A 72,089-nucleotide genomic window follows, 5' to 3' on the forward strand; every position below is an offset into this window, starting at 1 on the left:
AAATTTACTTATCTGAAATTTTATGTTTAAAAGAATTAGGCTCATAGAAAATATTTACTGCATTATATTGCAACATGTTGTGGTGGAGGTTTAAAAGGATTACTTTTGTTACTAAACGCAAATTTTGTAAATTATAAATAAATATAATAAATAAAATTGATAGCTAAAAAATTTCATTCCTATATCTTTGTTAACAGAACTCAATTCTACTTTCTCTAATTTTGTTTTTGCCATTTTTTCCACTGTCCTGGCATAAATTACTTCTTGCCTGCAAAATGTCTAACCCTTTGTGTTACCCACTATTGCCCTTTAAAGTGCAATAATTTTGAATATAATTGTCTAAGTAAATTGCTTTTTTTTTTTCAATATTTTTTCCCCAATACCTAAACCTTACATTTAAATATTCTTTTATAATGGCACGAAAGATATCCCTGGAATCTTGTTTCCTGGTCTGTTTGTACACCCGTAAGCAACAGAAGCGGACATTTTAGTTAAATCAACAGAAAATATTCACTATTAAACACAGCATTCTAGGTAAAATAGAACTGATAAAGCCCTTCAAACCCGAATGTTTTGGGTAGACTTTACCCCGCGTCAGTTAAAACCGGTTACGGTTTTAGCTTCAGGTTTTGTTGCGTTGAGCGTCTCCCCTTTCTTCTATCCTCCTTGGTCACTACACGTGGTTTAGCCAGTTGATCCTGTTGACAACTCTATTTTTGATGCTTTTCAACTCCAGATGAAGAGGGTATTGATGCAACAGGAACTAGGAGTACTTGACAATCACTTCAGATGTAACGTGCACTAGTCACCATTTTCGAACGCAGATGATCTTCGTTCGGCTGGCATCGAACTCACGACTATCCAGTTACGATTCCAATGCCTTACTAATCAGACCATCTAGGCCAATCCGAAATGTTGAATTATCCTCTTTTCAAGGTTAAGAAAGATTGAAAATGAATTACACGTTGGAAACTCGCATTGCAGTAGACCTCGCTTATAACAAGCCCTGATTTAATGAGAACCCGGATTTAGCAAAGAAATAAGAAATGCTTGGTTGGTACAATATTAAGTTTATGGGAGCATAACTCGATTTTAATGAGCACACCTCGCTTAAAGCGAGCAATGTTTTTATGATTCGTAAAATTTCTATTGACTTCCTGCTCAGCTTATCCTTTTTACTTCCTTTTACAAAAATGGAAGTATTGTATTCGCGAAAAAATTTTCACTCAAAAATATCGACCTTAATTTCCATTTTACTCACCACCGAATAAATATTGAATTTTTTTTTCGACTCGACCACACGTGGATAAGTGCCTAAGAACGTATACACACGCGAAATATCCATAATGACGATTCCCGAGTTAATTACAGCGAATTTTCTCGTGACGTCTGTATGTACGTATGTATGTATGTATGTGCGTATGTGCGTATGTTTGTCGCATAATTCAAGAACGGTAAGTCCTAGAAAGTTGACATTTGGTACGTAGACTCCTAGTGGGGGTCTAGTTGTGCACATCCTCTTTTGGTTGTATTCGGGTGTTTCTAAAGGGGTCTTTTGCCCCTTTTTGGGAGGAAATCATTATTACTTTCGATGTAAACTCAAGTGGTGCTATAATTTGGCCATTTATCTCCAGGTCGCCAAGTTTTATCGCCAACTTTGCGACAAATTTGGAAATTTTTTTAAAAAAATCTTTTTCAATTTGGCCACTGTTGGTGATATTTGGAGAGTAAACTATTGAATCACATTAAAATTGCCAGTAATGGGGAAATGTCATTAAATTGGAGTAAAAGGAAGTCATTTGATGCACACATCAGCTCGTTTTGGTAAATTTTCATTAACATTCCAAAGTCAACCAAAGTTAGTGATCAGTCATAAATCCTAAGAACAAGCGTCGGCACCACTTTTTTTGTTTTAAATTTTTGGAGTAGAGGAACATTAAAATTATACATGTGTGTGTACATGTGTATTCCTCATAAACAATGACATAAGAAAAAGACATTCAGACAGTTCAAAGCAAAGTAACCAATTTATTTGGTACTGTACAGTGATTAAAAAGAAGAAAAAGAGCAACTGTGATGAATTTTGGGGAATTTTTTCACGTTCTCTGTTTTTATTACCACTCGGGTGTAACGAGCAAATATCGCATTCCCCTTGCGCTCCTTATAAGTGAAATTTGACTGTATTTTGCTTTACTATGACTTATTATGACTTATTTTGCTTTATTATTTGACTGTATTATGACGTGCTTCTAAGAAGCACGTCATAATTCTATGAGTGAAGGCTCAGGTTTTACTTGTGCGGTTGAATGCACTCAAACGGGAATTGTACTCATTAATTTCTCTGTAGAAATTCAGACATCACAAGTGATAAAGTAAGGTTTAACGAAATGACTAGCGCTGCAAAGGTAGGATTTACTCCCGGAATAAGTCGGATATTTTTAGAAGAAAACTAAAACAAATCCCTGAAGTCCTCATGTATATAATAGCCAATGATCGAGTAAAGCTCCGGACGTATATCAAAAATGAAACTCGCACCACGGCTCGATAATTTGATAGTATATTTTAGTAATGTTTAAAATGCAGGGAAAGACTTGATTGTAACAAGACTGAACTGGATCCGGTTACTTAACACAGTCTTACCAATAAAATAGTTATTTCAGGGGAATGAAGAAACGAAAAAATGGTCAACAATGAACGCTACCTACTGGAGTTTAGGGTTCATCCACTGGAGTTAGGGTAACAATTTCAACTATCAAAATATCACCAAAAAGGCTGCGTTCAAATATAGAAGCAATTTTCACCCGTCATACCTTGACGGGCGATTTTTTAGTATTTAAATATGATTAATACATATAGCTAATTCTATGCTTATATGATAATTTTTCATTTAGTATTTAAATAGTTTGAAAAAGAAATACGGCAATGGAGTCGGACTGATTTTGGAGTAAAGGAGTCCAAGTCAGTTGTCGAAAACTTAAAGATTTCGAGAGTCGGAGTCAGTCATTTTGTCTCAGAGTCTGAAGCTCTACCTGTGCTGAAGAGTCAGAGTTGGACTGATTTCGAGATAAAGGAGTCGGAGTCGGCCATTCCCCTCCCCCTCCGACTCCGTAGCCATAGAAAAAATTCGAATTTAACTTTCGATTCTGACCTTTAGCCTCAAAAATTTAACTTCTAATGATGAAAATACAAATTACACAGTTCTGTTATAATTTTTCTTTTTTTAAATTTTTTGTGGCACGGTAAGGAAACTTATTGCTGCCCTTATAGCAAACTCAATTGCATTAATAGCAATTTTTATTGATTTAAAGTTAAACATTTAGATGATTATCAAATACTTGGATGGTTTAGATGTTTAATATTTTTATTAACAATATTAAGTTAAAACACTCCATTCATAGTACAATCTAATGATATGATCACGGTTTTTTACATACTTACGGACATCAATAACAAATTCGAATTATTTTTCGCTACAGAAAAGCTTCTTCATCTAGTTTAATTTCAGCGTTTATTCTATTTTTCATAAACAACAGCTTGTAGTCAAGAATACTCAAGACTTTTTTTTAGAAACTCAGTCTATGATTTTTTTTTTCTAAACATGTTTTAAGCCTTACTAACGTAAGAATGATGGAGCTGTTTGCTTGCTTTGTTAAACCTCAAAACTTTTATGGCACTATTATTGCCCTATAAATGTTGACAGCACTTCGACACTTGCATCAGTTGCCAAGAAGTCTCTTCCCTGGAAGTTACGAACTCGGAACCACTGAGGATGGCTGCCGCAGATGCAGCCGAAACGTTTGGAGAATATACACTCAGACCACGGCACAACAGCCCGGAATCCTTTCATAATATTGACACCGGCCGTGAAAGCCTTCACTCTTACATCTTTTATGGCACGTTTACAAAGGAAATACATCAGTGAACTGGCTTGAAGACGGGAGTATTAATTTCCAACAGCACCAGCTTACATTAATTACAACCTGCAGTTGGCCAACAACACCTCCGAGCTATCTCAAAATGCACCTGGAAAGGAGCAGGTCGAAAATTTTGTTTGTCTCCCTCATACGTAAAAATACATTTCATTTTGTAAAAAATACTGTGGAAAAAAACTATACTGATGCGGTTTTTTCATTAGAGCACTTGTACTAGACCAGGAATAGAAGTGCTTTTACAGTGTCAACAAGAGATCGTTCATCACTTCAGTCACGTGATCAAGTAAAGTACTGAACGAGAAGTCCGATTCTTTACGGGATCCGGAGGATGTAGGCTTCCGGGTAAATGTACCAGTGAATCAAGTTCGTGTGATTGTTCTTTAGTTATTTGGCATCAGACTTATTTAGCTAAAAGCTAAGAAAAATATCAAGTGCGTAGTGAAAAAAAGATTTAAAAAAAAAACACTTTTATTGACGTCGTGAATCGAGCAATGCGCAGAAAAGCTGTATAACTTTCAAAGGTTAATATTCCAACAGTCCATTATGTATAATTCCTTACCGGCTTAGGCTCAGCCTATTAATTTGCTAACTTTATTATTAACTAGGGGACTCCACTCCCTGCTCGTTAACCCCGCTCGCCACTTATGATGGCTTAATGCGTCCTGCGTCAGGTGATAATTGATGCTTTTAATGTTTTACCTCTAAATGTCCGGCCCTTAAGGTTTAGAGGGGTGAGATAGGACGAAATGGCTTCCCCTGGATGTCCTGTATCTATTGTTACCAGTATTGAACTGGTAGATGTGGACAGTCTGGAGGAGATAGGGTTTCAGATACACAAACAGATAGATGCGCTCAGAAATTAATAGTATAGATTAACGTTATAGTTATTATCATTTACTTTTGCTTTTTGGCAACGATTAAAAACCTTGTAATGTTTCCGAAGTCCATTATCCACTGCTCTATGTTTAAAAAAAGTCTATGTTTAAAAAGTACTACAGCGTTGAATCACACAAACTTGCAGTGAAGCATACATGTGTTTCGTTGTTACAAAAAAAACCTTTTTTTTAGCAATAACACAATGAAATTACTAGGAAACTGCCCATCAAGGTATGACGGGTGAAAATTGCTTCTACATTTGAACAAAGCAATTGCCCGTTTGGTAATATTTTGATAGTTGACATTTTAACCCTCACGCCAGGTGATGAACTCTAAACTCCTGTGGATGGCGTTCATTTTTGGCCACTTTATCGTTTCTTCATACCTCTAAAACGAGTCTTACCAATAAAGCAGTTAAGATACCGGATCCAGTTAAGCCTCGTCAAAATAGTCATTTTCCTGCATATCAAACGTTTCCAGAAATATTATCAAATTATCATGCTGTGGCGCGAGTTTCATTGTTGGTGACGTCAGGAAAGTTACTCGATCATTCGCTATTATGTATATATACAGGATGCAAGACCTTTATTTTCGCAACCATTAGTCCTAGATGTATACTTCCAATTGCAAAAATGTTCAAAATCAGATGCAGGATTAAGGTATTGTAAGTTTGAGGCGAATATAAAAATGAGTCAAAAAATACAAAATTTAACTTTTTATACGGGCCCCAGGTCCCCTAACTTATAGTTAGGGAAATAATCTCCATTGAAAATAATTCCAACACAAAGTTTATAATTATTACGACCAATATTCACCGAGATATGAGACACAGCGTTTTGTGACTTACACCACTTTTCACTTGCCGTCAATAACATCTTTTGGGGGAAAGTATAGTGGTTAACAAAATGTTTAAAATTACATTTGTGCATAGAGTGTGATTTTTCAAATTGTTCGAGGTTTTGTAGCGTGTTTTTGCATATCACGGCATAACATTTGCATTTATTTTTGAATACCAATGAAAAATATAAATATACCTTGTTTTTCTTACTTTGACGACCTGTCATTCTTTTCAAAGAGCGATAAGTTCCAATCTCATCTTCTATATGGTCCCTTAAAACTTAAACTGGAATATCTAGTTGAGTATTTGTCGCACAAATGTCAAATTTTTTGTGTCAGTAATAGCTTTCAATGGAGATTATTTCTCTAAATATTCGTTGGGGGACTCAGGGCCCGTATAAAAAGTTAAATTTCGGATTTTTTTACTCATTTTTATTTTCACTTCAAACTTTCAATATCTTAACTCTGCATCTGATTTTGAACATTTTTGCAATTGGAAGTATACACCTAGGACTAACGATTGCGGAAATAATGGTCTTGCATCGTGGATCTGTTACCTTGAAAGACAATAGTAAAGTCATTCATTTACCACAATTTTCTAAAGAATCTTTCCAAAACTTTCAACTGCATCAGATGATGCACACGCCGCAATTAGAATTTTGAAGATGACACAAATCTTTGATGGAAAAGAAGAAGAGAATTACTTTGACAGATTGCCGAAGGGGTGGATGGGGATTACGCGGTTCATTAGCCAAACGATGGCACATGTCCGGGGCTAATTCTTCCAGCACGGGTGATCCTCTCTGCGGACGCGTTCTTAATGATTGGTTGGCATGGCAACCGGCCAATAAGCTGTTAGAACCTAACACATTATGAGCTATATTCTCCCTGGAAGTGTTTTTATTATTTTCTGTACGCAAACATAGGAGTAACAGCGACACTGCTGTTTCAATTTGGTTTTTGTTTTGGCTAGGGATGTATTCAGCATTTTATTGTATCATAGCAGCAGTAGGTACGCAACATTCTTTTTAATGAATAGAGATTATGCTGTAGTTCAATGCTAGGAATTATTCAGCCACGGTGAGGAAAATGGGATCACATCCGAAATTGGAACAACTTTGAGATTAATTTTATTTTTTTCCCATAAATATTTAAAAGGCAGTGCCGCAGATAGCCAACGCGGGCCCCTTGTCAGTTATGTCGCTGGCCCCCTTCCACCCCCCCCCGCAAAAGAAAAGAAGTAGGAAAAAGAAAAATAGGGAGAAAAAAGAAAAGGGGGTGGGGGAGACAAAAAATCAAAACTGCTTTCTAGAAAACAATTAACTCTATTTTAAGTGCCACAACCGTAAATACCAAAAAAGTAAATTTTCCTTAATTTTTAAGTTATTTTTGATATAAAAAACACCGCAGCTAAAATTAATTGGTTATTAGTGCGTAAACATGGTTATTGTTTCGAACTAAAATTAATGAATTAAATTTAATTAATGATTTAATATTTGAGAAAATATTAACATCAACTGTCATCCACTTTGAGCATATAAAATGGTATTTGAACTTGATGAATAAAATGTTTTATCAACTGTTGAAAATTTGAACAAGATATATAAATATATCTATAGGGAGAGTGAGTATTAATAGTAGGAATTGAAAAAGGTACTTGGTTTTTGTTCACAACAAAGAGATTGTTTCCAAAGGATGTTAATTCTTTTTTTTTTACAGTTCTTGCAAAAACCAAGATATTGTTATGCAAGGTTGATTATTAAATTTATGAAAAAGAAAATTTTCAAAACAATCTATGGATGAATATACTGACTCATATGGTTGATAAAACTCTGACAATATAACTATTCAGAAATATTATAAGAAAAATGACTTAACCCGTTTTGGAACAAAACTATATGACTTACGCCCTTTTGATTCTAACAAATAACAAAATGAAAAGCTTTACATTCATTCGAAATGAATCCAAGTATTTTTTTTGTCATGTAAATACAGCACACATTTTAGATTCACAAATTCGGAAAGTAGTTACCACAAATCTTCATTTAAAAATTTTGTTGATTCATCGCTATCATTATATAGCTATATGATTTTCATAATTTTTTTTCAGTTAAATAAATATTAACAGCTTTAAAACAAATATTAACAGAGGTAAGGTATTTTTTGCTGTTAAATAAATGTAATATTTTCACTCATGTTTGCATTAGATGTGTCTTTGCAAGACTGCTTGTAAAAATAAAAGCATTCGAGAAATTTTCAAATTTCAAAACTTCAGATCATTCCGGTCTTGAATTCCGGTTTTGAATTGTTGCCAGAAACAATAAGAAACAATAGTACTAAAAATTTAAAATACTTCCGTCTAAATTTCTGAACAAATGAATTGTCAATCATTTTAGCAAATCAGTTTTAAGGCTGAACTTAAGCAAGTATATATTTGTGGGCGTTTTAAAAGCTTTTTTTCTCATTATATTCGCAACTCCAATAAACTATAGGGGGCGCTGCTGTCACTGTCTAATGGCGGATGAAAAAGGTAAAACAAACACACGCCTTAACTTACAACTTGCTTTGACGCTTGGTGAATGACAGTAATTTTTCATCGTGTTTGTGGGAAGCTTTCTTTTCTATTCTTCTGAAATTACATTACATTATAAACTGTCTGAAGCCTGTAATTCACCCCAAAGAAAACACGTGGAATGGAATGTTTTACCTTTTTCTTTAGTGTTGTTAATCACCGCAAGGTAGCGTATTTGAGCTCTGGAGTTACGAATACTTGAACAAAATTGCTTTTAAATTCGAGCATACAAACCTGCAATAAAAAGATTAATGAAAAAAAAAAGCTATTCTTTCTTTATGCGCAATACATTTATATTAAAATGAAAGTCCATACCGTGTTTTTTCTTACCTTTTATCGAGTACAATCATAAGCAAAAATGTAAAAATATTGCAAAAAAGGAAAAAATATATTACGAATCATGAGCAGTTTCTTTTCAACCCAAACAACTTTTGATCTTTATAACGAAGTTTTACACACTCTATACAAAGACAAATTATTATTTCTGCATAAAGATAAGCAATTTATTCTCAATTAAAATATATTTGTATTAGTAAATGCTACTTTATAATTAATTTACAAACTAATTTGTCACAAAACAATGAATTCTAGATGACAAAACAAATAATTCATTGTTTAAACAAATTTGAAAAGCGAAGGAAATATAATATTAAAATTTTCTTTTCTTTTAACATTTTCCTCCACACACTTTCGCTCATTTTTCTTCTTCTTTCTGTACACCCCCGTTTCTCCAAGTTCTTTTTTTTAAGTCGAGAAAGAGAAAAAACACTTTCTTAATTCTGCTCTTAGAGAGAGATAAAAACTCACAAAACACTCGTTAATTCTTCAGCCGTAGCAAAACACTGCATTAGAACAAAACTTTACAAAAACTTAATTCGAACAAACAAAAGTTTCCGGGAGAGAACCTAATTGTTCCATCTGGTCTTCTTTTTTTGGCCAAGTAAAAAAAAAAAAGAAGCCTGCCAATTATGTGTATTTTACTCCTTATTGATCCCGTCAAAGCTTTTGTAGTAACACAAAGAAGGGTCTTAAGTTTTATGTATCTGCCATGACCAATCCGCTGAGCTTGTTAGTTTGAACCCTAACTGTTATTGATTCTGTGTCTGTGATGTCGGAATTGACGAAAAAAGAGAGATAGAGAGGGAGAACAAGCAGATTAAAGCAGACTTTCTTTCGCAATCAACTCATTGAGTCATGTCACATTTGTACGAGCTTAATGATTTATTTTCATTTGTTAACAGTTTTAACTGTTTCACAATTTTAAACAGTATACCGTTTGTTCATTTTTTGAACACTGTAAGTTTATTTTTTTTTTGCAGCCCATTTTTTTTTCATGAAATATTTTTTGAAAACGTTGTTGTTGTTGCTATCGTGTGCCAGCTAGGCTGACTATTTGGGGTGCGCTGCTCCACTTTTCCAACTGTATCGTAATTTGGTGTGAAGTCCGACTTCCACAGCACACACACGCCATAAGGACCCGTTTATAGTAAGGCCCCTATAGTGGAGGAGCCGACGCATCCGCCATTTTGAAGCAAACTTGATTCAGTAGCGATAGCACTGCTGCTGATGTTTACATTTCTTTAGCATGTGTTACATTGAGTCAAATAGGTGGCTGTCCGACCGTTAATTGCGTAAACAGCTCCGAAAAAGGATTTCAGCTCTTCAGATTTCCAGCAGATGCAGAAAGAAAAAAGAAATGGATAAATAATAGCCCGCGAAGTGACTGGCAGCCTGGAAACGACGCCAACTGCTTCCAAAATTTCGCCAATGCTCACCCTCGCTCTCCGACTCTCCCGTTCCCTGTTTGGCGAATGATTGCCAATAAAGGTTGCCTTCCCTGTTGTACGCTTGCTCCAAAATGGCGGATGCGTCGGCCTCTCCAGTTATAGGGGCTCTAGTTTATAGGGTAGGCAACCATTCACAGCAAAAAAAAACCACATTCACACAAAGGAAGGACAAGGACAGGAGAGAGGAAGTACATGCATTCCCGAGCCGGGATTCGAAGCCGGACCTTCCTGCCGCAGTCAGATTTTCTCTGACCACTAGACAAGGTTTTGAAAACGTTAGTTGCCTGAACTGAAAGTTCAGGCGATAAGTTTGCTTTTCTAGATTAGAAAACGAAATGAGTGAGGTTTTATATTTTACTCGCGCATTCGAATAAAATTGTCTGGTTTTTTTAGAGTTTAAATAATAGCGTTCATACCAGAAAACTCACTGTTAGGGTTGCTAAGTTCGGAACTCTAATCTGTACTGTGCGATTTTCCGTTTTCCGTATCTGTGCGATTTTCCGTTTTTTCAGTGCATTGTATGTAAAATAGGGTGGTTCAAAAATATAAAGTACAATTTTTCCCCCTAGATAACAGGACACGTAGGGTGGTACAAAAAAAAAAAAAAAAACTTTTTTCAGCTGAAGTCCAGGACACCCCCTATTCTTTTAGACTTACTAATAGTATTATGCTGTAAAAGTTTTTGCTTCTTATTCAAATTTTGAAAGGGTGCTCAATGACCCCTTAATTTAACATTAGCCGTAGCATAGAAAATTTTACAAATTTAGAAACATTTAATTTCCTCAGCTGTGTTTTTGCAAATAATTATTTTATTGCAATGGATATGCATATCACTCGTGTATATTATAATATGTAGCATTGTTTTTTCTGTCCAATGCAATTTTTAACCCCCCTTCCCATACTTATGAAGTTTGGGGAAAAAGCGGGTGGTTGAAATAGGGTTGAGCACACTCTTTCAGTTGAAATAGGAAGCTAAAATTCTTCCAGTATATTAAAATCCATAAGTCTAAAAATATTGAGGGGTATCCTGTTATATAGGAGAAACTTTTTTATTTTACATGTATTTTTGAACCACCTTAAGGACTTCCCTCAATATTTTTAGACTTGTGGGTAGTAATTTACTGGAAGAATTTTAGCTTCCTTTTTCAATTGAAAGAGGGTACTCAACCCCCTCCCAAAAAAACGGCATAAGTATGGGGAGGGGGCTTAAAAATGCATGGAACTGAAAAAACAATGTTACATATTATAATATACACGATTAATATGCATATAAATTTCAGTAAAATAATTATTTAAAAAAAAAAAAAAGCGTGGGAAATTAAATGTTTTTAAATTTGTGGCATTTTCTATGCTACGGCTTATGTTTAATTAAGGGGTTATTGAGCACCCTCTTAAAATTTCAGTAAGAAGCTAAAACTTTTACAGCACAATACTATTAGTAAGTCTAAAAAAAATAGAGGGTGTCCTGGACTCTGGTTAAAAGAAGTTTTTTTTTTTGGAACCACCCTAATCTAATGGCTATTCCGCCTCGAGCCATGTATTGCATGCGCCAGAAAAAAGTTTTCCTCTCTCCTGTAAAATTGTCTAATGTGACTACATCCTTCTGGCTCTGAAGTACAGTAATGTCCTGAAGAGAAAAATAAAAATAATGAAGTAGCAGAAAAACACCGTAGCATTGAACTCCACTGAATTATCAAATCTTCGTACCTTAAATTATAAATACACGTACTGTAGTCTATCCAAAAAATTACTGATTAGGTTTAAAATATATTCTATGGAAAGCAATCTCTTACTGGAACTACTTTTTGTGTGAAGAGCTTTTTTTCTTCCTTGTAGTATCCAGGACGAATAGAATCTTCATTTCGAAACATTAGAAAGTAGGAGTTAGACTGCAGCCTTTAACGATAGATGGCCGCTCAAATCTACACACCTCATCGTTTTAGGAATAGCACTAAAGGAGAGTGAAATATTTAGTACCTTGAATCCCGGTAGCGGAAACAGCGTGGCGCTTTGACGCTCGTCGCAGTTTTTTGATGAAGTCAGAGTATTTCTGAATTGGACAGATTATTTTTTCGCTTTCTGCACTTTTCTCAAATTTAAAGCAGAAAAACACAGTTTAAAGCGAAGTAGAAAAAAGTAAAAACCGAAAGAGGCGCCTAAATTTATGCAAGAGTTCTCAGTGGCTAAGAGGTGAAAAGCATTTGCTCCCGCAACTACCTGCATCTCAGTTTCCTATCTTATTTTGAAGCTTTTCAGACTTAGTTTTGCTCGTATTTTTTAATTTAGCATTTTATTTGCAAGTATTCTTCCTTCCTGATTCATAGTAAATGCTATGACCAATCTCGTACTAGTCTACCTTGCACACTACTTTTGGGATTTTTTAAATTTCAGTCGCCGACTACTGAAAAAAAAATTGCTTGTGGGCTCTGAATCTACGGTCACTGATAGCGACTTACAACAGGTTTCTGTACATGCAAAAACCTAAATTTGTTCATGCAATAAACTAAACAGCTTAGTAATAAATGAAGGGCTGGGAGCAATAACATGGTAACACATACTTCACGCAAAATCAAAAGGTAGAAACTTTATTAAAAATAGTACTGTTGGGTTGCCACCTTTTGATATCACATGAAGTGTGGGTTACCTTGTTATTGCTCCCAGCCCTTCAAATTTGCGGTGATTCCAAAAGTAGTAACCCAACAGTACTGTTTTTAAAAAAGTTTCTACTTTTTGATTTTGCATGAAGTCTTGGGTTACCATGTTATTGCTCCCAGTCCTTCAAATCAAGACTACAATAATGCAGTATGAGGCAATAATGCAGGCCAGTGGTGTTCCTATAGGGTATACGCCGCATACTCTCAAACATTTTTTAGACATATAACATATATCCTCAAGCTTCAAAAAATTTCTATTATGACATATTATGTAAATGAACGCGTGCACATATTGCGCGTAATGGATTACTGGTAGATTATTGGGAGTATACCCTCAGAAAAAATGATGAGAACATCACTCGTTATCTGCGACTTACTTACGGAGACTTACAAGGAAGTTAAGTATACTTAATAACAGAAATAAATGAATAAAAATCTAAAAAACAAAAGTATATGTATACGCGCTTTACACTTCTAACGACCATGTACGCGCTTAGAAGTAATCTTTCTTAAATTCAATTTCTTAGACACTTTCTTATGCTTATGAAAGTCTAGTAAACAGAGAGAGTCACATTCAAAGGTAAAGAAATTTGTGGAAAAAGAAGGACCAAAGCTAATTCCTTACATTAAACACTAGGAAATTACTATTGGAACCAAATCTCTATACATAGATCGTTACTTCTGTATGTATGTCCGGGATTGACTTCAAAACTTTTGGACAAATTTTAACCCTTTTTTTTAACCATAGATAGCTACATTATCAGGAAGCAACTTAGACTATAATTTATTCCTAAAAAACTTAATTTAAAAAAATATAATGAAAAACAGAAAATTTCATGTTATTTCCCCATTAAATGACTAAATATAAAACCCATTGTTACAAAAATTCGTTGCCTTACAACAGCAATATTAAAAGTAATCATAATGAAAATTTTGAATCAAGGCTTCTCTGGAGCAAGTATGACATTTATCGCTTTCTTAGGATTTTTTTCCTCATCTATATTCGGAACTCCAGCGCTCGAATACGCTACCTTGCGGTGATTTACAAAACTGCAAATGAAACTAAAACATTGCCACGTTGCGTTCCAGTGTGTCTGTTGACATAAACACAGGCAGTTTGTTCTGAGTATTTATTAACGCAATCGGTGTGTCTTAGTTTGCTTTCAGCTACAGAAATTAATTCGTCCCTTAGTAGTATTCTCGAGCTTCTCAAAATAATGTTAGTTTTCATTATTTCCTTAATAATTGGTGAAAGCGAAAATTCTGGATTAACAAACTTAGATAACGTTATACAAGGTAAAAAATTTTATTGTTTTGTATGAATTTGTAAGAATATGGGGTTTTTTTAATCTTAAATTAATTAAACTTACCATATTTTACAGCAGCATTTAGTTGGAATGGACAGTATGCAAAATATTTTCTTGAATATATTATCGTAGAACAAAATGAATAACCGAGAAAGAATTTACTTTATTCCTTTTATTCTCAGCTGAAAGGTATCGCCAAATTTGTTTAGGGTTATAATTTTGGCATTGTGCGAGCAAAGTAGCCTTGGCGAGATTTCGCGTTTTTAGTTAAACCATTTTTAATTTTTATCATGAGTGGAATAAAATGGTAGTAAGATTACAGAATTCGATAAGTGAAAAGAAATAATGGTCAATCAACTGAAAAGAAAACTACCACCATATATCCGTGAGAATTTTGTTGATGATTTGCATAACATGAAACAATTAAATCGTAACTCAGAAATTAGAAAAATCGAAACAGAAAATTTTTAAATTAACCGATTCGGGAATTCGAGAGAAATAACTCAGCTACAAATGGAAAACAATAAACGCTAGCCAAGCAAGGCAAAAAAGTATCATCTTCTTTCGATAACAATTTGTAATGTCATATTGAATTTTCTAGCATTAATTGTTATTCTTGTCAGGCCACAATTATTATTTAGTTTTATCAAGAATTGATAAATATCGAATTCAACATCGTGGAAATAGCTGCTTAGAACTACGAACTACGTAGTTTGCATTAATCTTTGACGTTTAGTAATGCTTCTTGAATTCTCATTTCTTTCTACGTGGTCCAGAATATCCACAAGACTTTGAAAATTAATTTAAAAAGAATAAAGCGAAAAAATCATACGTACGAACAAAAATCACAACACTTTTAGCATTTTCTTCGTTACCATGTGCGTTTGTTTTGGTTTTTAAGTCCGCCATTAGACAGTGACTTCAGTGCCCCCTATAGTTCGTTGGAGTTGCGAATAGATAAATGGCTACTTCTGTATGCATGTCCGGGGTAAACTTCAAAACTACTGGACAGATTTTAACCATTTTTTCGCCACAGATAGCTTCATTATCAGGAAGTAACACAGGCTGTAATTTATTTCTAAAAACTTAGTTTCAAACATTTATAATGGAAAACCGTAAATTTTATGTAATTTCCCCATTAAATGATTAAATACAAAATCCATTGTTAGAAAAATTCAATGCCTTACAATATCAATATTAATAACAGCTTACGTTCGACGAGCTCAACCAATAGCTACCGGTCGATTGATCACATGACAGCAGTGACGTCAGCTAATGCTTAAGCATAGGAGGTGACGCCATTATTTGACGTCATTATTTTAACCGGTGAGCTACCGGTCGCTCATCGACCACAACCATACGAGTAGTAATCATATTGAAAAATTTGAATCAAGGCTTCTTCGGAGCAAGACATGAATTTAAAGTCATTTAAACATTTGGCAACGCTACTTTTTGCACATTTAGTGAAAGATTGTAGAGAGCTTATTTTAGCTTACTTTCCCAGTAAAAATCAGAGAAAGAAGAAAAAAGCATGAAAGAAGGCTTAATACAACTTAAAAATATCCCCCCCCCCAAAAAAAAAAGGCAAAAATAAATAAAATAGTTAGATAAATATTGAAAAATTAAAAATTGGAAAGTAGGGTATTGAGACGGGGAAATATGTCTGTCGGTCTCTCTGTCGGTCTGTCTGTTTGTCCCCCCCCCCAATAAGTTTTGAATGAATAGTCCGATTCGAATAAATTTTTTTTGTTAGAAAGATTTCGGCGAGGACTTCTCATTCCCATAATTCATTTTTTGATTTGAACAATTTTTCGTTCAATTTTGGACAGTTCAAAAAAACTTAACATTAGCGCCTACGGGGAAATTCAAATCAAAAATAAATCTTGAACTTAGAAGCGAAGTGGCTTCAAACAAGCTTTGTAGGGAAAAGCTTTTGAGGAAAAACGTGTATCAAAAATATCTTTTTGATTTGAACAAGTTTTCGTTCAATTTTGAGCAGTTCAAATCTCTTAACATTAGCGCCTAAAGGGAAACTGAAAGTCAATATAGATTCCGAACTTAAAGGCGGATTTACTTCAAACAAACTTTGTTGGAAATAGCTCTGACGACCTACTTCCGACTCCGACTCCGAGAATTTAGGGGCACCTGACTCCGACTCTGACTCCTGTGCCCGACAATTAATCGGATTACGACTCCCCGACTTCGTAGCTTTGGCAAACATTTATACACGGAGGACAAATGACTGACTCCGATTCTTGGATATTCAACTCCGACTCTTTTGTCCCAAAATGAGATTGACACCGACTCCGACTCCGCTGCTGTGGATTTAACTGTGAAATATTTATTGTTGATATGACTTGTTTTAATTTTCATGCTAAAGTTTTAATTTAGGTATTCAGTTTTCGGCGAATAAACTCGAAGTCATTTATGTTAAAGATATGCGCAGACGATTTTTTTTTTTTGACAATGAAAATTATTTCTTTAAGTTGACATTTTATTGTTTTTATTTATTTTGGTCAGTGCATTAATTCGTTTAAAAAATTATTTTTGGCAACAGGGGAAAAAGAAACGATTTTTTTATATGATGTATTCATTTTAATGAACTTATTATTTTTTCGTTTTGAAAGCTGTTAAAGATTTTTTTTTTAATGGAAAGAAGTGTATTAGCTGTTTTTTTTTAAAGGTGCTGCTATTTTATTTGTTCGTTTTCTTAAAGAAAAGTAAGGAATATTTTATTCCTAGAAATCAGCTTAAAATATTAAAAAGAATATTGATCAGGTACTAGAAAGTAGTATGGGTATACGGGAAAGTAGGCTCGTCTAGTTCTAGACAGAACTTCTTGTTTTTTTTTTCCTTTTTGTGTGTGTGTACTATTTAACTAAATAAAGCGCACAGTATTTTTATTCAACACACAGTCAAGCATCCCGTATCCCAGATGATTTACAAATACAAATACAAATACAAATACAAATGTGACGACCAGCAACAGGCTCTGGGCCCAGCTAGGCTGGTCCTAGTCAAGCAAAACAATTCATGCTTCCAGAAATATTTTCATTGATGTCATTCATAAATATAATAAATAAAAGAGGCCCTAAAACTGATCCCTGAGGAACCCCACTTAAAACATCACTCCAATTAGAATGATTTCCTCTCACAACTACTCTTTGCTTCCTACCAGTAAGCCAATTTCTAACCCAAAGTAAAGTTTTTCCTCCTATTCCAATGTCAGCTAACTTGCTGAGAAGAGCAACATGCGGTACCTTGTCAAAAGCTTTTTGAAAATCAATATAAACAACATCCACACATTTTTGTTATCTAAAGCTGAGGTAACCTTGTCGTAGAAATGCAATAAATTAGTAGTACAGGATTTACCTTTCCTGAAACCATACTGCAAACTAGTCAACAGACTATTAGTCTCTAAGAACATCATGATCTTAAGGGGGGATGTATTTCTAATCAAGGAGTTGGTGGGCTTCACTTTGTGCAAGGAACAGTAAATGCTCAAGTGAAAATTGGTATTTTGGAGGAGAAATTGCTTCCTACTATCCGGGATCACTTTACTTCAGTTCCAAAGGTCATTTTCCAGGATGATTCTGCTCCGTGCCATGGGGCAAAACTGGTAAGTAACAATTTAAAAACCTTTATCCTACCATTAGACTTAAATTGACATGGAGTTAAGTAATTTTTTTCTCTAAACTCACACGCAGGTTCAGAAATGGAAAAATAAGCATGGGGTCAGTAGTTCGCCTTGGCCCGTAAACAGCCCCGATCTACGAAAACAATTATCGGATTCCTTCTGTTAAATATATATATCATAAGTTTTGAGGGAATTTCACATACATTCATCGTTAATCGGTCGACCAAAACTTCTCACATAATCCCATTGTTGTGAAAATGCGAGGGTGATGCAATTTCTTACCAGCACTGTATTACTGACCCAGGAAACGCCGGGGTATTTTTGTTAGTTAATAAATAAAGTGAAAAAAAATGAAAACACTTTTCTTCTTTCTAAACAATTTTTACATACAGTGGCTCCTAAAAGTGTTCGTACACCTTGAAATTTTGTAGTAAAATCAAAATAAAGAAAAACTGAATTCGAATATGAAGTCTAATTTTTTTTCACATCATTCCTATACCATTCTAAATAAAACTCAGTATTTTTTTCAAAACATTTCCTAGTTTTATTTTTGAAATTTGTCGAGAAACGAAGAGACAGGGAAAAAATACGCCACAAAAGTCATCGTACACTGAAATATTTTTGTATAATAAATTCATGGTTAAAATTATCACAAGTCGTTTTTATTTATTTATTTATTTATTTATTTTTTGCATTGTGTTGACCTTGTCAAGTCATTTGGCTTTACAGTAGACCCTCGTTTTAAGTGGGTTTATTTTGCGCGGTTTCGATTATACGCGGTTTAAGATTTGACACCTTTATTTTGTTTTACGCGGATGAGTTTTGGTTTTACGTGGATGCAGCAAAGCAAACAGATAAAATTTTCCCTTCTTTCAAAATCCAAACTCTGCAGATTACAAGTAATAAACAGCATTTTGGCTTGCTAATGAGCGAACTTGGGCCCCTGCAGACATTTCATGAGATTGGTTCCAGAGCTCTTTCCAGAAAGAGCTCTTCTCTTCTTTTCTCTTCCAGAAGTAAAATTATTTAACTCACACAGTTCAGAACTCACTGGAAGAAGAGCTTTTAGGAGTGATCAAGGAGGCCGAAACCAACGAGGATACCGACGTCGGTGGCGCACAACCAAAAACGTTTACATTGAAAATTTTGAGCCATTCCTAGGCAATAGAAATGATCTTTATGATTTGTTAGTGAAGGAAGATTCTATCATGGAAATGACGCAAGTGATCATGGATGCGTTAATGCTGGGCAAAGAATTACAGAAAAAAATTCTTAATGACTGCCAAAAGACTATCATAGTGAGATCCTCTTTATAAACAGGACACGAAATTAATTTATGTTTTCTTTATACATGTTGTGCATAAAAGTCGATATAAGTACACATTAAACTTATTATACAACTAGTCATCACTAGAATGAGGTATATTGTTACCAACGGAACCAAACCCCTATTTAAACACTATTATTAGGTCTCAATTTACGCAGTTTCGATTTACTTGGCATTTCCGTGGAACGTAACCCCCGCGTAAAACGAGGGTCTACTGTAATTTTTTGTTTATTTGTTCCGTAATATTCTGCTTATTATTTTTTAATGGCTGTTATTCGTAAAAAACAACAAACACTACCATTCGAAATTTGATTTTTCCCCCTCACATTAGCGGTAAGTTGGTTTAAAATGTCTCTGAATTAGTTGATTTATACCATTCTATAGTGAAGTGTTTGAATAAATGTTTTAAACAAAAGAATATGATCGAAAACAAGGTAGGAAAAGGTTAACCTGCTAAGTTAACAAAGCGTGATTGGAGATTTAGAGTCAAAAAAATTATGAAAAATACACATTTGAGTTCTGTAAAAGTTTCTGCAGAATTTAATGAAACATTTTACGTTTAATTTTCACCTGAAATTTTTCTCAAAGTTCTCTGATTAGCTGGATTAAATGGAACCTCCTCCCGCAGAAATTTTCTTGTTCGTGCGAAAAACAGAAAGCTTACGCCTTTTGTCGCAAAATCAATGTTAAATAAGCTCAAAACATTTTGGAATAACGTCTTACTTAAACTCGAAAATAAAATTCAACACTTTTGGTTAAACTGCTGTATAATTGTAAATAGAAGAAAAAATGAGGAATTTTTTAATCTTAAGAACTTAGTTGGGATCAGTTAATCAGGACGACAAAGGTGTTCTTGTCTGAGGGTACATATCAGCATCAGGATTGGTCGTTTAGAAGTTTTTGTTGAAATGATGAATCACGCTGTTCATTTGAATATTTTGAAAGAGAATTTTAAACTATTAGCCCAAAATTGGGTTATCGGAAGCAACTTTGTTTTTTATCAACGTAACGATAAGAAGCACACGGTTTTCAATGTTTGCGTCTGGTGCCTCAAATATTGTCCTGAAGCTTAGAAATATCTCCTCAATCGCCTAGATTTAAACTTCATATAATACATTTAGGGATATCTGGAGGCTAGATTACGAAAATACGACTTTGAAACGAAAAGAGAGCTAGAAACAGTAAGACTCGAAGTGTGGTTAAACATTTACTCAGAAATTGCACACACACACACACGAAAAAAAAATATTGAAATCTATTCGCAGATGTTTAAATATTGTTGTGGATGTTGAATGATATTCTACTAAGTAATAACTTTAAAAAATAGTTATTAGATTATTCAATAATATATAAACATTTTTAAAGTATACGAAAACTTTTGTGAGATAAAATTTCCGGAACTTTTTGTTTTTTAATTTTTAAAATATTAAGTTTTAATATGTTGTTAAAATTTTTCATGTACTTTTGTTAAAAGTAAATCATAAATCTTACAATTAAATACCTATTCCGAAATATTAATTTTAACCAATGGATAGGGGCCTATTTCATTGAAAGTCGTAGGTGTACGAACACTTTTGAGAGCCACTGTATACGTACACATAATGGATTTTTGAGACGGCTATAATGCACTGAAAATGGTATTTTCTATTTGTATGTTACTATTTTCATCCTTTACGCAGCTCTCAGTCAATAACTTTTACGATACTAAATTCGTGAACTTTAAATTGAAATGATGCTTTCAAAGATTAAGGCAGCATCGTTTGAAAGGACATCATATAATCATTTTAAATAACGCCATAATCTACCCAATCCTAACGGTATCGATAGAGACTTCGGCCAAATGTTATAATATTAAATTAATTTATTGGTTAAAAGTTGTTTTTTTCGACTATGCTTTATGATAACACATTGCTTAAATGATTGAATATGAGAAAATATTGAACAATTTCTCGCATGCTTTTTTTGTCAAATATTGTACTTTTTTATTTTTTAATTGGAATCTTTTCTTATAGATAATAGAACATTCAGTAAAAAGTTTCTGATTTGTGAAGTAATGTTTTTTGCTCTTCGAAGCAGTTTTCTCTTCTGCAAACAACTTTACTTGATGAAACTGTCTATTGACTTTTCTTAGTATCAACAACGGCACATTTTCTTCTAAGACAACAATTTGTTCAGGATTTCAATCAAAAATTTCATCAGTTTTGATCTTGTTTCCGATTGAAAGTTTGAAGTAAAAATGTTGTTCAATGAAATAAGGATCGTTTTAGGACTTCTTGCGAATGATACAAAATAACACTAGCATGAAAGCGTCTTGCATAAAGAAAAATGAATGGTTTTTATGAGCGTATTGCAGTTAAAAAAGTAGATAATAGATAGATATCATTATTAAAAAGCTGCGAAGTCGGAGTCGGCTCATTTTGGGGTCAAAGAATCGGAGTCTGGAGTCGAAGGATATAAATTCCAATAGTAGGAGTTGGTCATTTTCACTTAGAGTCTTCAGCTCTGCCAGTGCTTCAGAGTCAGAGTCGGAGTCGAACGCTTCAAAATTTTTGAAGTATGGATATTTGCATTTTATTCTCGGAATGTTTTCGTTCTGCCAGCAGAAGATAATCAAAGGTTTCAGTAGTATTAGTAAGGACTTATAGACTTGAATCTAATCGGGGCTTTGGATTTGCCGTTAACGAGAGGTTGATGCTGATGTGGATTTTGAGGAACTGACGTCGTTATTCTATTGGAGACTTTTAGAGACTTTATTCAAAGGGAAAGTTTTTGAAACTATTGCTCCAATTCGAATGGATATTAAAAGGGAGAATGTTGACGTTATTTTGGAATTTGTTTCTCATTTTGAAATGGGTTTTAGTACTATTTTCTTTATGCAGATATTTTTAGAGGGACTGTTGGCGTTATTTGAAAATTGTAACCTTTTTCTAATAGGGATATTTAAAAGCAGATGTCCTTATCATAATAAAGAATTAAAAAAAAATGTTTTCCTTTTTCTTCTGGAGAGTTTAGGGGAACAAATGGGAGTTTTTAGGGGCTGTAATCTTAGCTCTGATAGGGATCTTTAAGGACTATTGTTCTTACTTAATAAAGGATTTTTAGGGACCAATACCGAGATTGTACTAGGGATTTTGGAGGCTTAAGTCCTAATTCTAATGTGAATTCGAAGGATGATTTCGCTATTTTGGGACTGTTGCCTTTATACAAATTATCCTCTTACCCATATTTATCCTCATTCAACAGGGTATTTTGATTTTTAGGGCAGTGTATACTTTATTTAAGAAGTTTTCTCAAATTCAAACGAGAAGTTTTAGGGAAAATGTTTGAAATTTCAACATGATTTTTAGGATCTGTCAGGATTGTTACAACGTCAAGTTTTACACTATGTTTTTTCTCTTATTTAACAGTGATTGCTCAACACGCGTCACTTGACATAACTTTTATTTTCGAACAGGCCGTGCAACAAGTCTATCATAATTTGTAGTACGAATTTTCTAAAAAAAAAAAAAAAAAATGTCTTTAAAAATAGCATAATAACTATTTAAAAAAATGTGCAAAGTTGCAGTTGCGTATTAAAAAAGTAAGTTATGCTCACTCCGAAACGCCTGCTTGTGCATTTTTTAGGGGGGAAAAGTGTGCCTTTACAACGGTTTCTAAACGCAGTTTTACTGTTGTGGTACTTCAGATGCAGTGTAATCATAATACAGGAACGACACCTAAGATAATCACATGCACGAGCGTGTTGTTCCAGCGAAAATTTCTCAAGCTGAAAATGTTGAATGTGTAATGATATTCAAATTTATAATGATTTAAGTTATAGACAAATCCAATCAATAAAAGTTTTAACTACATTTTCACGAAATAAGAGAACTTCTGGAGCCGTTTTTTAAGAATGTAGCTAAGGGTCTATTTAATGTTGTATTTGAAAAACGAAGTGAAAAAAGCAAAATGTATTTTTCTTTTATAACAAAAAATTCCGTCCAGAACTAAACGAGCCTACTTTCCCGTATACCAATAATGACTTTCTAGTATCTGATCAGTATATTTAAAAGTACAGCTGAAATCGCAAATTATTTCAAACATAACTTTTAACATTTTAAGCTGATTTCAAGAAATAAAATATGCCTCTCTCATCTAAAGAAATAGATGCGTAAAAAAATAATAAACAAACAAATAAAGTGGTAGAACTTTTTAAACAAAGCAGATAATATATTTTTTTCGCTTAAAGAAAATTTTTTAATCGCTTTCAAAAAAAAAAAAAATAAAATAAAATAAATAAATAAAAAAATACAAAATAAAAAAAAATAAAAAAAAAATAAAAAGCTCATTAAAATAAATACATTATATCAGAAGGGGGGGGGAGAAAGAAAAAATCGATTGTTTTTCCCCTGCTGCCAAAGCCGAATATTGAATACATAATTGAAACATTAGAGAGAAAATAAAAACAAATTATATCAACAATACATTTATTTCATACTAGCCGCCTGCGGCGACCAGCTGGTTCGCCTTCTTACGCAATTCGCCTTTCTATGCAAGCAGCCACCTACGGCGGCTGTTTGGCTAACTTGTCATTTACCTTTTCACTTCAAGTTTGCCGCCTTCGGCGGCTGTTTAAATAAATTTGGCAGCAGTATTAATCAATCCATCTCTATCTTTTTTTGTGCCATTCGCATTGTTACGCCAAGATTGCCGCTTTCGGCGGCTATCTACCTTTACGATCTATCTCTAAATTTTCTTATCCATCTCTATTTATTTTAACCTCCCCGGCCATTTCCTAATAAAAACAGAAAGATCACTCAAAAAACCGCTCTTAATTAAGTAGAGCAAAAAAAAAAGTTATCTCCAAAATTCCCCGTAGTGTGCAAGTAGCGTTTGACAAAGAAAAAAAAAATCTCGCTGTTTTCATTGAATTAAATGTGCACAACTATGTAATGTAACGTAATATAGAGAGATACAGCAAAACGTCCAGCTTGGGGGGAGGGGGGAATGGAAAAAGAAATAAATGCAATCTCCAAATAAAACAACAAAAAGAAAAGAAAAAAATCAAGCGCTGCCGGAAAAACACGTGGTTAACACGTTATAAAATGTAGAAGTAAGATATATAGTAAAAAAACAAGATCAACATTGTTTGCGATTAAGATTCCATCGTAAATATCGAATCGAAATCCAAGTAGTGACGTCAGAGACATAAAAGATTGAAGAACGCTTTTTTCGACCGATGCGTGAAAAGACATAATGTGTTCCGCATTCAAAAAATTGTAAAAAAAAAACTATTGCGTATTTTTAAGAACTTTTTTCTTCTTAAGAGGGCGAAATGTTTTTACTATTACCAACTTAAATTTCAGAAATGAGGCTTTGATACTTCTCGCAGGATGATATTAGAAAAAAATAAAACCTAGGAAAAAATGCAAATTAAAGGTGTTTTCAAAAATTCATAAAAAATAGAAAATTTGCTCTATCTTTAAACTTTTTTCATTCATCATATTTAAAATTAAATTTCCTACACTATGGTATGAAACATATTTGTGTGGTGCGATTGGTTCGGGGTCTGTGAGGTAAAATGTACTAAAAAGTGCAAAAATACACATAACATATTGAATAACTTTTTTTCTAATTAAAATATCAAAAATCAAAGCCCGAGGTGCACATCTTCGGCAAAAACTGCACCTGTATACCAAATTTCATCTTTCTAGGTCTTACCGTTTTCCCGGGAAGCGCGCCACACACACGCACACACACAAACATCTTATTTTATTATATGTACAGAAGAAAGATAAAAACCATGGCTATCGAGTTGGTGTCAGAGTCAATCTCATTTTGAAAGAGAATAAAAAGAGTCAGAGTCGAGAGTCATAGTTTTTTAATTCCAAGTCTAGGAGTCGGAATCGGTCATTTTCCTTCAAAGGCCGCAACTCTGTCAATGTTTATGGAGTCGGACTTATTTCGAGATAAAGGAGTCGGAGTCAAAGACTTTAAAATTCTAAGAGTCGGAGTCAGTCATTTTTTCCGTGTCTAAATTTTTGTCAAAGTTACGGAGTCAGAGTCGTAGTCTGTGAATCGGAGTCCGACTATTTGTCGGGTACAGGAGACGGAGTCGGAAGTGACTGCATTCAAGTTCTAGGAGTGGGAATGAGGAGTTGGTCATCAAGAGCTATTTCCAACAAAATTTGTTTGAAGTGAATCCGCTTTTAAGTTCAATATCTATATTGGCTTTTAGTTCCCCGTAAGCACTAATGTTAATGGATTTAAACTGTTCAGAATTGAACGGAAAATTGTTCAAATCAAAAAGAAATTTTTTTTATACATGTTCTTCATCAAAAGTGTTTTCCTGCAAAGTGTGTTTGAAGCAAATTCGCCTCTAAATTGTTCAAATCAAAAATTGAAATATGGGAATGAGGTGTCCTCGCTGAGATCTTTCAAACAAAAAAAAAAAAAAAGTTGGTTTCATTGGACCCTTCACTCAAAAGTTTTTTTTCGAGGGGGGGGGGGGAGAATAGACAGATCGACAGACACATTTTCCCCACCTCAGAACCCTACTTTCCAATTTTTAGTTTTTCGACATTTATTTAATTATTTTGTTTATTTTTGACTTTTTTTTTTGTTTTTCGCGATATTTTAAAGATGCATTAAACCTTCTTTCATGCTTTTTCCCTTTTTCCTGACTTTTAATGATAAAGTAGGCTAAAAAGGGAGTAACAGAAAATCACGTGGTCTTTTACACTAGACTTCACGTTTTGAAGCGTTGAAAAAACAACAGCCCCATTTACAAATCAGTAGTCTGGGCTCTGATAGAAAAACAGTGAAAAAAATTTAAATGACGAACTTATACATTTAACAATGCATTACACATTACAGAAAAAGAAAACCCTACTTAAGGACATTAGTGGGATATTAGTGATGTTTTCAGAAATAGTACAGTGAGAAAAATTCTTAAGCCGTATGAGGCAGTGAGAAGCATAGGGATGTAAGTGGACACTTTAAAATTTTGATTAAAACGCATTTAAAGTTCAGATTCTGGGTAGGCTTTCATTGAATTTTCTCCTCTAAATTGCGCTGTTTTACAGCACTACGATTGGAACTTACAATTTCTAAAAATTTCTGATAGCACATTTTCCATAGTCTCATCTCTTTGTAGTTTTCATGTGAATTTTGGACACATAGGGTAATGGCACTAGTCACAGACATGCTAACGACATCGCTCTCAGATTAACTCAATTTTATGAGCCTTTTAATGCATTTAGACGTTTTAAACTGTTTTTCTCTCATGAAACTACATCTCATCTAACGTTTGGCTGCTTCTGAATCCTCTGAATCAGTTAATTCTATTTTTATTGGCTCAATTTCGAAATAAAGGTCCAATCCCTAGTAAAAGACACCGAAAAAATCTGATGATACCCATCAATAGACAGAATGAGGAATGAGTTTGTGCAGATAAAATAAAACCACTGAACACTTCACGCTAATTCACTTTTTTCAATGAATATTTAGTAATAGAATCGAAAAGTTAATTCTTTTCCATGCATGTTCTAAAGTAAAAATGAAATTGAAATTCCGAGCCATTTCTGCATTTATGAAAATTTATGAATTTTCGGAAGTATTAATCAATCTATAACAAAGATTCCATCTCGCAAACCTACTTATATACTACACGCATGCTTCTAATTGAGTTATTTTTGTGATTTTGTTCAAATTTTAATTACGTCACCCGTTTATTTCCATCTGATAAGTAGTAAGTGCTTCGTCCATAACTTTAGATTAATTATGATTGAATATTTAACAGGATGTATTTGTATTTCTTTGAACAGAATGTGAAATGTTTGAAATTAAGTTTATGAATTGAAACGATAAATATGTTAATGCTTGCATGCTGCGTTAACAGTTGCGTTTAAAGTATTGCCAGCACCATCCACTTTTTCACATTCATTTTATTTACATTTAAGTGTAAAAATATATAATGCTTTTGAAATTAGTTAGGGTAACGACACCAGTAACAGACATGCTTAAGACATCGCTCTTAGGTTAATTCAATTTTCTGAGCCTTTCAACGCATTTTGACTTTTTAAACTATTTTTCTCTCATGCAACTACATCTCATCTAACGTTAGTTAGCTTCTGGATCCTCTGAATTAGTTAATTTCATTTTTATTGGTTCAATTTCGAAAAAAAGGTCCATTCCTTAGTAACAGACAAAGAAAAATCTGATGATGCCCGTTAACAGACAGAATGAGAAAAGGATGAGTAATGAACAAAATTACCTTTTTCTCTTCAAAACGTGCAAAAGTTCTTTAGTTTTATAATAAAAGTGTTATCAAGTTCAAATGATCATGAAACACCAGCTGACGTCGTGATGGCTGTTCATAATTTTTCACCACTGCCTTGTGAATACCAAACTGCCACATTAAAATTCACTCTGATATTCTCTCTGTCAATTTATCGGGTAAACGTGCTGTCGCTCTAAATGGGCCGTGGTGACTTGATCCGTCAAACGTTGAACTCGCGGCTGGCGGTTCCTGAGCAATGTCAGCCGATTGAAAATCCTCCGTGTCGGCTAATGGTGACTGGGGCACATTAAATAAGTCGTGGCTGAAAAATAATCGAAATTACTATTCAATTCGGTTGCTCTGCTCCTGGTCTGGATCAAAAACAAAGCTGTCTTCAGGGCCCCATCAACCGGTTAACCCACGTATAGTTATAACCAAGGAATCGGAGTCGAACAGATTTTGGGGTAATGGAATCGGAATCGGTCATCTTCCCTCTATATCTTCAACTCTGCTAGAGCTTGTGGAGTCAGATTCGAACTGATTTTGGGCAAAATGATTCGGAGTCGGAGTCGAAGCAGAGGTGCCCACAGGGGGAAAGTTACTCCTTCAAAACAATTGGGGGGGGGGAGCGGGATTTTTAAATTATGTATCTATTTGTTTAAATTCATTTATTAATTTATTTTCAATTATTAATTTATTTAGTTTGTGTGTGTGTGCGTATGTGGTATGTCATTGGCGTAGCACAGAACTTTTCTAATAAAATAATACTACTAATAATAATAATTAAAAATAAATAAATAAATAAATAAACAAAAATTATTTGTAAAAAATAAATAAAGTAAAAAAAGAGAGCTAAAAACAAAAAGGAAAAAAGGAAAAGAGGGTTGAGAAAAATTTGTGTATGTGTGTGTGGGGGGGGGGATTTGCGCCATTTAACTTGGGGTCGGGGAGGGATGGGCACCCCTGAGTCGAATGCTCAAAAATTCTCGGAGTCGGAGCCGGAGCCGATCATTTTCCCTCCGACTCAGGTAACCCTTCTTACAACTACGGGGGCTCCTGGAATATAGTGTAGTACATGCTCTATTCAAAAAATATCGTCGCCAAACTGTCAAAGTGCACTATAGCGGTCACCAAGACGTTCAGATACTTAGTAAACCTAAATAAAAAATGTTTGGTAACCCAATGAATCATTTGCGTTAACATTGTATGTCAAAAAATTTATACAGTGGCTCCCAAAAGTGTTCGTACACCTACGACTTTCAATGAAATAGGACTCTATCCATTAGTTAGAATTAATATTTCGGAATAGGTATTTATTTATAAAATCTATGATCATTTTTCAACAAAACTACATGAAATGTTTTAAAAAAATAATTAAACCTAATTCTTTAAAAATCAAAAACCAAAAAGTGCCGGAAATTTTATCTTACAAAAGTCTTCTTACACTTTAAAAAATGTCTATATATTATTGAATAATCTAACTTTTGATTAAGTTATTATTTAGTAGAATATCATACAGTATCAACAACACCTTTTAAACGTCTGGGAATAGATTTCATTCTTTTTTCTTTCTTTTTTTTGCGTAATTTCTGAGTAAGTGCTCAACTACACTTCGAGTCTTACTGTTTCTAGCTCTATTTTCGTTTCAAAGCCGTATTTTCGTAACCTAGCCTCACAGATATCTCTAAATATGTTACATTAAGTTTAAATCTGGAGATTGAAGGGATCTTTTCTAAACTTTAGGACAATTTTTGAGGCACTAGACGCCAAACGTTGAAAACCGTGTGCTTCTTATCGTTATCTTGATAAAAAACAAAGTTGTTTCCGATAACCAAATTTTTGGCTAAGAGTTTAAAATTGGTTTTAAAAATATTTAAATGAACAGCATTATTCATTATTTCATCAAAAAATTCCAAACTATAAAGTCATGATGCTGATATGCACCCTCACACTAGAACACCTTCACAGTCCTGATTAACTGGTCAAACTCAGTTCTTAAGGTTAAATTCCTAATATTTTCTTCTATTCACAATTATACAACAATTTAACCAAAAATGTTGAACTTTTCTTCATCTGTAAGTAAGAAGTAATGCCAAAACATCTTGAGCTTATTTATCATTGATTTTGCGACGAAAAACGTTAAGCTTTCTATTTTTCGCACGATCAAGAAAATTTCTGCGGAAGAGGTCCCATTTAATCTAGCTAATCAGAGAATTTGGCGAACAATTTTAGGTGAAAATTAAATGTAAAAAGTTTCATTTAACTCTGCAGAAACCTTTACAGCACTCAAATGTGTATTTTTCATAATTTTTTTAACTGTAAATCTCCGATCACGCTTTGTCAACTTTACCAGTTGACCTTTTCTTACCTTGTTTTCGGACCAGTTCTTATATTTGAAGCATTTTATCAAGCACTTTACTATAGAATGGAATAAATTAACTAATTTAGAGACATTTCAAACCAATTTACCGCTACTGCGAGGAAAAAATTCAAATTTCGAGTGGTGTTTGGTTTTTTACGAATACCAGCCATTTTAAAGTAATAAGCACAATATTAGGAAATAAATTAACAGAAAATTAAAGCCAAATGACTTTTAAGGGTCCACACAATGCAAAAATAAGAAAAAAACGACATATGATAATTTTAATTATGAATTTATTCGAAAATATTTGAGTGTACGATGACATTTGTGGCGTATTATTTCTCTGTCTCTTCGTTTTTTGACCCATTTCAAAAAGAAAATCCGTTAATATTTCGAAAAAACTACAGGGTTTTATTTAGAATGACGTAGGAATGATGTGAAAAAATATTGGACTTCATATTCAAATTCAGTTTCGCGTTATTTTGGTTTTACTAAAAAATTTCAAAGTGTACGAAGACTTTTGGGAGCCACTGTATCCTCTGAAAAGAATTCTTCACAAAAATATTTTCTGGCAGCAAGACTAAACTAAGAAATCGCGTGAAATGTTATCCTAACTGTGCCAAGACAAATCAGCGCTGCCTTTAAATCAACAGAAAGAAAAGATTCGGAAAACAGACTGCTACGAGGTTCTTTGGTTCTTCTGTATCTAGCTAAAAAGAGGATAAAATGGGAGAAAGAATCCTTTATTTCATTTGTTTGTACGGAAAATGGTTTCTAAGAAAACTAACTTTCGCTGCTTGTTGGAATGAATGTTTGAGCTTGACATTTTAAAACAACTGTGAGTACAAGGAACGTCTTAACATCTTTTGAAACGCATTGGTTTTAAAATGGCAAATTTTCATCCACGCTTCCTTTTTCAACCATGAAGAAGAGGTAAGTTTTTATGCCGAGTTGTATTGATGAATGTGTAGTAGAATGTATCGAATTGTGTGCCTCCAATATCAATCATAAAACGTTAGCAAAAAAAAAAAAAAAAAAAACGATCGAATTTTAAGAAATCATAGTTTTGAAACACATTCTCGTATAAATAATAGCTGATGATAAATTAACCCGCGCGTTTCAACAATAAAACTAGCGCCACGGCATGATAATTTGATAATATGTTTTGATAATGTTTAACATACAGGGAAATGCTCTATGTGTTTAATCCACTGGAGTTAGGGTTGAACTACCAAATTTAACATAAAATAACCAAAATATCACCAAACGGACAATCGATGCATTCAAATGCACGTAGAAGCAAATTTTCACCCGTCATACCATGACGGGCGAGTTTCTAGTATTAAAATAACACTATACATTGAAGTTCCTTCCGTTTTTCACAAACACTGATGTCGTAAATTGTCAGCACAATTTTCACTATGTATAAATTGTTCCGATAACTGGCAGAGTTTATATACGCAGTGCTGCTACTGGTGTAGTTGAGCTGCGAAATAACTTCCATATTTACTAAAAATGCCTTTATTCTACACTATATGACCAAAAATATTGGGACACTTTCAAAAATTCATTTTTACGGATTTCTCGATAAATAAAAGACCAATTGCTCTGTAATGTTTTTCACATTAAAGGTATACCCCAGCTGTCATTTTCCAATAAAAATTAAGTCTACTATTCATTTAGGGGACCAGCAACAAATTGAGGAAACAAAAAAAGGTTTTTGGTCATTTTTCATTGTAAATAGCTGGGAATAAGCTATAAATTTTAAAAATAAGTTAAAAACCTATCAAGAATTCATTTTTATATTTTCATGAAAGTATATCTTATACCCATTAAATCTTATACCCCTTATTGTGTGTGGGGGGTATGTGTGTTTGTGTAGGGGGGTATGTGCATGTGTGTGTAGGCATATGTGTTTGTCTGTGTGCAGGCATGAATGTGTGGGTAGTTCTGTGTATGTTTTTGTGTGTGTATGTGTGTGTTTGTGTGTGTGTGTGTATGTATGCGTGTGTGTAGTTGTGTATGTATGCGCGTGTGTGTAGGACATGGATGCAACCTGGAGACGGCTTTCGCTATAGGAGCAGCATCGTGAGGAGTCGGTCGACGGTGATGGTGCGGAGGGTGGCGGTGGGAAAATAAAATCAAAGGACGCCAAAAATAGTCAAATAAAAGCAATAAGCAATCGTGATTGCTCAAAAAAAAAAAAAAAAAAAAAAAAAAAAGAACATTACTTCACAAAGCAGAAATTTGTTATTTAAAATCATTCTATGGTGTCCTTTCAAACAAAAAACTGCTATATTCTTTGCAAGCATCATTTCAATTTCAAGTTCACAAATTTGGCATACTATTTTTTAAATGACAAGTTTCTCGTAAAAAACATTCATTTTTCTTTATCTTTGACGCTTTCATCTTTGCGTGCAAATAGATTAAGCATAAACTAATTTTTTAAAAAATAATGCTTTTGCATGCATTTGATTCACTTTTTTTCGGAAGTTTAAATGAAAAATGGTGCAGCAATCTTGGGTATTTTTGTTATTGCATAGAAGAAATTTACTCTTGTTAAATTTTCCTCGAAAAGCTTTATAAAACTCTTTTTTTTTTAAATTATCGGGTTTTCTTTCATGGGGGGGGGGGAGATCTATTAATTTTTCGCAGGAAATAGACATTAGAAACCTGTTATTTTTTACAACTTCAAATCAACAACTTTTTCTGCTCACAAAAAACCAAAAGATTTGTCCCTCCCTAAATTTTCCTAGAAAACAGGCTTTTTTTTTTTCTGCAATTGATAATGGAAATCTAAACCTGAAAAACCTGTTATTTTTTACAATTTCAAATCGACAACTTTTTCTCTCTCTAAAAAAAGATCAAAAGGATGTGTTCCTTCCCTTAATAATGTCCTAAAATACTCTTCCACAAAACAATTCATGCATTTACTCTACAAATAAAAAGAGTTCTGAGCCCCGTTTGTTCTTTAATAGAATTTTTTTCGCTGCAATACGCACGAGATAAAAAGGATTCTCTCTCCCCATTCAATTCACTTTTTGTACAGCAAAGAAAAACAGACAAGCTCCCTGACTATCTGTTTTTTTTTTTTTTTTTTTTGAATCCTTTTAGTGTGTTGATTTAAAGGTGGGCGCGTATTTATCTTGGCGTAGGTACCATTACATGCAATTTGAAAAGACCATTTCAAAAGCGGATCTTTCGCGTTTGAAGGATTTTAGCAAGTAAATTGAACAGGTTGCTTTACAACTGTCGTTCTCGTTCATGACAACAATATGAGGGGTCTAGTACTGGGTTTTCTTTCGTCTTAGAATAGCTTTCTTTTAGCGTGTGCTCTTGTTCGCTTTGAAAGAAGGAAATTGTTTTTGTCGTCCTTTTCATGAATGCAAACGATCGTAAAAAGTTTTTGTGCTTGAAGCCGCTTCGTTAAAGCCTATTGCGTGTAAGATAAGTTGAATAAAGAAGTTGAAATTTGCTATAACAGAAAACGAAACTAAGTTGGGATTTTTTTTTCTCCGTTTAATTACTTTCTTCAACATCCAAAGTATATCGATGAAAGTATTAGATGAATGCAAACTTTCGGTTCGATAATTTCGATGAATTTACACGTTTTAAATGGTGATAAAACAAATTTAAATCATTGAGAAGGGATAAAATGGAGGGAGTGAAGACTTTCAATCGTGAAACCAAGACTCCAAGTCACATGATAGATTTTAAAGCAAAGCATTGGAAGAAATCAGGTTTCCTTCGCTTGTTTCACGCAGAATGTGCCAACCATTCGTCGTTGTTGTCACATGACTTGGGACCTTTGGGTCAGCTTTTGTTAAGTCAATGATTGGAGTTGCTCCCTCCATTTTAATTCCTGCTCTAAGTTTTAAATAGTTACACCCAAACCTGTTTTTATGCGGTGGATATGGTCCGCATTAAAAAAAAATGTTCGGAACTTCTTGAGTAGCTTTAAAAAGTTGTTTTCGCAACATAGTGAAAAAAAAATGCTTTTTTTAGCAGTGGATAGGGACCGCATAAAAAAGTCTCACATAGAAAATAACCCAAAAACTTACAGAATAAACTTGAAAGGAAATCAAAATAAACCAAGGGATGATAATTTTTGCCGAGTAGTCGGACAAAATTTCCCGAATAAGAAAGTTTTTGGGAAGTCACAGTGACTTCCCATCGGGGTGACTATGTCGTCACTTGAAGATACTACCTCGTACTCGTTTTAAAAAGTATTTCGGCAATTTAATCCGAATCTGATTCAAATTTTAATGTACTGCGCGAAAAAAAAAAAAAAATCGCGCAAAAAGAATGGCATAAAAAAAGACCGCATAAAAACAGGTTTGGGTTTTAGACAATTTTTGTCTAATGTCTGTGTGTCAAAACGTAAGATAACACTTACTTTTTTGTAGACGTTCTTAGGGTCTGGTGGGGTAAAGTGGTCATAAAATCGCTGGTTTTCAGCTCAAGTGGATAATAAATACAACAAATTCTTTAAACACTTCAATTTTTTTTGTTGTTATTTTACATTGCATTATTAAAGAACACGGTACATTGAATTTTAGGATGAAAAATATTGATTTAGTAGTTTTATAGCACTTTCTTTTCCCTATGTTTTTATGACCACTTTACCCCATGGGGTGGGGGAAAGTGGTCATAGCATGGGATAAAGTGATCATAGTTAAAAATAGCTGCAAAACCATTATAAATAACCCTAATACTTGAATATTTCGGCTATTTTTACAGTTGCAAGTATACTCACGAGTACATGCGTGTACTCGTGAGTACACGCATGTACGGACGCATGCATGTGTACACGCATGCATGTGTGAACACGCATGCACGGTGTTCTAGTGTGAGGGTGCATATCAGCATCATGACTTTATAGTTTGGAATTTTTTGATGAAATAATGAATAATGCTGTTCATTTAAATATTTTTAAAACCAATTTTAAACTCTTAGCCAAAAATTTGGTTATCGGAAACAACTTTGTTTTTTATCAAGATAACGATAAGAAGCACACGGTTTTCAACGTTTGGCGTCTAGTGCCTCAAAAATTGTCCTAAAGTTTAGAAAACATCCCTTCAATCTCCAGATTTAAACTTAATGTAACATATTTAGAGATATCTGTGAGGCTAGGTTACGAAAATACGGCTTTGAAACGAAAATAGAGCTAGAAACAGTAAGACTCGAAGTGTAGTTGAGCACTTACTCAGAAATTACGCAAAAAAAAAGAAAGAAAAAAGAATGAAATCTATTCCCAGACGTTTAAAAGGTGTTGTTGATACTGTATGATATTCTACTAAATAATAACGTAATCAAAAGTTAGATTATTCAATAATATATAGACATTTTTTAAAGTGTACGAAGACTTTTGTAAGATAAAATTTCCGCCACTTTTTGGTTTTTGATTTTTAAAGAATTAGGTTTAATTATTTTTTTAAAACATTTCATGTAGTTTTGTTGAAAAATGATCATAGATTTTATAAATAAATACCTATTCCGAAATATTAATTCTAACTAATGGATAGAGTCCTATTTCATTGAAAGTCGTAGGTGTACGAACACTTTTGGGAGCCACTGTATAAATACCAAAAAGCACTAATATATACGCAATGTATACGTTTATACTCCAGTACATGTATGTATTCACGAGAATATACGCTTATATACATGTGGGCCTACAGAGTGAATCCAAGCTCTTGGGCAAAAGTCAAAGGGCTGTAAGAGGGTAGGATAAGACACAATTAAGATTATGATCACTGACGCGCTACATGCACACAAAGCCCGAAACGGATGGATACAAAGCAGGGCACAAATTTGTTGCACAAAGATGATTTTACCTAACATTTTAGTTTTTAAGAAATATTTAGAACAGTTCTTAGAAGTTACTGCCTGTAGTAGCTCAAATACACGCATCGCAACAAAGCCGCAGCGACTGATAAAAGTTTTTCAAAAGTCTCGTTGTTGCAACAGAGAGTGATCTGTGAATGCGACACATTTGTATTACAGCTGCAGGCCGCAAATTTCATCAATCGCATTAAAACTTTCTTAAGACCTAAAATGTTGTGTATAATTGACTTTGTGTAATAAATTTGTGACTTATTTTTGCATCCATCAGTTTCTGGCTTTGCGTGCATGTAGCGCGTCAACATTGTGTTTGTGACCATATGTTCCTTACGTGATTCTTGATTCTTACCCTCGCCTCTAACACCTTTTAATAATTTGCTCAAGAGTTTAAACTTACCCTGTATACTTGTATTTCTTATGCTTGTATGTAAGTGTCTACTCGAGTACGTACGCATATATACGTGTCTACCTGAGTATATAAGTGTTCTTATATATACGAGTATATGCGAGCATATATGTGTATAGTAGAATGTATAGCTGAATGGATAAAAAATACTTGCAAATTATCATATGCGTATTTATTGGCGCATTTATGTGAACACGAGCATATATGCTTATATATAAGCATATACTCGTATATTTAACCCCGTTTTCTGTAAAAACAATACATATGAAGTAAAATTAATATTTAATTTGTATCTGCCTTAAACGTAAAGATTAAGTGACATTAGAAGAACAATATTCGCTAAGCCTAATATTATGACCACTTTACCCCATCTTACTGAAATTGTTCTAAAACATTTTCTAAAATAGATTCAGCTTACTGCTAATGAGTAAGAGTTCTTGAGACATGTAGGAAGCTTCCTGTGCAGTCAATCTGTTCCTAATTCTAACAAACAAAATTTCCCAAGGAAGTTAAAATAGGTGTTTAGATTAAAAAAATTTTCATATTCACGCAAAATATTTTTTGTTACCAAATAAAATTTTGCTAGTTGTAAAATTTTGTATTCAAAATGTAGTTTCTAGCTGCCCTACTCTAAAATAAAATTTTCACATTCATTCGAGCATTTATTTGCAAGCTATAGCCATATATTTGAAGTATGACCACTTTACCCCATTGACCACTTTCCCCCACCAAACCCTACTCACAAAGTATTGCGAGAAAGTATGGCATACAAATGGTGTCCGATTGGAATTGATTCGTATTAGTTTTGCGCTCGAAGCGCTCCAAAATGCAGGGCGCAGTCAAGCTAATTTCTTCCTAAGTGTGACTGCTATAGCTCAAGGAATAATGTAGGAATTTAAAGAAAATTGTTACACAAGATGTCCTCAATAAGAACAAATGCTTATTCATTTTTATTCGTCAGTCGCTTCTCGAGGGATGGGTTGCGTAATCGAAGAGGAGTATTTTTTTACGCCAAAACTGACTGCTCTTCTTCGTTTTTTTTTTTTTTCTTCTTCTCCGTATTTGGTGATTGATTTCTTTCTTTTCCATATAAATTTATAATAATTATTACCCTTATCAAGGGAAATAAGTGTAATCTTTATCTATTCTTTATCTTTATCTTTACTAATAATTAAGTTGAAAGTCTGGATTTCTGTCTGGATCTCTGTGATGAGCGTAACGCTTAGACCGTTCGGCCGATTTTTATGAAATTTGGCACAAAATTAGTTTGAAGCATAGGAGTGTGCACCTGAAAGCGATTTTTCAAAAATTAGATTTTGTTCTTTTTCTATTCCAATTTTAGGAGCACTTCATCGAGCAAATTACCATAACGTGGACGAGCAAATTACCATAACGTGAACGAGCAAATTACCATATCATATTGCGAGAAATTCATCGTTCATTATTTGTAAATATACAGGCAAATCAAATAACCTTTTAATTTTCTACTACGGGCAAAGCCGTGTGGGTGCCGCCAGTTCGAAATAAAAAAGAAAAAAAAAGAGTTTTAGCAAAAAAATACATTAAAAAAACTAAGCTTTCTTTCTAAGAAATAATATTAAAATAGTAATAATTAATACGTTTAAGAACAATGAATGGTGTTTTAAAAGTCCTTTCATATTTATTATTTACGAACGCTTCAAAAACTTTTTTTGCAGCGTGACAGACACTTTGCGTCGTTTATCATCGTGCCATTTTGTGAGATTTTTCCCTCAACGCTAAAAATTAAAAATATAAAATATGTCAGAGTACTCCAAAACCACGGTTGAGGTTTATGGAAACATTTCCGTCCTTTACATTACCAAAACTTTTAACTTTTCCGTTTGTAAGCCTATTAATCCCCCCCCCCCTTTAATAATATAAATGTTTGCTTTATGTCTTTTTTCTGCCCCTAAACTTTGGCAAACCAAATTCGAAATAATGCCCAATAGAATTTTACTATTTAGAACTTTTTCAAAGAGCATATCATCTTGATATTTAAGCAGAGTAGTATTTTTCAAATGATTGTGCATTCTCTGCTTTTTTCCATATCATGGCTGAAAATAAAGTAAAAAAAAAAGATTAAAGCAGCATAATATTTTAAGAGATTGATGATATATTAAGAGTTTATTGTACTAACAATGTACACTTTTTGGTGATTATGAAGAATAAATAGTCGTAAAAAACATAGAACTTGTGTGTGTTAAAATTCTTATTATTTCTGCACTTGCATACATTAAATCTTTCGTTATTTTAACGGCTAGGAATGGAATTTAAACTGCATTAGCAAAGCTCATCAGTTTTTCCAATATCTCCCACGAAGTGCTGCAACGTCACCAATTTATTGTTTTTTTAATGTTTAGCTACTATATTACAGGGTTCATCTAATTCAAAACCGATGAGCCTAATGATGCGGAGGTAGATTAACGACATTTAAATGGTTTTGCACTTTTAGAGGAAAAAAAAGTGTTGGTACGATTTGAAAAAAAAAAAAAAAACAATTAGATTCATAGTTTTTGAACTTAAATCCATTAAATTAACCTCGTAAGACAGATGAACTTAATGTTAGGCTACGTCATCGATGAATTATCCAAGCGTCTTGTATCCAATATATCCAATATTCTTAAAAGTGTTAAAAAACTATTTAAAAAATCCTTAACACCCAAATTCTTAATGTACTGTATCCTTATAAATATTTTCGATGATGTGATCTTGCAAATTTTATTGTATTAAGGTGAAAGGCTATTCAGAGGGAAAAAAAAATGAGCCCTTTTATGAAACATTAAAGGGCCATTCCACGGAAAACGGCCATTTAGTCCAGCACGTGACGCTTCATATATGTCATTAAAAATAATACTTCAAAATATTAATGAACAATTCTTTTCTGTTTAACAAGTAACAGACTTAAAGTAACAAACTTATGTGTGATATTTTAAGCATGAAATTTCGTCAATACCCTTTAAAATTAATGCTTTTTAATGAAATATATGAACCGGTACACATGGTTGACATTTTCGTGGGATGGCCCTAAAGCTTACAAAAGCCCGGAAAAAAAAACGATAAGGGTGGTATTTTTAGTTAAAAATATGTCACTGCTCAGTGGCGCACATAGGAATTTTGCAAGGGGAGGGTCCAAAATCGAAAGCCTCATTCTCGTAAGATACCCCAATACGCCGTCAAACATATTGACTTGATTTTATCGTTTCTTGAGAACGAAAAACAGTTAAAAATAAACTATTGAATAAATAATTAGCATTAATTAATGAACTATCTTCTTTTTTATATTATCTTTACTAATAATAAAGCTGAAAGTCTCTCTGTCTGGAAGATGTCTGGATGTCTGGATCTCTGTGACGCGCATAGCGCCTAGACCGTTCGGCTGATTTTCATGAAATTTGGCACAAAGTTAGTTTGTAGCATGGGGGTGTGCATCTCGAAGTGATTTTTCGAAAATTCGTTTTTGTTCTTTTTCTATTCCAATTTTAAGATCATTTTCCCGAGCAAAATTATTATAACACGGACGAGTAAATTACCAAGTTATCAAAACGTGGACCCGTAACATGGGCAAGCCAATTGGCGAGAAATTCACCATACATTATTTGTAAATATACAAGCGAACCAAAAAACTTTTTAAATTTTACTACGGGCAGAGCCGTGAGGGTACCACTTGTACTAATAATAACGCTGAAAGTCTCTCTGTCTGGATGTCCGGAGGATGTCTGGATCTCTGTGACGCGCACAGCGCCTAGACCGTTCGGCCGATTTTCATGAAGTTTGGCACAAAGTTAGTTTGTAGAATGGGTGTGTGCACCTCGAAGCGATTTTTCGAAAATTCTGTGTGGTTCTTTTCCATTCCAATTTTAAAAACAAAATTATCATAAGATGGACGAGTAAATTACAAAATTATCATAACGTGGAACCATAACATGAGTACAAGCCAATTGGCGAGAAAATTGACCATACATTATTTGTAAATATACAGGCGAATCAAAAGACCTTTTAATTTTTTTATTACGGCAAAGCCGTGCGCGTTCCACTAGTACTTAAATACCAGAAAGCAAAATAATATACGCATTAACTTTTCTCATAATTAAAAAAATGGATTCAGCAAAGCAAATTCATCGTTGCAGAAGCACCGTATGATTAAAGAAGTTCATAAAATGTCACTTGATGTGATCTGTTATTACAAAACTGAAAACATGGTTATTATAGTGTATTCATTTATGATCACCATTCTGCTTGTTATAGACAATTTGTTATAGGAAAAATGCTCAATATTTTTTTTAAAATCTTTTAACATGAGGATTTCATTTTTTCACTTATTGGAACTGAAATTATTGTTACCTTTTGTTTGAAATTATTTTAGGCACAAAATACACAGAATCATAATCAATCGGGAAAAAAATCAAGTCCTATGGGAGGGGTCCGGACCCCCTGGACTCCTCCCTTGTGTGCGCCACTGTCACTGCTCATTTTTAAAATGTTTCGCCAAAGCAAAGCACTTATTTGCATGCCAACAGTTGCGGAAATCAGTAGATCTGAAATTAAAAATTTTTAAATGAAGCGACCCATTCAATAAGACCAATAGCTATATTAAAATGAAAAAAAAACAAAAAATCCTCCAAATAAATAAACTATGCCATTAATCAAAGCCACTTTTGACTTTTGGTAGCCATTTTTAAGAAAAATAAATGTATACTAGCTGCGTCGCCAGGCTTTGCACGGTCTATCTCGAATATTAAAAGTTAGGTCAAGTGACGCGTGTTCAGCAATCACGCTTGAGCAAAAAAAAAGTAAACTTTTGCTGCAGATTCCTGAATGATAACCAAAAAGGAAACCCTTTTAAATCTCCCGATTACAGGAAAAGCCTCAAAACAAAACCGAGAATTTTATTTGTTCATATTCGAGAAAAAAATGGCAACAGATCTTTCGTCTCAATGATTTTCTTCACGCTGTAAATTTTAATGAAAGCATTGTTACGGAATAGCCCGATCGGTAGAGTGTCGGATTCGGGGCCGGAGGGTCCTGAGTTCGAATCTCGATGGTCGAAGATCCACCGTCGTCATTAAAGGGGACTGGGCGACGTTAAATATGCTCGTGGTCTCAATGTCCTCCAAGTAAAACGATACCTCTGGGGGTGCTAGCACCAGGTAGCTATTAGCTCCTGGACTAGCTCTAAATTCTCATTAACTGTACGATCCGGTGATGGTGCTGCCATCTATCGGTATAAAAAATAATGGAGGCAAGGCACTTAGTATGCAGTCCTCGACATAAATACAGTTGTAGTCAGTTGTGACTCGGAATTGGATTGTTACGGAAAGTTGAGATGAGGCACTGATTAAAAACTTGAATGGAGGAAATCCTTCGAAAAATAAGGATTTCATGTCGAAATCTAAGTGTCATAATTAATAGTTTTTAATCGATATATCCGCTAATTATTATCAGAGAATTATGTTAAATAGCCAAATATAAAGACGGAAAAATCACGAATCCATCGATACCTGGATCGATGGTCAGTTTACTGGCATTCGGGAGAAGTAACTCGGACATACATACATAGAGACAGTACGTAGAGTCTCTATGTATGTATAGAGATACATACGCTCAGTTTTTAATTATATAAGACTAGCTGCATTGCCCGGCTTTGCCCGATCCACCTTAAAAATGAAATTGTGTCAAGTGACGTATATTCAACAATCAAGCTTAAATATATAAATAAAAAAAACATCATGCAAAATCCCCCTCCCCCAAACAATGACGACAGATATTAAAATACTTTCAAGAAATTAAATCGAGAAAGATGGATTTAAAAAGCGTAACTTTGGAAACAAAAAATAAAATAAGTTTAAGGAATTAAAATACGAAAGAAAATGGTTATTAATTTGAATGAAAATGAGATTTTTTGAACTTGATTTAAAAAGCTTGTGACTTTTTTTCCTTTTGAAGTAGAAACTTAGGTTTTCGCTTATAGGTCGAGATGGATGTGAAGTAAAAAATGTCTCTGTATTCAATGGTGTCAAAAAGAAAACTGAGGAACAATTCCTTCACTTTTTATTGATAGATTTATTGAGGAAAATAGAGCCTAAATTTCACCTAAGCCTAAAAACTTCGAGCTTAAAACGCACATAACTCCCGCCGTAATTAAGTTAGAGCATTGGAACAAATTGCGTAGAAGGCAGGAAAATACTACCCTTTCCAACGATATGTAATATTAATAATTTTTCACCTCCATATTTGGAACTTCATGTGAAAATTGAGCCTAAATTAGAATAAAAGAAGAATTACTCATCGATTTTTTTTTCAAACCGGTGTGCGAGCCCCTCTGGTGCTAAAAGAAATAGTAGGGGGGCATACTACATTCCGTGGGAAATTTCGTGAGGAAATTGTGAGACCAATTTTTTTATATTCTTTATGGCCTGTGTAACTATGCCTCACCGGGTGTTTTTCTTGAATTTGGGTCAGACGGCCTGTATGACGTCATCAATCCAAGATGGCGGCTTTGATGAGTTTTAGCAATTATGAGTTAATTTTTGGGTATTTTCTGATAATTTTCTGGTGAATATACTTGATTAATATTCAATTCATCTTCTTACTATAAATTAAAAACAAAATATTTGATTTATTTGTTTATTAACTTACTTTAAAAAAAATTCTGATAAACTTCTGTTTTCACTTTGACTCTCAGAATTAGCTGCTTTAAAAGTACCTCGAGTGAGATTTCGCGGTTCAAGATACTTTTAATTTTCAGGTTAAGATCACTAAACATTAGTACAGTCGAGCCTCGTTAATTCGAACACGATCACAACGAACTACTGCTAAAGCGTGCATTTGCAATCCCCGTCCGGTGTGTTAATTTAAAATCAATTAACACACCTAAAACTATTGTTTTTCAGATAAAACGAGCTGCTGTTGAGACAAATTCACTTTGAAGGTCCCTTTGAGTTTGTTTTAACGAGGTTCAATTGTATAACCGTTTAACAGAATTCTAACAACCTGTATACCCCCTGATCCCCTAAACTCTTTGACTGGATGTGAATATCGTACATCAGGGGTGCCCTTAAGGTATTTGTAGGGAGAGTAGAAGATAAAGCTTCTGAGTAGAGAAAATATTGTTTGCCGGTTCGTTGGTGAATAGTCTGCGAATCTACAAGTACGGTTATTTTTCCGTAACTTATCACTGCTATTTTATTCAAGATGTCTTCTCTCCCAGAAACTCATTTTCAAGTTTCTTTGCCTCCATCTTCAAAAAAAGCAAGGCTACAAATTAATTATAAACTATGTCTTTTTTGTCAGATTAAGAAGTGCCCATTAGTTAAACCCATTGGTTATGGTAATGTATTAGAATGTATCAAGAAGAGAGTAGAATGAAATGACAAAGAGTATATACATTACTTACTGATAGATTAACGAATGTGACCGTAAAGGAATTGAAAAATGAAAACGCATCATGGCATACAGAATGCTACAAGAAGTGCACTCATAAAGTAAATATGGACAGAAGTAAGAAATTACACGAAATGTAAAAGGAAAATGTTGTAGGCTACACACAACGAAATCCAAAATTGTCGTTGGAGACAAAAATAAGTGTTTTTTCTGCCTCGGAAAAGGCGGTGTAAGAAAACCATTGGTAGTGATAAAAAACATTCTGCAGGTCAGCAATTTAAAAAAGCCATTGAAATTTCCAATTTCAAAATTAAACTCAGTGACTGTTCAGATCCAGGAGACTGTCATGCAAAGAACATTTTATACCATAAATCTTGCTGGGCAAAACATGTATTTAATATTTAATGAAAAAATTGCAATCCTGATGTAGTAACATATTCACAAGATGTTTCTAATGAAGCAACAGACGTAGAATTTCTGTGTGCATTAAATAATTTTCTTGCTCAAGGAAATGTTACTAAAATCACAGACTTGAAATGAATTATCAGTCAATTGTAAATAAAAATAGAAGAAAAAATAAAACGTGAAAATAAATTAAAAATCTCATTCAAGAAGAAATTGATGACGCTATATTTAGTAATCCAAAAAGTGTAAATGAGTCACAACGCGTATCTTTAAAGGCAACTGTAGATATTACCCTATCTAATGCAGAAGATGATTTTATAGGAATTGGAAAAAACATAAGAACTATCTTTGAAGCTGCAAACATTTTACGCAAAGCAGTTTTATCTGATCAGAAATGGACATTTACAGGATCTCTTGAACAGAAACATATAGTTGATGCCGTTTCCAACCGAAGTTGATCATTTTTTAAATGGTGCTGCAGCATAAAATTCGAAATTAATTCTATTTATGAGGTGCAGAATAATATCGTGCTGAATAAAGCTAAAAGACTATCATATTCATGTATAAAATACTGTCTCCATACCAAGCTTCGAAAGAAACTGTTCATCGACAAGCCCAAGATATGCCCTTGCAAGTTGGTGCTGGCCTTAATATGCACTCTGCTACCCGAAGCAAATATGTAATTGATTTTTTTACATAAAATAGGTGTTTCGATTGATTATGCTTAAGTTCTACGCTTGGAATCACAAATAGCGAATGAGGTAATAAAGGCGCATGGATGAGAATGGCGGAATCTATACTCCTCCTGATCTGATAAAAGCAAGATTATTTTATGCTGCAGGTAACATTGATTTCCTTGAATACACATCTTATGGGAAGGGTACTTTGCATGGCATTGTAATGGTACTTTATCAACAGAAAAAAGACTTGGATAGAAAAATTCCACTTTCTCTTACTACACCATCAGCAGCCCGTTCACTTTTGACATTACCTCAGTCCCTGACTGAAATAACGTCCTATAAAATTGCAAAGACAAGTAAACCTAAATGTTCAACATTTGGGAAATTATTAAAAAATAAGAAAACTGAAAGTGAGATATTAAAGGAATTACGACCTCATTAGAGGACCAGAAAAAACTAAAGGAATATTAGGACTTCATGCTCTATCAGGATGTGATACAACAGGTTCACTTGCTAAGAAGGGAAACCATCTTTTTTGAAAATATATAAGACGGCAGACAAAAATACTCTTGATGCTTTGAATCATCTGGGGGATCAACCGAAGAATTTAGTGCAAATAATAAAGTTGCTACTGAAGGATTTATTTGCTCCGTGTATGTGCCGCTGACCAAGATCTCAGATATTGAAATGCTTCGTTGGTTCATGTTTTCCAAGCAAGAGGCTCAAAATGAAAATTTGCCTCCTACAAGAGTATCTTTGTCCCCATACATTTTAAGAGCACATTATCAGGTATTAGAGTGGCGTCTTGCTGACCAGCAGCACCCGAAATCAATATCACCGTTAGACTTAGGATGGGAAAAGAAAGACAACTTCTATGCTTCAGTTATATGTATACTTCCGTGTGCGTCTGAATCCATCTTGAAACTAGTTCGATGCAGCTGTGATGCAGCTGTGTAAAAGGCAAATGCATTGTTTCATGCAAATGCAAATCTCAAAACATTTCATGCACTGAACTTTATGTGTGTCGAGGTGATGGGACTTATGTGAAAAGCATCCCCCCCCAGCCAGCAAAGCGATATTGATGACACTTCAGATGAAGAACTTTAAGTGGGGACTGTTTGTTTATTTCGAAATCTGTATTTTTGCATTAAAATAAGAGTTTAAATAAATTGTTCATTATTTAGAGTACATAAAATGTAAAAAATAAAGTTGTCATTGCTTCCGATATTAACTAACGGAAGTTGTAAATTTTTTCTACATTAAAAAAAATGCTTCTTATAACCCCAAAACACGTGTATGTAAATAATTTTACAGGTTTCTTTGGAATAATAAATTTGATTTAATCGTACAAGCTTTCCAAAATATTTTTCAACTGCTATTGGTTACTAAAACAGTTCATAAAATCTGCATCAAAAATCAAAAATAGCAAAATAAATAACTTTTTTTATCTAAACAATTACTTTTTAAATTTGAAATGTAATAGTATTAAAGTGTTAAATATGTAATATAAGTTGAAAACATTTCATAATATGCCTCAAAAATGAGTTAAAACCGAAAATTTTCATCAACATCTAATGCAGCCGGCATCTTGGATTAATGACGTCACACAGGCGATCTGACACAAATTCAAGCAAAACACCCGGTGAGGCATAGTTACATAGGCCATAAGGAATGCATTAAAATTGGTCTCACAATTTCCTGACGAAATTTCCCACGGAATGTCTTTTTCCTTAAGTAGGCAACTGGACTAAAAGGATACTGTGAAAATTTCAGCGAAATCGGCCGGGTAGTTCTCAAGTTTTGCGCGTTTAAACAAACAGACGCTTTTTGGAGACTTCATTTTATCCTACGTAGGGATTTAGAGCAAAAAAAAATAACCTTAAGGGAATTTGTACCGAGTTAGGTTGCCAAGGTGGATACGTCTATAAGCTGAACGTCTCAGGATTGAAAGCGTGCTGTCGTAGCACGGAATTTTTACAAAAAATGAAACACATGGTTGCCACTTTTGGCGACCAATTATTATTTTTTTTTCTGGCAGCCATTTTCAATGACATGGTCGCCCGTTGGAGACTGGTGACCGCTAATCTAGAGCTTTAGGTGAATGCTACAAGAAAGTAACAACAATTCAGTTTTTTTCACGTTGTTTCAAGGGAAACAAAACAAATGAGTGATTTTTCACGATTATGATTTTTCACGAGAATATAAAGAATGATTGTGAAGGCATGACAACAGATGTGGAGCATCCTATTTTTTCCAAATTTGCTGTTGTCTAGTTGTTGTACTCAGCCGGTGATTTATTTTCAAGCTTAGCCCAATTCAAGTTGTTTTTGCAACATATATTTTCAGTACAAAGGTAATTTGCTTCTTAGAGATTATGAAGCCTAAAAAACATCTTGTTTAAAATTAATACGATAAGAACGAAAAAGTTCTTATCGTATTTTGAAAATGCTTAATTGGAGTTAATTACCGTTAAATTCAAACTAGTTTAATGGAAAACTTTTTAGTCAAAAAGGGCTTTATAGAAAGGTCCGAACATATTCATTACATATTTCTTTAAATTTTATTTTTTGCTTCTACATTTCTGAATGCTCCAAGTTTTTTTAGACCTTAAATTAACCTTATTAACAATCTTTTTCGTCTTGTAATTCATTAATGAAATTGGATATTTAAATGAGCTTAAGGTAAAAAATTAAAAATTCTGCTTAGTTTAACAAATCTTAATTGATTACCGGTATCGAAATTAGGAAAATGAAATAAATATAGCTATTTGCATATTTTAGAAGCTATAATTGAACTTTGTAAAATAATTAATGAAGGCTAAGAAAAAAGATTTTGTGGGAAAATATTTGATTATTTAATTTTAATATGTAATTACTGAAAAATTTAATAGAAAATATAGTTACTTTTAAATAAATGTGATTCTATTTGAATATAAAAGCAAAGTTTCTGTGTCCATTCTTAAAAAGTAATCGCAGTATTGATTTAAATACTGTCACACGTGCATAATGAACTGTCTGAAAGTGAGGAAATAAAATCTACAAATGACATTATTCAGGACAGTTAACCGATTATTAATGTTTCTAATAATGATACACCATGTTCGGATAATAATTGTCAAATTCTAATAATAATGTACCAGATTGTAATATTAGTTCCCCTAATTCTGATAATAATGTAAATCCTGAATGTACTGTTTTTTTATAATGTTACTATTATGCCCAATGAAAATGTTGTTACTGAAATTCCTGTAAGGAGATACCCATTAAGAAATAGGATGAAACCCGATAGACTTGGCTTGTAATTTGTATTATTGTATAATAGTGCTTTAAGTTTTTTTGAAGGGGGATACTGTAATATATCGTATTGTTGTCACACGTGTCGTCTGTAAATGATGTCACACTTTTCACTATTGTTAACACCCTTCCCTCCTTTGTCACAAACTGTCACACTTCAACTCCCTCTCTCAATCTGTGTCACATGCCACTCTATTTATCATTAATTTAGTCTTCCAAAAAAAAAAGCGTGATGTCACACTTCTTGTTACTCCCCCCTTCCCAGGGGCGTGCACAGAAATTTTGGGACCCGTCACAAATGACCTTTTACATTCAAATAAAGAATATTTCATTAGAAAAATATTTAATTTTTCACTTTGTCCCATGAAAATAAAAGGAAATGTCTCCACATTATGAAGGCTCAAAATTACTGCCAAAAATAAAAAATAATGTTTCAATGCAAGTTTTATTATAAAATACAATGTTCTTTCTTTTGTACTGTAATTTTTAAAACAAATTTCCAATTGGTTTATTTTTGAAAAAGTTCAGTCATCTTAGTCGTTTCACTTTGCTCCACATTCTCCTACATTTTATTCGTCATAGAATTAAAAAAGAAGTAGACATTTTCGGGAGCACTGACCCAAAAAAAAAAAAAAAAAAGTCGTACATTTGCCGAATGCCAAAAATAAATCTCTTTCAGTTTTCCATCAGATTGACGCAAATTATAAGTTTGAATTTTGTTTAATAGCCTCTTGAATGAGTATTTTCTTGGTTATCGGCAACTATGGAGTTTCAATTTGTTCTTATAGTATTTTAGAAGGCTAAATTGAGTATGTAGCCAAATCGCAACAGGATGCATTTAAGGGTTGGAGCTACGAATGCAAATGGATTCATTTTTAGTCAAGATTGTCAAAGTTGGTTTGTGTCATGTCTTATAAGTCGATACAATGACAAGGATTTGCTCTAACTTTGAATTTTAATACGTCAACTGCCACTCCTGATACTTGTGACTGACGCTGACTTTATCGTTCAGGTCACCTCAGTCATCAATGTCTGACACTAAAATTTCTGATAAGATCGCGGGCTTCATTGGTGACTGCAGTATAAAATGGATTATAAAATTAAAAAAAAAGAGATAATTTTGAAATCGTATCATTATTTTACTTCTCTAAAACTTTAATGAATTTTGATAAAACAGTTTAAATAAATAATAAAAAAAAGGTGGCATATTCAATTCCTTCACTTTGCACACATGGTCTGACTGGGAGCTATTCATAAATGCGTATAATAGCTAACGTATCAAAATTCCACATGAATAAGTCACAGGGTGATTAATCTGGAGAACGAGTTCACTAGGTCCTATGGTTTTGTGTAAAGTCGATAAACTGCTTAAAACGTGAAGACACCGGGAGCATCTGAAACGATTCAACCCAGTACATCGTCTGTGCAACTATCATATAAAATGTGGTCCCCCCCCCCCCCCATTGTCTCCAATAACAACCAAAGTTGATCACGAAATATTTATTGAGATATGACAGTAAACTAAAATTTATAAGAAAACTTCATCGTCTGAAATGATGGCAGGTACCATAAGAAAGAAAAATGGGCACGAAACAATCTCTCTCCCCATCAGGGCTATTCTTTAGTCTAGAATTCTGCAGAAATTGGTTGGACAGACAACCATTAGAAGATCTGAACGATATATCCTTCCTTTTTTTATTCTTCTCGAATGTTTCCATAGCAAGATCATCCCTCCCGCACGAATTCTTCGAAGTCTCCCCACCCTCTTTACGGCTCATCCCGCCAAACTGTCAGTTTGGAATGTTATTGATCCTTTGCCTCCTCGCCATCGGTGTCATACGACAGTGCCATTCCTGGAAAAAAAAAAGTCGATTCATTTCGGTATCGATTTCTTTCACCTCGTTGGGTCTTAAAAAACGGTTTTCCGAGATGGATCAATTTCGATTAAGTTCGTTTTCGACTCCCAGGAGAAAAATCAGTTTTACGATGCTCAAGAGGGAACACATTTTTAGAAGTGAAGTAAGTCTGGATAGTAGAACGAAGTCCGTGATTCAGGGGGGTCAGGCGGGGCTATTACCCCGTGATTTCGATATATGAACGTATTTACATCCTTGTCAATTTATATTTGTCATTTTTCAGCTAAAGGCACATCGTTTTGGCGCATTTTTATTTCTGGCGCTTTTAATTTATTTATCGCTATTGCTAAATAAAAACTTTGAAGTTGACGATGTTCAACAACTTCAGTTTCTAAGCTCTAGGGTTACCATTTACTTGTAAATATTTTCGCCATTGTAGAAAGTGAACAATCGCCAAAACAAGTGGTGTACCTATAACGGAAAAGTACTTTATTTTTAGTTGATTTTTAATTTGATCATATACCCTTTGCCGCGGCCCTCCAGAAAAACAGAATTACGGACCTGAAGTTATTTGCATTTTTTTTTTCTGAATGGAATAATTTGCTTACAAAATGACTTGAAAGAATGCTTCGAATATTGGGTACATGTTGCACCATTTTTCAGCGTTCCAGAAGTACTGTCGTTGTAGATAAAAATTATTAATATGATAAAAACAAAAAGGTAATTTTGGCAAAGTGATTAAAATGTTGCAGAAATTCAGATTGTCAACAAGTATAATCATCATTAAAAATAATTTTATGGGTATTAAATACAAACTTTTTTAAGGCTCAAAAACTTATGTGTTTAATTTCCACTGCAAAACTTATGCATTGGCAGAAGAAATATTCAGAAATATGCACTGCAATTTTGTGGCGTAAATGCCAATGTTACTTTGAAGTTATGTTTTGAGTCTCAGAAGTCAAGGCATTTAAAATCGCATTTAAATGAAACGTGCAATATGAGTAAATATTAAGACGTCAGAATAACTTAATCCATTAAAAAGGTGGATGTGTCATTAAATTATGTTATTTATAAAGCCGCGTCTCTTTAGTTTTACTACTATTATCTTGTATGGCTATATTGACCACGATACTGGAAGCACTGCGCATTGCGCCTCAGCAACGGACTTGCCTACTTCAGAAATTTAAAAAGGTTGCACTTCTGTCTGACTCACAGGCTGCCGTTTAGTCTATTAGTTCGTTCCAGACTCCTTTGTCAGAGGAGATTTTTTAATGCCAGGAAATCTTGAAATCTTAGAAATTCCAGCGAAAACGTGTAGTATTGCAATGGATTCCTGGGCATTGTGACCTGTATGGTAATGATCAAGCAGATTTTCTCGCCAAAAAGGGGGCTATGCTAATCGCCTCGAAAACCAAAAGACATCCTACCACACTGCAAAGCACTCTATACTCCTGTTTGTGAAAATTGCAACACCATGAAGGAAGCATCATAGTTGAATGAAATTTAATACACAGTTGATTGGTAATGGTACAAATAAATGATTACATTTTCAAACCAAACAAACAATAAAAACAGATAGAAATTAGTATTTTGTGTGGGCACCACGCGCCACAATAAGAGCTGCTACACGACTCGGCATGGAGTGAAACAAAGTTTGAATATGAAGTAAAAGTATTCCATATTGTTTGTTTGCGCAACCAAAGTTCGTCTGTCGAAGCAACAGGACGAGGATCACGAGCGAGACGCCACCCGACGGGGAATATGCAGGCCAAGGAAGAAGCTGTACCTGCTGCGAGTCAAGGTAGGATTTGACAGTCCTGGCGACATGTGGACGGGCATTATCCTGCTGGAATACAGCCCCTGGAAATTCTTGCAAGGAAAGGAATAGCTTGGGGCTGTAAAACTTCGTTTATGTATCGGGTACTGTTCAAATTGCCCGCAATTCGTAGCAATTGTGAGTCCATGATATACTATGGCACTCCAGACCGTAACTCCGGGTGTTCGTCTACTGTGGCGTTCGATAATGCACTCCGGAATGTGAAGTGCACCGGCATAACGCCTGACACGAATTCGGCCATCATGGTGCCACAAATTAAAGCGGGATTTGTCAGAAAAGACGACCTGCTGCCAATCAGCACGCCAGCACATTGGCCCATTGTAGCCGCAGACGGCGATGGTTTTGTGTGAGAGGAATCCTGTACAAAGGAATCCTTGCGCGCAGCCCACGCTGCAGCAGACGTCTGCGAATTGATGAAGCACACAATGAAACACCTGTAGCTGTTGACCACTGTGCTGCCAATTGTCTAGAAGAAGCTGTGCGGTATGTCAGCGCCATACGCACCAGGTGTCTGTCATCGCGAGCTGACGTCACATTTCGGGGTCCACTCCCGGATTTCCGAGCTGTCCAACCCTCGTCCGTCCACTGCTTCCAAACACGTATGATTGTGTTGCTGTTACGCAGCACACGAGTGACTACTGCACAATAAGACAATACAGCTTCACGAAGGCAGACGATTCTGCCCTGTTCAAACTCCGAAATTTGCTCAAATTTCGCTTTCTTTCGTCGAAGAGGCATAGTAAAGATACAGTTAACGTTTACTCTAGCAGATAACCACCGATAATCCTACACGCCTCTCTACAGCCGTCTATTTATATTCGGTTCGATCCGTCTTTCAGAGGGCGCTGCTCAGCATACGCATGCGCTACCGGTCTGCAATTCTAATCATTCGCATATCATGCCTTACTTTACACTTCCTGCAATTTTCAGCTCACTCGCGTAAGTCCTTCGTGGTGTTGCAATTTTCAAACAGGAGTGTATAAAACTGATTCTGAGATTAACAGACCTCCAGGAACTCCTCAGTAAAATGGACCACAAATACGGACAAGATTGGCTTCAGAATATTTCCGATAAACCTGAACGTCAGGCAATAGCTTTGTTCCGTCTATTAACAAGACATGAAAGCCTTGCCGTTTATCTTAACCGCCACGGCATTCTTGATGTGGTTACGTGCCCTATGTGTAACGGAAATGAAAATTTCGATTGAGACCACCTGCATTCCAGCAGTGCCCTTCCATGGACGGACTGAGGCATCTAGGTATTGGGAGATAAGGAGCATTTGGGCCGATAATCCCATATTATCATTGGAATTTTTTGTGTTTTCACTCTTTCGGTTATTTTGTTGTTGTTCTCTTTTATATATTTGATGTATTGTTCTGTATGATGTACTACCCCAGCCATTGGAAAAAAAAAAAAAACTATTTAAAAGAAAAATATTTCTAATTCGGGTTATTTTCCCTTTTGAACAGAAATTGGGGATCAAAACCACCATGAATGACTGTATTGATGTGTAAGGAAGAACCTTTATTTTGTATTAAAAAGTTATTTCTTTATCCTCATATCTTTCTATATGAAGGACCTGAGATGCACTAGGATAGACTAAATCTTTTTATGAATTCAGTAGAAAAAAAAATGCGTCAATTTTTCCGTCAATCGAGTTTTCGAACCAGCAAAGCTGCTAGGTGAGAGGTAGGTGGTAAGAGTGGTATAAAGATACTGGACGGTAAGCGCTGAAGATTTATAAAGGGAAAAATGTCATTAATCAATTTAATTGCTCTAAAACAAAAGATCAATCATTTCATTTCTTTTCAAAGCATTCTCGGTTTCAATTCAATTGATTGAAATATTTTTTTTCCACTGGTTTAAAAAAGATCGGAAAAAGTTAATTTTTCTTTAGATCATTCATTTTATTGCTTCTGTCAACGTTTTTATAGTTCCAATTTTCAATAAATAAGTTCGATTAAGTTTTGATTTTCCCTTGCAGTTGATCGGCATTAACTTTTATTAATTACATTTTTCGAACATTTTTGAGCAGTAAATTTTATAAATATTATTTTCATATAACAAGTTATCTAAAGAAATTATTTAACTTCACTTTGCAGATACATACAGGATGAATAAGAAATTTTGCTTAATAACATGTCGGTTAGGCGCACGACAACAAGCAAAAAACCCTATACTGTCTGGCTAGGTTTGCTACAGGATTAGCAAGTGGCTAGTTAAGCCGAATCTAAATGAGGAAGAAAAGGAAAACTGTGATGCACGTGTTTCGTTCATTTCAAAGTGACTCTGCTTAATTTAGATGCAAGCACTCATCTGCAACGGCAAACTGGCATCCCTGCAAACTTACCCTCTGGTAAACCAGAGGTTTCGGACGCTTGCCCGTCTACTGCCGTTTACTAGAATGTTTCAGTTGCCCATGGAACCGGTTTTTCGTTTTGTATCTAGTTAATACTACATCTATGAACCAGGGTTCGTTGATTTAAATCAGCTTGATTTAAATCGTAATCAAAATCATGATTTATATCAAGTAGTTAAAAAAAATCATTCATTTAAATGAATTGATTTTAGTAAAGTGATTTTTTTAACAAAATCATTGATTAAAATCAGTTTATTTTATTTTTTATAAAAGAATTTTGCAATTTTAGAATCTGTGGGTCTAAATTTAACAATGCTGCATTATACAGTCGTAACTCCAACTGGCAAAACTACATGGATCCCTCTTTCTGTGTGTGTAACAGGTTTTCAAACTCTTTCAATATTGCTTTTGCACCAAAATTAGTTGTTAAGAACAAAATAAAAATTCCCAGTTTTTCTCATTCACCATGACAGATATGTCATAGTCAAGAAAAGTAATTGTTCAACACATTATTTTATATTAAAAATGTAAATGATGATGGAAACCTTATCTTTTAGCAAAGTGCAAAACAAAATCACGTCTTATCTAAACAATATAACATTATTGATTAATATTTATAAAATATTGAATAATTAAAGTACTTTTATTGGGGAATAGATGCTGAATGGATTCATTGGTTCCGATTGCTTTCAAGGTTTTGTTTTGCCTTCTTCATCCCGATTGAACAATTGAATCAATTTCAGAACTTTTGTTGACTCCAAGCTGATAAACATAGAAAACTGCCAAATTTTATGAATCTTTTTTTCTAAAAAGTATGAAAATTATAATTCCAGGAAATAGTGGTATTATTGTTTCCTAGAATTATAGTTGAAGGATTGAAGGTTGTAGCTGGGGGGGGGGAAGGGGGTAAACATAAAATTTAATTTGAATCATGTATTTGTGTAAACAGGTCTACTTAAACTATTTTTAAAAAACGGCTATTGCCGTGATGCCATGAAATGAAAATAGCTAAAAAGTTTCTTTTTCATCTATACTATGAAACATATTATGTTAATAATTGTGAATTGATTAAAACCCACAAACTTTTGAAAATTTAAAAAAAAAAATGTGATTTAAATAAAAAAATTTGACTTCTTTTGATTAAAAAAAAAATTAAAAAAATCATGAACCCTGCTATGAACTGATACTGCTTTTGGCATTTTATTTTTGGCGTCTAATTTATAGCGATGCACCGGTAGTTACTAAATTGTAGTCAATCTGAAATCTAACTTCCGTTTGCGTTCTGTTTCCTTACTTTCGTTCTACATATATTGGAAATTTGACCTTTATCTCGTCAAACGAAGTGTAACTTCCAAAATTAACATGAAAAAAAGAAAAAGAAAATAATAGTTAAAAAAAAAAACCCCCCGCTTTTGTAACAATATGAACTAAAAGGTAAAAAATATAGACCAAATACGTAATTTTAATGTAAAAATAGACAGCACCCGTTTGGTGCTATCTATTTTTGCACGGACGACAAATGGAAGAAATTCAAGACAACTGATAAGAAACCCCCTCACGCCTTTTTTTTATTACATTGAAATTAAGTATTTGGTCAATTACTTCATAAACGTAACATCCAAAGATTATTTTTTCCTTTTCAGCTCATTTTGCTACAAAAGAGTGTTCTTTTTTTTTAGTTTTTCAAACTATTATTTTCCTTTTCTTTTTTTTTCTTTTCCTACTTTTTTTTCTGTTTAGTTTAACTTGTTGTACGAAAAAATATTCATTTCAACATAATTCAAAACCTTTTTATATTCATGAAATTTGCCCCCCCCCCCCCAAAAAAAAATAAATAAAAATAAAGCGACTACATGTCTCGAGCAGCATTCAAAACGCGGTCTCTCGAACTCCAAAAAGAATAATTATACTCCTTAAAGTAGTCCAGGATCTGACAGCACTTTTGTAGGAAAGTTCGAGTAGGGAGAGTTTCTTTTCAAAAATGTTTAGTAGGTGTCCTAGAAAGTATTTTGGACTTGGGTGGACATCCGCCACCTGGTCACTTCTCCTGCTATGACGTCATCAAAGATGGCGGCCACTTGCTCTCATAAATGCTTAGTACTTCGATGGGAAGATTGAGTACGGAGAATTTTGCTTCAAAAATGTTTAGTAGGTGTCCTAAAAAGTAAATATTTAGAGCTTATGTGGACACCTGCCATTTCGTACATTTTTTTAGCTATGACGTCATCAAAGATGGCGGGCCCGCGCTCTCGTCCCCATATAAGCCCAAATTTATGTTAATAGTACTTAACCAACAAAAATGAAAATTTGGCCAGTAAGTTACAATTAGTGTTTTTAAGGCGAAGAGCAATGTATTTTTACTGCTGCTGTTAATAACTATTTTTTTATTTTTTTGTTGCACTTAATAAAATTATATTTAAAAGAAGTTGTTACAAGTTGGTTTCAAACCAAGGGTGCCCATATGCAAAATAGTAGGGGGGGGGGACTCAGATATTTTTCCCATGGGTTAGGAGGGTGTTTTCTCCATGGAAACCGATTTTAGGACATATTAGAGTCATTAAAATATTTCATTTTTAATAACTTATTCATTAATTGCTGGAGAAAAAATATTTTTACATTTTTGCAAAGCAAAAAGTGCCAAAAGCAAGGAAGTTCTAATTTTAAAGGGGGGGGGGCAAGCCCCCCTTGCTCCCCTACATGGGCGCTCTTGTTGCAAACCCGTACTATTACACTTACAGAAAGAGCAACAGGTTACTTCATTTGCTCTACAAGTACAGGAAGATTTGGCACATTTCAAGCAATTACATGCTCCAATAAAATCGGTAGGAAATCTCTGTAAGTTCTTTTTTGGCATCAAATCATCATCTACCACTGCAAAATCAAATTTACAGGAATCTAAGTCAACAGCAACATCGTCACGTCAATACAATGTCGTTGTATGTATGTGTAAAAATATGATTTTAATAAGTGGCTCTTAGCACTTCTGCTAGTAGGCGGCAAGTTATCAGTGTCAATATTTTTCGCATGATGATGCAGCCATAACCTAAGTTCATCTAAAGATTTACAGAATGACCCTTTCCGCAGTACTTGCACTAAGTATTTTTCTGCCGATTTAAGGCTTTGCTCTATATAAATCCAGTCAGATGATACGCCCAAACTCTCCAAATACTCTACAGATGCACAATGAAGAGCAGATTTTTTGGTACGAAATTTGTTTAGTATAATCCAGATAGTGCGTAGATGGCAGGAAGCAACGAACATAAGTTTTCACCTTTTTTCAGTGAATATCATTAACAGATAAGAATCGTGTAAAATCACCAACTGCAGTACGCACCCAAAGTTCCTGAACACCAAATCGTTGAAGAGTAAGATAGTGAAACAAAGTTAACAACATTATATCAGTGTCGGCGCTAGCAATAATGATTTTAGTGAACACACACAGGGATGCATGTTTTGAAGGAATCGACATTCTGAATTCAGCTTCCTCTACTTTCAGACAGTTTAATTCTGGGTTATTTATCTGTTTTCCACTTTGCACAGATGTACAGTCAAATATTACATCATCCTCTTCATCACCATGAAAGGCACTAAAAGTGTGGTTGGTATTATGTGGTGTTTGGAGTCAAAGAAGCTGTCACTGTATCGGCAATGAACTTTTGCAACATCAGTTTGTTTTTTGAAGATCCCCAAAAGCTGCTGAGTCGGACAGGCAATGGAATATATCTTCTGAGATTTTGACCACATCTATAACGATGCTGCTACCGTGTCTTTGTACCCTTTCAGACTTTTTAGGTGAAAATTTGCGATAACTGTCAAAAATGTAATGTACTCTTCCACAGTTTTTGGTAATGCTCCCGATGTATGACGAAAAAGCTGAAATAGCTCCACCAAAAGTTTTATTTTCATTTGTCATAACTTTTCGTACAGAGTTCATGACGTCAACTATAAAACAGGTTTTATCGTCAGACTTGAACCAGGTATCATCACTGGTGCTACCTTGTTTCCAGCTCTTTTAACAATGCACTTTTTCTGTTATTTTACCATTAGCCCTTGGTCATTGAACAATGAACAGTTTTCAGATAGCTCATAACGAAAGAGCTCTTGCATGTCATACGAAGGAGCCTGAGCTATTTGTATCATTCGGTGAGATGACTTGTTCGATATCTTTTTAGTAACTTTCGTTGTAGCACCTATACTTTGCACTTTGGTGCAATGAAATGGTGGCAACATGGCTTTATGGAAGGTGCTTGATTGATATTCTTACTGTTTTGTCCTCGTATCGTGTTTTCTGCAAGGTACAATACAGCTCTTCGCCGGTCTTAAATATTTTTAATATTTTTTCCTTTGTATCTTGGGAAACTAGTGCTTTTGTTAACAGATTGTGCAATGGATTAGGAAGCATATGCATATAAAACGGATTACTTTTGTTCCCCTTCATGAACATTTCATGCACCTCTGGGGCTGTCTTGGTTAGTCTCCTCATGTCTTCTAAATACAGAGAAAACCATCGCTGATAGTTGACACAGTCAAATACAGCAAATACTGGTTGAAGTTTCTGCACTGTATTTAAATGTCATTCCCAAGGACCTTGTCTATCTGAACGAATCAAATTTCTGAGAAGTTGGACGAGTTTCATAAAATTGTCCCAGTACAAAAATTGCTCCGACAATTTCCTTCCTCGGCTGACAAATCTCTTAAAGTCCGAGAAGAGTTTTTCCACATTACCATCTACATCTATATGATCTGATTTTTTTTCCCAAGCCAAAGAAATATTCTGCTGAATGTTCTGTAAGTTTTCAAACTCTGTAGCGCAGGACTCAATGGAACGTTCTTCCAAAAAAGATTTCGCCTGCAATCTGAACATGGTTTCTCTCAACATGAACATCCCCTTGACACCTCCCACATAATTCTTTCCATGTAAAACCGATTGTAGCACATTTACTCCAAAGACTGAACATTCAATAAACACTTCGGATATTCCACTTCCTTGAAGATATTTACCTAAACAACATAGCACATTTTTAGCCATATGGAATGCACCCAACACCAGTACAATATTTGAAAATTTATCAGGATTGATAAGTTGCACTTCGCGTGCAATAGCGTATACACCTTTGTCACAGGTTACTGGTAAATAATTTATCAGTAACTAGCCATCTTCACCTTTTGATTTTTCCTTCTCATTTTGAAGCTGTAAAAGAGGTTTCTTATGACAGTATTGCTTGTAGCATGCATTATTCATATGGTAGTACAACAACTCTTCCTCACTTAACGCGTTCAAACACTTAGTAACTACGTCATTTCGCAATGGCCCTTATTTTTTCACGATCATTTTCTGTACTTATCACACTATTGTTGCTTTTATTACATATAATGCAAGTCTTTTCAACTGGTTTAAGGTCTCCTATGCTGTCTTTTGACACTCTTGACAATTTAAAAATATCCATATCTCAATTTTATTTCGATGTATCTCGAACAAAAGAATCATTTAGATTAACAGTGTTTCATCATCTCAAAAACCACTCTCAGTCTCACTCATAACACATCATATGATTCAATGGCTGCTAACTTACTACTTCGAAGAACAACAACGCGCTCGAATGTTATCTCTGCGCCGCCTATAGTGGCGCGCTTAAGTGGAGCGACTAATGAACATTCTGATTAATTAGTCACACCAGGTGAAAATGGCAAAAAAACATTTTTTTTACGTAAATAATTTCTGAGTATAATTTTATACGGTTATTCAACGATTGACAGTTGAAAAAATAATTTTAAAGAATGAATTTTAAAAAAGGAAAATAAATAAAAAGCAATAAAATAATTTTTTTTTTAACTACGTTTTCGGGAAAACTTTAACACTGTAACTGAAAAGTAAACTAGTTAATATAAATTAGAATAAAAATGTGCAAGAATTACGCAAAAAAGTCAAGTATTAAAATAAATATGAGCATTTATGTGATCGAGAAGCCGCCATCTTTGATGACGTCATAGCAGGAGAAGTGACCAGGTGGCGGATGTCCACCCGAGTCCAAAATACTTTCTAGGACACCTATTAAGCATTTTTGGAAAAAAATTCTCCCTACTCAAAATTTCCTACAGAAGTGCTGTCAGATCCAGGACTAAAGTGTAATAGCCGAGCTCTAACAGCATTCAACTGCGCAGATAAATTGCCTGTTGAGTAATTGTCTAATCCAGCTAATCTATCTCAGTCATCGATGTATGTGTGCAGAAATCGTATTGAAAATTTGAGATACATTTTAATGAAAGTATTTTTCAACAATGGCCTGATCAACAATGAATTGCCAATTGAAGGCTCACCTAAATTTTGGCATAAATTTAGTTAAAAACAATTATATTTCATGTTCTAATTACCTTGGAACATCGGAAAACATTTTGTCTGATGCAGAAAAATCAAAGGTTTATATAAATATTTTAAAATAATTTTTGGGGGCATTTTAGAAAGTTCTTTTTTCTAAATTTTTCTTCTTAACATTTGTTGGATTTATACCAAAATATGAATTAAAGTTCGAATAAATCAACAATTACCAGTTAATAAAATAATTTGATTATAGAATATTACATTGTCATCGGGTCTGAGGTCGCTTGCCAAATTTCAGAAGAACTCTATCGCAGGAAGTGGAAGAAATTGGAGTTGCAAGATTTCGTTACAAGATGCATACATACATACATTATACATACGTACATACATGTGAAGGTAATAAAAGCGTGTTAAAAAAAAGCAACAATTATACATGTTTGTGAGTTCTTCATGAGTAAAACCTACAAATTACACCAAGCAAAATCTTACACTTGCTTACACTTTTTAAAATGCTCCATCTCCAATAAATTGAAACTAACCCAGTCGGGACAATTTTTCACCTTTTCCCAATAATTGCTTTTTCTCGAGAAACTACATACATCGATTGAATGCACGTAACATAGTCATCTCTATCCTTTTTCCCTGTGCCTTTTAAAAACTGTTTACTTCGAGAAAAAAATTACTTTGTTAGAATTTCGTACATGTTATTTTCGACGAGAAAAATCAATTACTTATTTTCAAGTTTCTCCATTCAGTTATGCACAATGAAGAGTCAAAAGAATTGTGTTTACGTACCATCTGGTCGCACCAAACAATAAGTTGATTAGAATACTAAAACGAACGAAAGTATGACCGTGAAATACAAGTGACAACACCTTCAGTATTTAAATTGACATATTCGTATAATACTGATGGAATATATCTATGGCTTGATTTTATAAAGACCTATTATCATTCTTTTTTATGTTTTGATTTATTAATAGTAAAATATTGTATTTAATTGGTTCTTTTAGTTCTAAAATGACTTACGTCGAAAAAAAAACCTTTTGAAAGAATATTATTTATTATACACGGTGTCTAAAATGATTGGGAAAAACTTTGAGGGGTGCTTGATGGGACGATAAGAAGCAGGAATCATACAGAAGCATACAGTAGAAAACGCAATGCTGACAGGATACATGCGCAGAAAGAGAAACTGAAAGATGAAAACAGGTCACAAATTTACAGCACCAAGACGATTTTAAACAATATTTTAGTTTTTAAGAATGGTTTAAAGCAGTTGTTGAAAGTAACTGTCTGTAGCTCGAATACACGTGTCGCAACAAAAACGCTGCGATCAATAAAAGTTTGTCAAACTGGCTCGATATTGCGACAGTCAGTACTTTGTCATTGAGACGCATGTAATGCAGCTGCAGGCCGCATATTTCAACAACCGCTTTTAACCTTTCTTCAAAACCAAAATGTCTTCATGTGTAAAATTGTCTTTGTGTAAAAAATTGTGTCCTGTTTCGCATCTATCAGTTTCTGACTTTGTGTGTTTTTAGCGCGTCAGTGTTGAGTTTGCGGCTGTATCAAAGCTGTATGTTCCTGTATGATTCTTGCTTCTTATCGTCCTCTTGGATACTCCTTTAAGTTTGTCCTAATCATTCTAGAACACCCTGTATATGTACAGTAAATACTTTCTGTTTATGATTTATGAAATAACATAATTCCCATTCAAGGTCAAAAAAATCTTGAAATAAGCAGTTGAAATAAACTATAATAATATGAACACGGAAATAATAATGTCTAAAACCTAAAACTGAAAGAACAAAGATTTATTAGTATAACTGGAGAGTGTAGCTTAGATTTCTTTTTATAATCTTTAGTTATAAAATACAGTTACTTAGAAAACTCGTAGAGGAAGAGTGAGTGAGACACGAAAATTCAATAACATATTTTATCATTAAAAAGCACAGAAATTAAATTCTTTCAAATGGTACAATATTTGTCGCTTGATAAGTATCGTAAAAGTAGATCTAGAAAAAACTACAAATTCACAAAAAAGAGAGAAAAAAAGAAAAAAAAAAGAAATACAATTTTATCTTACTCTTTCTTTGCTAAGTGAGAACAGTGAGACTATTTTTTGAATTAGGGAACTTTGTGAAAATCTAAATATGCTAGGAAAAATATGAATGATTGTTGTTTGGTTTCGGTATGAGCTATTGTCTTTGGCAAGGTAAATTTCATGTCATCTTGACACGTAGTATTGATTTCTTTGGGACTGAGTTAGAATGATTTTGATGATTCTGTACTAGTAAAATGACCTAAAGTGTCATCTTGTGATGTAACATTAGATAAGGATGGAATACTTTCACTGTAGCCTTTGTCTGTTACTAGAAAAACAGCTTCTTTCCTATCTGGTTCAGGAAAATCTCCAAAATAGCTTTTCTGACTTCCTTTTGCTTTAAGCATGTTGAAATTTTGAAGTGTGGGAAAGATTTTTTTTATTTAGCATATTGCAATAAAACATTAAAAAAATGAAAAAAAGCTAGAATAAATATGAAATAAAGATGTAAGTGATATTGAATAGTAATAAAAGTTATAATTTCATTCAACCATCTTTATTTTGTTAATGCAGGGCTTTCAAACTTATTTTATTATTAATTTTGCATCAACATGCTAACTGTAATAAAATGTAATTCAATGTGTAATTTATCCACTTTTTATATAAAACTGCCATGGCAGCATGAGTAGCAAATTAAGGGAGCCACACTGTTCCTGTCTCATTATTCCCTCATAGTGAAATATAAACTCAATGGTTGCCCCACTCTCAGATATTACAAAAGACACACAGACACAAAATTAACATCATTCTACAGCTAAAATGTACGTTTGTTAATAAGCGAATGTAAGATTTATAACACAAGTCTGCAAAGTTTATCTAACACTTTGGAAACAGTGCAACAAAAAAATGGAGATAATTTTACTTCGATGGTTCAGACTACGATGACATAAATAACGAAACCTTTGTGCTTGAAAATTAAATGAATGAATTATCCAACGTTTTGATGCCCAGAAATTGCAAATTACTGCAGACACGTGTTTCGGTGTTACAACGAACACCTTTTTCAATGAAAAGAAGTGTGAGCTTCTGGATGAAAAGTCATCCGAGTAAAGCAACACGGTTGAACAGGAGACAGTATAAATACCGAAAAATGGAAATTAACAGAATAAATAAAACGGAATGACACCCAGAGTCGAAATTTTTTTATATAATTTCATCAGAAAAAAAGCCCGTTAAGTAATAAATTTCCAAAAAATCCCATAAACAATGCAATTTGTACAAAAATGAAACCACTCCGACTAAATTATCAACAAATTTACCTATGGGAAAGTTATGTACAGAAGCCATGTAACAAAGAAAGAAATGCAGAAAAGAACCGAATGAAGGATACAAAACGAAATAAGAAAGCAAAAATGAAAAAAATAAAACGAAGAAATGTACAGACGTTTGCATAAAAATAATAGGAAAAAACCAATCATAAAAATTTTTTCTACACAGAAGAAAAATACGGAATTGCAATAAGATCGTTAAATAAATTAGACCGGTTCCTCAAGATGTGGGAAGATTTAAAAAAAAATCAAAATCCGACGAATTGGGGCATTTTTGAAAAATTTTATAAGAGTTAAAATCAAAATTGTGATTTGAGTCCCAACAGTGTTTGTTGAGCAATACTTATTTTTTTTTTTTTTTTTTTTTTACAAAATACTTGAAAGCAAACTTTTTTCTATAATCTTGTTCACAGTAAGTCGACCTGACATTTTAAAAGTTTTACCTGGCTGGAAACATCTAAACAGAAAATATATTGCTGTTGTCTCACTATTCTCCCTGTCTTACTATGCCCTATTCTCCCCCATTCATATTTTTAATATGAGATCATTTTGACGAAAAGACTGAGATTGATGAAAATAAGGTTCATTAAAATAATAATTTTTTGCTTGCTTCTTTCTGAATATTTTCTCCACTTCTGGGACGAAAAATGTTTCGTCATTAAGGGATAACATCGTCTTACTTCATATAAATTTTTTGTAGCGTAATTAGTAAACAATATCAAATAAGGGAACTAGCACTTTTCGCCAAAAACCTTTGACATTTATCTTGGCAACAGCTGTGAAGCTTAATAATGGACATTAACATGTTTTTTTATGATTGTTTTTAGGAAACAAGACATTTTGAAGCAGCTTTAGTTAATTTAAAATATTCTTTTCTTAACAAATGATTTGATTTTGTTACTCTTTAGCTTGAATTTCTCCTTTTTTGATAATTTTGTTCTTAGAAGGTACATTCTTTTAATTAACTATAATTTATCCCAAAAAACGTCTCCTTAATCATACTTTTTGTAAAAAGATGTCTTGGTAAAAATGCGTATACTTAACGTTGTGCAGAATGTAAAAAAGCGTTGTTTTTGACAAAAAAATTTATTGCTGCTGCCATGTTTGCTGCTGTAAAGAAGCTTTTATTATTTCTAAAACTTAATTTTGTAACATACACCTTCTGTTTTGGATGAAAAGCTAGAGTCTAGAATCAAGCAAAGAGTTGCAACAATCCACATAAACAAATTTTACAAAAAATGCTAATTATTACTAGTTACTTAATTAGTAATATTAATTAAGTAATGTTAAAATTATTAATTAAAAATCCAACATTATGATTTTGTTTAGCCCACTTTCCCAGTAAAAGTCAAAAAAAAAGAAGAAAAAAGCATGAAAAAAGGCTTAATGCATCTTAAAAATATAGCGAAAAAAAATCAAAAATAAATAAATTAATGAAATAAATAACGAAAAATTTAAAATTGGAAAGAATGGTATTGAGATGGGGGAATAATGTCTGTCGGTCTGTCTGTCCCCCCTAATAAATTTTAAGTGCATAGTCTGATTCAAACAATTTTCATTTGTTCGAGAGATCTCGAGAACGACACCTCATTCCCACATTACATTTTTTGATTTGACAAATTTTTCGCTCAAGTTTGAACGATTCAAAAAACTTAACATTAGCGCCTACGAAGACATTCCAGGTAAATATAAATTTCAAACTTACAGGCGATTTAACTTCTAACAAACTTTATTAGAAAAACATTCGATGAAAAACATTTTTTTTTAAATATCTTTCTGATTTGAACAACTTTTCGCTCAATTTCGAACAGTTCAAATCCCTTAATTAGCGCCTACGGAGAAACTAAAAGTCAATATAGATCCCGAACTTAAAGGCGGATTTGCTTGATAAAATTTTGTTGGAAATAGCTTTTGATGACCAACTCCAAACTCCAACTAGAAGAATTCTAGTGCCGTGGACTCTGGCTCCGACTCTCGTACCGGAAAATTAGTCGGACTCCGACTCCACGTCTCAGACTCTGTCTCCGTAGCTTTGGCAAAAATTAAGAAACGGAGGAAAAATGACTGACTACCACTCTTGGAATTTTCAAGTATTCAACCACGACTCCGACTCCTTTATCTCAAAATTATTCCAACTCCGACTCCGTCAACATTGGCAGAGCTGCGGACTTTGAGAGAAATGGACCAATTCCGACTCCGAGTCCTTGAGTCAAAAATATTCGATTCCCGACTCTGATTCCCCCAAAGTAAGATTGACTCTGACTCCGCAGCCCTGGTCTTTACTGTGAAATAATTATTGTTGATATGATTTGTCTTTATTTTCACTTTTTCACTCTAAAGTTTTAATTTATCTATTCAGTTTTTCGCGGCGAAATTCGGAGTCCTTTATATTTTAACAAAAAGATTAAAGATTTTTAAGAAAGTGCAGACGATTTTTTTTTTTTTTTTTTTTGATAATGAACATTATTTTTTCAAGTTGACATTTTATTGTTGCTTATTTGTTTTTGAAAGTACACTTTTTTGTCAAAATTATTTTTTGGCAACAGGATAAAAACAAACGATTTTTTTAGATATAATGTATTCATTTTAATGAGCTTATCATTTTAAATTCTTTTTCAAAGCGGTTAAAGATTTTTTAAATGGAAAATAATACATTAGCTGCTTAGTGTAAAAGGTGCTATTACTTTATTTGTTCGTTTGTTTATTTTTCCCGCATCTATTTCTTTAGATGAGCAAGGCATATTTTATTTCTAGAACTCAGCTTAAAATATTTACAAAATACAGTGGCTCCCAAAAGTCTTCGTATACCTGCGACTTATTTAATTATAAGATCTATGATCCATTTTTAACAAAACTACATGAAAAGTTTTTAAAAAATATTAAAACTTAATTTTTTAAAAATCAAAAACCAAAAAATGCCGGAAATTTTATCTCACAAAAGTCTTCGTACACTTTATAAAATGTCTACAGTGGCTCCCAAAAGTGTTCGTACACTTTGAAATTTTTTAGTAAAACCAAAATAACTCGAAACTGAATTCGAATATGAAGTCCAATATTTTTCACATCATTCCTATGTCATTCTGAATACAACCCATTGGTTTTTCAAAATATTGACGGATCTTGTTTTTGAAATGGGTCAGAAAACGAAGAGACAGAAATAACACGCCACAAAAGTCATCGTACACTCAAATATTTTCGAATAAATTCATGATTAAAATTATCATATGCCGTTTTATTAATAAATGCCGTTTTATTAATTTGCATTGTGTTGACCCTTTTAAGTCATTTGGCTTTAATTTTTTGTTTACTTATTCCTTAATATTATGCTAATTACTGTAAAATGGCTGGTATTCGTAAAAAACCATAAACACCATTCGAAAATTGAATTTTTCTCCCACAGTGGAGGTAAATTGGTTTGAAATGTCTTTAAATTAGTTAATTTATTTGTTTGTATAGTAAAGTGCTTGATAAAATGCTTTAAAGAAAGGAATCGGAATGAAAACAAGGTAAGAAAAGGTCAACCGGCAAAGTTGACAAAACGGGATCGGAGATTTAAAGTTAAAAAATTTATGAAAAATACACATTTAAGTGCTGTAAAAGTTTCTGCAGAGTTAAATAAAACATTTTACATTTAATTTTCACCTAAAATTGTTCGCCACGTTCTCTGATTAGCTGGATTAAATGGGACCTCTTCCCTGAGAAATGTTTTTGGTCGTGCGAAAAACAGAAAGCTTAGGCTTTTCGTCGCACAATCAATGATAAATAAGCTAAAAACATTTTAGAATCACGGATTACTTACAGATAAAAATTAATTCAACATTTTTGGTTAAATTGTTGTATAACTGTAAGTAGAAGAAAAAATTAGGAACTTAATCTTAAGAACTTATTTACATCAGTTAATCAGAACGGTGGAGGTGTTCTAATGTGAGGGTGCATATCAACATCAGGACTTGGCAGTTTGGAATTTTTTGATGAAATAATGAACCATGCTGTTCCTTTAAATATTTTAAAAAACAATTTTGAAATCTTAGCCAAAAATTTGGTCATTGGAAACAACTTTGTTTTTTATCAAGATAACGATAAGAAGCACACGATTTTCAACGTTTGCGTATAGTGCTTCAAAAATTGTCCTAAAGTTCAGAAAATACCCCCTCAATCTCCATTTAACTTAATGTAACGTATTTAGAGAAATCTGGAGGCTAGATTACGAAAATAGGACTTTAAAACGAAAATAGAGCTAGAAACAGTAAGACTCGAAGTGTGATTGAACACTTACTCAGAAATTACGCAAAAAAAAAAAAAAAAAAGAAAGAAAAAGAATGAAATCTATTCCCAGACATTTAAAAGGTGTTATGAATACTGTATAATATTCTACTAATTAATAACGTAATCAAAAGTTAGATTATTCAATAATATATAGACATTTTATAAAGTGTACGAAGACTTTTGTGAGATAAATTTTCCGGCACTTTTTGGTTTTCCATTTTTAAAAAATTGAGTTTTAATATTTTTTAAAAACTTTTCATGTAGTTTTGTTAAAAATTGATCATAGATTATATAATTAAATACCTATTCCGAAATATTAATTCCAACCAATGGATTGGGGCCTATTTCTTTGAAAGTCGTAGGTGTACGAAGACTTTTGGGAGCCACTGTATATTTTATTGAATAATCTAACTTTTGATTAAGTTATTAATTAGTAGAATATCATACAGTATTCATACCACCTTTTAAACGTCTGGGAATAGAATTCATTCTTTTTCTTTCTTATTTTTGCGTAATTTCTGAGTAAGTGTTCAAACACACTTCGAGTCTTACTGTTTCTAGCTCTTTTTTCGTTTTAAAGCCCTATTTTCGTAATCTAGCCTCCAGATATCTCTAAATACGTTACACTAAGTTAAAATCTGGAGATTGAGGAGGGATTTTGTAAACTCAGAACAATTTTCGAGGCACTAGACGCAAACGTTGAAAACCGTGTGCTTCTTATCGTTATCTTGATAAAAAAAAAAAAACAAAGTTGTTTCCAACAACCAAATTTTTGACTAAGAGTTCAAAATTTGTGTTTAAAATATTTAAAGGAACAGCATGATTCATTATTTCATCAAAAATTACAAACTATCAAGTCCTGATGCTAATATGCACCCTCACACCAGAACACCTCCACCGTCCTGATTAACTGATCCAAATAAGTTCTTGAGATTAAGTTCCTAATTTTTTCTTCTACTTACAATTATACAAAAAATTAACCAAAAATGCTGAACTCATTTTTATCTGTAAGTAAGACGTGATTCTAAAACGTTTTTAGCTTATTTAGCATTGATTTTGCGACGAAAATCGTAAGCTTTCTGTTTTTCGCATGACCAAGAAAATTTCTGCGGGAAGAGGTCCCATTTAATCCAGCTAATCAGAGAACTTGGCGAACAATTTTCGGTAAAAATTAAATGTAAAATGTTTCATTTAACTTTGCAGAAACTTTTACAGCACTCAAATGTGTATTTTTCATAAATGTTTTAACTTTAAATCTCCGATCACGTTTTGTCAACTTTGACGGTTGACCTTTTCTCACCTTGTTTTCGGTCCAATTCTTTTTTTAAAGCATTTTATCAAGCACTTTACTATACAAACAAATATATTAACTAATTTAGAGACATTTCAAACCAATTTACCACTACTGTGGGAAAAAAATTCAAATTTTAAATGGTGTTTGCGGTTTTTTAAGAATACCAGACATTTTACAGCAATAAGCACAATATTAAGGAATAAATAAAGAAAAAAATAAAGCCAAATGACTTATAAGGGTCAACACAATGCAAAAATATTAAAAAAACAACATATGATAATTTTAATCATGAATTTATTCGAAAATATTTGAGTGTACGATGACTTTTGTGGCGTGTTATTTCTCTGTCTCTTCTTTTTCTGACCCATTTCAAAAAGAAGTTCTGTCGATATTTTGAAAAAACCAATGGGTTGTATTTAGAATGACATAGGAATGATGTGAAAAAATATTGGACTTCATATTCGAATTCAGTTTCGAGTTATTATGGTTTTACTAAACAATTTCTAAGTGTACGAAAACTTTTGAGAGCCACTGTATGCTTGAAATAATGTGTGATTTGAGCTAACTTTGAGAATATTGATCGTCGATATTGAAAGAGAAAGTCGATATTGGTATACGGGAAAGTAGGCTTATTTAGTTCTGGAAGAAACTTTTTTTTTTAAATTTAGAAGCATGTTTTACCAACAACTGAATTTCAAACCGAAAGTAATTATTTTAAAAGAACAAAAGCCATTCTTTATTCTCTGCTTCATCCGAACATATTAGTATGTATGCAGCGAATATTATTGAATTCACTTCCATTCGTCCCTTCGCCACGGACATTCCAGAAACAAAGAACGCCTGTGTTCGTGAGCTTTTGTTCTCCACTTCACTAAACCGAACATCCGCTGAATTTTAGATAGCAGTCAGAGAACTGGAAGGAGGATATGAAATAGTTCGGGAGCGTCTCTAAAACGGAGGAAAGTATGCGAAAGAATATGATTAGAAAATATTTGCTTTTAGTAGTAGTCTACCCGGGTTTACCAATGTAGATCAGTCGATATGTTAGTTGCTATGTTTGAATACTTTTGTACAGAATATTGAAAATGGTGATATCATGATTTTATCAACCATTTTTCAGACATTTCACAATGTCATGCTATCAATCAACAATATTTACTAACCAAAAATTAGCTCCTTGAATTAATACCATATTAGTGTAAGAAATCCAGGGTTCGCCGAACGCCATTTTGAAAGTATTCAACCTCCAGCAATCGAAAAAAAAAACTATCTTGTAGCTAATGAATCGTGAATTCATTAGAAAGCTAACTGATTTTTCTGGTGTTCTGGTGGTAGAGTCTTAGAGCAGGAATTAGTAGCTAGAGAGAGTTAGCCCAATTACTGACTTACGGACCGCTGTGGCAAAGATCCCAAGTCACGTGGTTCAACTACGATGAATGAGAGACACGTTTTCCATGAAATTAGTGAATGAAACCTGATTTCTTCCAATACTTTTCTTTTGAATAAATCACATGACTTGAGAGCATTGCTTCGATATTTGATTGCTCACTCTCTCCATCTTGTATCCCCTCTCAAAGAGTAGAGTCCCTACAAAGCGGGGCGTGGCTTAATAGAGTGCGAACTCTGGATTTTTGAAACTAACTTCGTACTGACTTAAGGGGATAATGATTGGTAACGAAATGGTGTTAATTGACAGCATAGCACTTTGAAACCTCTGAAAATTTTTGAAACAAAATCATAAATTCGTTAGTATTACTAATTAGTAAAAAAGTATTCAAATGTATCAACTAATTAAAGGTTAGAGAGAGAGTGAAAATTAAAAATATGTGCTTAGGTTATCCGGAAACATCTTTCTAGTAGTCAATGAATCATCTTTACTAATAATAAAGCAGAAAGTCTCTCTGTCCGGAGGAAGTCTGGATGTCTGTAGGATGTCTGTGACGCGCATAGCGCCTAGACCGTTCGGCCGATTTTAATGAAATTTGGCACAAAGTTAGTTTGTAGCATGGGGGTGTGCACCTCGAAGCGATTTTTCGAAAATTCGATGTGGTTCTTTTTTTTATTCCAATTTTAAGAAAAAAAACTATCATAAATTACGAAATTATCATAACGTGGAACCGTAGCATGGGCACAAGCCAATTGGCGAGATACGAAATTATCATAACGTGGAACTGTAACGTCGGTACAAGCCAATTGGCGAGAAAATTCACCATACATTATTTGTAAATATACAAGCGAACCAAAAGACCTTTATTTTTTCTATTACGGGCGAAGCCGTGCGGGTGCCACTAGTAAATACAATAAAAAGTAAACTGATCTTTTTGGTGTACTGGCGTTAGGGTTTTTACAAAACGGGGCGTGACTTAAGAGTGTGCGAAATCTGGATTTTGAAAATAACTTGGTAATGATTTACGGGGGATAATGCTTGATAAGTAAATGGTGTTAATGAATATAAAAGAACGCTGAAATATCTGGAAATTTTCAAACAAAATCATGTTTATTAGTACAGTGAAATTCTGTTACAATGAGTGCCAATGATACTAAATATCAATTTCAACGAAATAAATTTTCAGTCCCGTCTATTACATGGTTTAAATCCCTATATAACGATATTCTCGTTACAACGAACAAAATTTGCGGTCTCTTGAAATTCGTTGTAATGGAATTTCGCTGTATTACTTTATCAACTAATTTCAGATAGAGGGAGTGAAAAATTGAGGATGTGTACTTAGATTATCTAGAGACATCTTTATTTCGAGTAAAAGATTTTGTTCATTTTTCATTGGAAGGATGATAGCGCTTCCTGTAAGCTTATCGCCTTATTTAAAGAACCCACACAAAAATATTCCTTTATTTATTCTCATAACAATAACTATGGTTTGCTGTTGATTAAAACATTCTAATATGGAACGAAACCACAAGTTCAGAAGAGTTGAGAATCCTTCGTTAAATCCCAAGGATACAGAACTCGAAGGCAAATTCCGATGCAGATCGAAACGAATGATTTCCTCATTAAAACTATCTTCAAAAGAGAAAGTTTTCAGATTCTGTAAGAAATGAATATCTCATTAAGAAACAGAAGCACAACTATAGATCCCCGAAGAATTGATTTCGTTGAGATAATGCTCCGTTGTAAATTGAATTCATCGATTTTCAGGCCTGTCATTAAAATTTATCGATGAAAATGATTCTGGTGAATAAGC

The sequence above is a fragment of the Uloborus diversus genome, chromosome 8, assembly GCF_026930045.1.
Source record: "Uloborus diversus isolate 005 chromosome 8, Udiv.v.3.1, whole genome shotgun sequence".
In the NCBI taxonomy this organism is placed as follows: domain Eukaryota; kingdom Metazoa; phylum Arthropoda; class Arachnida; order Araneae; family Uloboridae; genus Uloborus; species Uloborus diversus.